Source organism: Cavia porcellus, unplaced genomic scaffold, assembly GCF_034190915.1.
Source record: "Cavia porcellus strain 051 isolate PalLab524CR breed Dunkin Hartley unplaced genomic scaffold, mCavPor4.1 scaffold_24, whole genome shotgun sequence".
NCBI lineage: Eukaryota > Metazoa > Chordata > Mammalia > Rodentia > Caviidae > Cavia > Cavia porcellus.
The window spans coordinates 31,622,810-31,694,898 of record NW_026947507.1 but is presented as its reverse complement, the minus strand read 5'-3'; the positions used below and the strand labels follow the sequence as shown (position 1 = coordinate 31,694,898).

The window sequence follows — 72,089 nt, the reverse complement described above, 5'->3', positions numbered from 1 at the left end:
ATATATTTATTGAGAGAAAGAAAGCTTCTTTTTGAGAGAGAGACAGACAGGAGGGGTCCCACGTGGGTTTCCAAAGACTGTCTTTTCTAGGGAGTTTCTGTAGAGACAGTACAAAGCGAGGCAGGTCTAAGGTGGGAAAAACATGAGAACTTGAAAGGAGGGCGTGAGGTGGGAAAGAACTACGGGTAACCAATAAGATTAATTGCTCAGGTAAAATTGATTCAGCAGGGGACAAATGGGAAAGAGTCATGTGTCAAGCAGGCTCGCACAGAGAGCAGTGATTGTTAGTGACTCCTGGCTTCTTCAGGGTGATAGAGATCTAGTTAGAATATCATTCTCTGAAGTTTATACTTAGGAAATATGTGGGTGCATTGTTTTATCATTTGTCTTGAGGTCTGGCCTACAGCGTGAGTGTCTGTCTTTCTCATGCAAGGTGTCTCATCTTCTGCACTGGCTCCTTTGAGGGCCCAGCCCTGTCTGACTGTCTAGAATGTTTCTATCTAACTCAGTTGCCTTTAACAATAGTACAAAGCTATGTTAATCAAACAGCATGATAGTGGCATAGAACTGACTGGTCAGTGAAACATAACAGAGAACCAAAAAATTAATCCATATTCACACATCCAGCTAATTTTTGACAAAGATATCAAGAACATACATTGAAGAAAGGACATTCTTTTCAATATATGGTGTGGGAAAAACTGTATATACTTATGTAGAATAAAATTAGATCCTTACCCCTCCCCCCTATATAAAAATAAACTCAAAGGATTCTCAAAGGCCCAAATGTAAGACTTGAAAATATTAAATTACTTAGAAGAAAACATAAGAGAAAACTTTTTAAATGTTGGTGTTGTAAGATGCCAAAATCACAGATAATAAAACTAAGAATAAACAATATGGATTACATTAAACTAAGATCCTTCTGCACAACAATGGAAACAAACAGAGTGAAAATGCAACAAATAGAATGGAAGAAAATATTTTCAAAACATTCACTTGTCAAGGCGATAATATCACATGAATAAATCAAACAACTCAGTGGCAAACTGTCACCTTAACCTGTATAGTTTATAAATGAAAGAAACTTATTGTTCATAGTAGAATCTGGGAAATCCATGTTTATGAAGCCATAGATTCACTGTCTGACCTGTGTCCCATCTGCTTCATAGGCATACCGCTTTTTTGTTATATCCTCACATAGAACATTTCTCTTTTGACTCTTTTATAAGGGCAGTAATCTAACTTATGAAAGCTCTGTTCTTACAACCTAACCACCTCCCAAATACTTCATCTCTTAACCCCATTGTACTGGAGATTATGTTTCAACATTTAAGTTTGTGAAAACATAAGTATTCAGTCCATAGCATCCACTGAATGCCTAACTCCCAGTGTGAACTCTAATACAAATGATGTACTTTGGATAATTATGATCAGTCAATGTATGTTCATCATTGTAATGAATGTACCACTCTGGTGAGGGATATGGATGGTGGGAGTGTTTGTTGGCTGGGAAACTCTGAGTATATTTTTCCTCATAGAAAAGAGAAAGAGAACCTTGTCAAAATTCTTAAAAGTATCCTCACCTGATACATGTTGTCTGCCAAGTTTTCCAAGTACTGTTTTAAACTAATAAGGGAAAGGAATCACCTGCTTTCCAGGCAGTCACCATCAGTGATAAAGGAATACAACTGGGAACCAATAACAGTTAGAATTTTAACACTAGGAGAAAGGAAAGATGTGTGTGGTGGGAATGGAGGGGGAGAGAAGTTGAGAGACTGTAGAATAATTTAGGATAATTAAGAGGTGTAAGTAATTTGCTAAATGTGTCGGGTTAAATATAAAGAACTACAGGACACCCTCTTCTCAGACTAACTGGATTCTACCCAAATATCTAGACAAGATCTGAACACTGCATGGAGCCATTAGGTGAAAGAACTGGGGAGAGAGCCAGCTGACTGAGCTTGTCAGAAAATCTTCTCAACCAGCCACGTAAGTATAGAAAAAAGAGAGAAGACAATTTCTGGACTAACATGCATTTTTACTTTAAGGCTTCTTAGCCCAGGTGAAATCAGAGTCTTAGAATCTGATAGCAAAGCAACAACTCCTTTGCTTAGGTGGGTGCTAAGAGACATGTGAGAAGGATGAAACACGAATGTTCTCCATTTTCCACCAGCTGGAGAGATCCTGAGCCACACAGAAGATGGAATCAGATGTGTCCTCCTTCTCGGGTCTGATGATAAGTGTCACTATTGTGTACCCTTTTCATGCGGGCCCTCTAAAAGTTAGGACCCCCTACATATTCCCAAGATGTTACCAATTAGTTGAGAGTTCTTGCTAAATTCACATAGAAATCACAAACTGGTCAACATAGCTCTTTCAAGTTAAGAGCCCTGGGCTTTGTATCCAGGTACGTGATATAACCAGGCTGGCTGTAAGAAAGCCCTAGAAAAAAAGAAAATAAAAGTGCCTCAGATGTTTGTCTCCTGTCTCACTTCTACAAGTATTAGACCATGACCTGAAAGGACCAGCACATGGCACCAGACTAGAATACATTTCTCCAGTACTGTCCCTTTGTACAGATTAAATTGAGTGTCACAGTAAAGGACACTTATAAAAAATGTTCCCTTTTGAAGCATTGCTTTTACTTAACTGTCACTTATCTTTTACAGAGATAAAAAGAACCAAATTGGAAAATATTTGCATAAAAGTAAACTGTTCTGAATTTAAGGATGAATTTCACTTTTACATTGTAATACTAATATATGAAGATATCTAAATATGCCATTAATTCCAAAAATTTTATACTCAATTACCAAATATATCCTCCCAAAAGAATTGTTTTGATGTTTTTGTGTAGCTAAACAGACTATAGTCAAAAAATGAGGTAATAATAGTCGTGCATTTACATTACTCTGTCTTGGAACATGTAGTGACCTGTTTTAACTATGATTTCCTCTATATCAGCATGGACACTGCTAATTAGGTGACAAGCATGGACACTCCTAATTAGGTGACAAGTGTCATGCTGTGCATAGTGAATTTTCCTTTCTCTCTTTATTATTATCTTACTGGGCCTCATAAGTATTTCTACTAAGTGACACGTTTCACACGATTATAATCATTTATTCTTTTTTCTGTCATTCCTACTAGACTGAGATCCTAAAGAGAATAGTTCATAACTTACTATTTGTCTCCAGAATTTAAAAGCATGTCTGGAACATAAGTGCTCAATAACTACTTAAATAATAAATAAAGAAAAGTGTAAGTTTTCAGTAAATTGAAGCAGAAACAGGTCTGTTATAGAGAGATTATTTAAGAGATAGCATCTTTTTAAAAGGTACACCTGAGGAAAGAATTCCAGTACCAAGAGGGTGGTATTGTAAATTCATTCAAGGTGAAAATTGACACTACGATAAAAGTTTCAGGAATACTAGTTGTTCTGGACCCCCTAAAGAGAACTTAGGAGGGAAACATGAGCTTTATATCCATCTAATCACAAGATCTAGTATAGTCTACTGCCTTTCAACAATTTTTTAACAAGGTCTGTATGACAATAATGGCCTCCTTTTTCTTTTAGTCATTTCAAAGCCTTAATGACAATCAAAGATGATTACCTGCAAAGCAAATCAGTTCTGTAAGAGTTTTTTTACAGTTAATTCAAATTGATCTTTTTGATTGAACTATTCTCTGTACCAATGTACACTGACAAATATTCTCACTTACCTAACCTCAGGAGACTTGATGAAATTTTGTTGTTATAGTAAAATAGAACTTTTTATTTTGTATACATAAATGTTTTCGTCCTTGTAAGAACTGTTTCTCTTTTTCAGTTATACATATAAAAAGAATCACACAGATATTTTTGTTCACCTAACAAACCTTAAATTTATTATCACCAAACAGGATTCATATAACACGACAATACCTGGATAGACTTGAGACAAAACTTCAGAAGCTAAGTTCTTCGCTTTCCACTGGTATGACTAACAGTCAGTTTCAGAGAATTTGAGTCACATAAAGTTTTATATTGTAGAGGAGGAAGTATTGTGCATCAATAAAGTTTAGCTAGAATCAGAAGCAAAGCCATGGATGGAAAACCTTTTACTGAAGATCGTGAGGAAAAACAAGAGAGAAAGGACAGTAAAGTGGTCAGCTCTGTGTCCAAATCTCAACTTCTCTGGGCTGCATGTGTAAACGTGTGTGTTTACTTGTTTTCAACCGAGAAACTTTGTAAGACCTAGGAGTGCAAGGAACTCGAGCACAAAGCGCTTTATTTTTCTCTTTATTGAATTGAGCACACTAATACCAAAACAAATGTGGCGGCTTGAAGCTTAACTTCTTTGATTTACTCAGTATCAGCTTTAAAGATTTTGATTGAAGAATTTTCAGGACAACTAAGGGATGTTACCCATCACCTGACCTCTGTCCTACCTCAGGACTAAAAGAAAATCTGTTCATTGAATTGTAATCGTTTGTCTGAAATACAGAAATTTTTCTCACATTTTAAAACTGTAAGTTGACTGTATAATTGCATTAATTTCTAGGGTTCAAAAGAATGTTTTGACGTAGCAGTACAATGTGGATTAATTAAACTAAGGAAATAAATATAAACATAACCTCATATAATTAATTTTTATGATAAGGATATTTGAAATTACTCTTAGCAATTTTCAAATGTATGATGCTCTGTTATTATCTGTATTCCCTATGGTGTGCAATAAAAGCAGGAAAATTCTTAGCTATCTTAGATTTTCTGCCATTGCACTGTCATCCTTTCCTCTCCCTGCTCTCCTTCCTCTGAAACTGTCTCTCTCTCCTCTGCTTCTATGAGCTGTGTTGTTTTATATTCTGCATAAAATATGCAGTATTTTCTCTGTGTACCTGTCTTACTTCCTTTAGTGTAATGTTCTCCAGGTTCATCTACGATGCTACAAATGACAGAATTTTCTTCTTTTAAAAGGCTGGAGTATATTCCATGGTATACACCTACCAACCTTTCTTTATCCCATTCACATGTGTAGGGCTTTTTAGTTTTAGTTTGCTTTCTGAGACAGAGTCTCACTTTGTAGTTCACACTGGCCTTGAACGAGGTAGCCTGGGCTGGGCTTGAACTCATGGCAATCCTCCTCCTTAGTGTCCAGAGTTCCGGGGTTACAGCCAGGCACCACCATGCCCTGCCATGACGGACACTTAGGTTAATTCCGTAAATTGGCTAATATAAACAGTGTCAAAAATTCACATAGGCCTGCATGTATATTTTTGACAATCTTTTGGGTAAATGAGATATTTAGATAACATATTAACACTCTCTCTCTCTCTCTCTCTCTCTCTATATATATATATATATATATATATATATATATATATATATATATATGTAACTGTTCTAATTTACGTTTTAGCCCAACTTCATACAAAATTTTCCTTCTCTCCAACTCCTATTCATCTTCATCCTTCATATTTTGATAATGATCATTTTGATGGGTGGAATATTGTATCTCATATTTCAATTTGCTTTTCCCAAATAACTAGAGATAATGAGCATTTTTCATATGTCTGTGGGTCACTTATATGTCTTTTGCTTATTTTTTAAATGGAATTTTTTTTGTTTTTTTATGTTCCTTCCCCACTTTTTGTTGTTGAGTTGTTTCAGCCCCTTATACATTTTGGATGTTATATCTTTTACTGGCAAGTACTTTCTTCCAGTCTAAGTAGTCTGTATATATTGTTAATTATTTGTTGTATGGAAGCTTTTCTGATTTAATGTGATGTCATTGGTCTATTTCTGCTTTTATTTCTCGTACATTTTTTTTATCAAATTAAAAAACAAAACCTTTGCCCAGACCAACGTAATGTGATATTTCCACTGTTTTTTTCTAATGTTTTTATACTGCCTGGCCTTACATTTACATCTTTAATACATTTGGAGTCTATTTTTGTTTCTGGTGTGAAATAGGAGTCTAATTTTATTCTTCTGCAAGAGCATTTTCAGTTTTCGTACATCAAAACTCCTTTCCCGTTGCATATTCTTAGAACTTTTATCAAAAATCAATTCATCACATATATATGGGTTCTGAGATCTCTGGTTTGTTCCGCTGTTTGATATGTCAATTTTTTGCCTGTGTAGCACACTGTTGTAATGACTGTAGATGTTAAGTGTAGTTTGAAATCAGGTTGCACAGTACCTTCGTTTTGGATAAAAGTGAGAATAGGCATCTTTGTCTTGTTCCAGACATGGAGAAAGCCTTTCAATTCTTTACTATTGAGTATAATATTAGCTATGAGAATAGCTTATTTTGTAATGAAACATAGTCCTTCTATGCATAATTTGGTGAGAATTTTTACGATGGTAAGATGTTGAATTATGCCTCTTGTTTTTCTCTGCAAGCAGTGAGGGGGCCATGTAGTTTTTATCTTTGTTTCTGTTAAAATTATTTATCCTTTAAAATAATTTATTCATTTTGGCAACTCGGAGATGAATCCTACTTGATCATGCTAGATGATCCTTCTAATGTGCTGCCAAATTCAGTTTTCTCAAATGTTGTTGAAAATTTTTGAATTTGTGTCCATCAGGAACATTAGAATGTAATTTTATTTTCTTGAAATGTCATTGTCTGGCTTTAGTATCACATTAATGCTGGCCTCCTAAAAAAGCTGGGAAGTAGCCCTTCCAATTTAATATTTTAGAAGTCTAAAGAGGATTGGCATTTAGTTTTTTAACTGTTTGTTTGAATTCAGCAGTTAGGCCACCAGGTTGTAGGTTTTTCTTTAGTAAGAGACTTCTCATTACTGATTCAATCTCCTTGGTCATTATTGTTCTATAGTTCCGTTCAGATTTTCTATTACTTTGTGATTTTCTCTTAGGAGATTTTATATGTCTAAGGATTAACCCATTTTTCTAGATTATCCAATTGTTGATATGTCCTTGTTCACAGCAGTATTTTATGTTCTGATATATTTCTATGGTATCCTTCATTTTTTATTTTATTTTAATCATGATTCTTTTTTTCTTCAACTACCTAAGTTTTATTGATTTTGTTTCTTTTCAAAAGACCAACTCTTCATTTTATTGTCCTCTTTATTTGCTTTTCTAGTCTCTTTGCATGCTTAAATGTCTATTATTTCTTTTTCTAACTTTGAACTTGTCTTAATTTCTTGACCCATTGAAACTGGGATCAGGAAATCCTTCCAGTGTGGGATTGTGCTAACTCAGGGTGGGTAGCGAGGCAGCACAATCATTCTTTTTGCCCTTCTTATTTAGATTTCTGCAAATGAGTCAGTTGTGCAGGTTGTGCAGTGGTCTGAGGCTTGATTCCGATGATGTTTAAGTCTGGGTAGCTGCAGAATGAACCTTCGGTGCATGAGAGAATGGAATTTCAACTTCCTTTTCCACTGTCTTGCTAGTGTTGAGATACTCACTATGTTCTGTGGAGCTAGACCTTTACTAACTCAGGTCAACTGAACATTCAACACTCAAGAAGCACTCATCTCAGAAAAACACATTAAGTTTAATAAAAATGTAAAGAGAAATTGGTCCCCTTATTACTCAACTTTATGCTTCTTATTGTTTACTTATTTTCTTTATATTACACCAGAGAAATGCCTAATTTCTTTCAGATGCTTCAATTCTGCTCTTTCAAAATTACCTATAGTGATGTTGGAGATTTTCTTTGGAGGTAACTTGTCCAGGCTTATTTCATGTTGCCTGTGATTTCAGACTCAATTGCTTCTTGTTTCATTATCATAGGATAAACTACCAAAGGAAAAAAAATAACTTCTGTTCTTTTTGATTATTTCTCCCTATATTTTTAATTTCTATACATGAAGTAAAATGGAGGGTGACAGGAAAGGAGAAAATCAGTCACACAACTGTTTCAAAATGAAAAAGTCAAACATAATATAAACGCATCTCTTAGAAGTTAAAATTAAAATATTTTAATTTTTGTGAATATTCCAGCTTGCTTGAGTCTTTATCAACGCTTCTACTATTGAAAAAATAGTAGCAATGTTACCTCATTTGGATTCACAAACTGTGATGGTTAAGAGTTGTGTAATTACCTGCAAATTTTCTTTGATTTTTTTTCCTTAAGTATGTATTAACTACAGTGGTTTGAAACTTGCTGCAGATAAAAGATATGTCTGTCAAATTATTGCACACAACAGTATGGGGTATATGTTAGGTAATTTTAAGAGTTCCCCAGATACATGTAAATAAACATAGAGTTTCAACTGTAGTTTCCATTAATGACATAATTGGTGTTGTTTTCCACAAGTTGGTTTTTAATAGAATATATCTAACTAATGAAAGGTATACTGTTTATCAAAAAGCTGTCCATAAAATATAGTTAATACTTGTTTTTGATCTATTTTATACATAAGATTTCATTTTTTCTGAATAAAATAAAATAAATTATTGACATAAGAATAATGTTGATATTTTGATTTCTGAAATTATTCAGCTGTACTACAGTGGCAAAGAAAGATATTTCTATTTGAGACTTACTAATCCCAGATTTCAAGTTATGTACTAGCCAGATTTATAATGAAAGTCATTAAGAAATAATTTGCAATCTAATGAAAATGTATTTCATTTGATGAATAATATCAGGACAACTGTTTCCATGCTGATGCTGGTAGAGTGGCCTTTGCAATTTTAGTGGTGACCTCTTAAGTCCTGTGAAATTCCTGGTCATTTTTCACAAATGAATGGAAAAGCTATTTGTGCACTAGATATAGCCAACTTAATTATATCCTCAGTGCAACAATTTGCTCAGTGTTTTTTCATGCATTGGGAAATTATATATCTCAAAATACTCAACCAAAAACTCTAGTAGTTGACATGTTTGTTATTGGGCTCAAGACGAATCTTTCTTTATATTTGCCATCTCTGAACATTCTTCTCTTACAGAGCTGTGCTGAGATGAGCACTTGCTGTTTTTCAGGCACCACCATATGTGCATGGACTGCGCACAGTATGTGTGTGGAAAATGCTTCAGTGGCCGTTGATAGGTTAAGCTCTGAGCCCCCGGTTCCAGACTGGAGTAGAGTCTGATGCAAATCTCAACTTCATAAATTTTCTGACTGTGGAGGCAGTGATAAGTTAATCAGTGTCAGCTGCACTTTACTTCATGATATAACTGAGATGATAATAGATGTTATATAAGCGCATTCTCATAAGCAAAGCATCCATCAAATTAACACTTAAAACAGTGTTCAGTGAAGATTTAAATGCTTACTAAATAGATCACAAAATGAAAGTTGGAGGAAAATGGGGAGTAATACAAGGTAAACTTTATCAACTTGAACTGTTACTTATGATTAACAAAAATGTGCTATTTAATACTGTCAATTAATATGAATATTCTCTGTCATTTTCTCTCTTGACTTTAGAAGATATTCTTGTATAGTGCTGTAAAATTCTATTGGAGATAATGTGTTCAGCAAACAAATATACTGGATTACATTTTAATGTTATTATTACAGAATAAGATACCTACTGAATGCTTCCCAGGAGTGAATAAAACGTATTTCTTTTGGTAAAGGTAGGCCTGAGCCCCAAGCACAGCCCTGTGCATCCACTTGCCAAGACGAGGCTGTGCTTGAAGACTGCAGCTCCTATTGTCAGCTCCTCCACTTTCCAAGTCTAGTACACCGTGCTTACACTGTGCAATTTCCTCCCCAGGACGGAGCTTTCTGTCCCTCCCTTTCAGGTTTGGATAGTCTTGCAGGAATAGCTGAACTTCAGTTCAAACAAGAGTGACCTCTCTTCAGTCTCAGACCACAGCACAGTCAATAAACAAGCTTTTACCTGAGAGTCCTGCATGAGCTCAACCATTAAAAAAAAAAAAAAATACGTTCGCCTAGAACTGTTAGTTCTCTACAATTTGTTCCATTAGCCCAAATTGAGGAGAGGAATAAAATCTTTAATAAACTAAAAGCAGAATGTACAATAGTTTCTTAGCCCCTTTAAAAAATATTACCCTTCCAACCTACCTGTTTAGATGTTTTTCCAATCATTCATCACCATGACCTTTTAATGTGATGTACGTATACTTATTACCTGTATATCTATGCTTTAAATATAAAAAGCATTAGAATGTTTCACTTTCCAAAAATCAAGCTTTCTCTTTCTGGGAGCAATATTGCCTGATAATGCCTGATATATAACAATTGAAATATTAAGGGCAGGTGCAATTTTTAAGGTCCTTCATTTCTGTCACCCTGTACTGTCATGTATATTTCAAAGTTTAAATACTATGAATTTGAAAATGAAGAGTATTAGGAATATGCTTTCCCATGTATGCATTATATTTTAAACCCATCAATACTTTAGGAAGGAAATTACATCTTTGGGCTTTCTAAGAAGTCACGAAATCTGAACTCACAGGTCCATGTCTTTCAACTTCAGCATTCTCACTTATAGGCAAAGGAGGGCTGTGGGTGTGTAAGAGACAAAGACACAGAAAAAGAAATGGAGTAATAAGTGGAGATATTTAGATAACAGCATATAGTATATTTTTATTATCTATCTATCTATCTATCTATCTATTTATTTTGTCTTTCTGAGACAAGGTCTCACTATGTAGTTCAGGCTGGCCTTGAGCTCACTTTGTAGCCCAGGCTAGTCTCAAATTCATGATACTCTGCCTCAGCCTCCCGAGTGTTGGATTACAGGCGTGAGCCACCATATCCAGCCATATAGTATATTTTTGAATTTCCAATGGTCATTCATTTAAACAAACTAGCCAACTGCTTGCCAATGTCTGTTTCGAAACATCCCAATTTGATAGTTGTTAACTACAGAGTATCTTTATTCCCTCAACCTGAATTAACTAAAATCTCTCATTTCCTACAGTGAAAGCATAATCCAAATGTAGAAGCATTAAATTCAATATGACAAAATCAGTCATACAGTAATATATAACTAGCAAGGATTTATAATAACCTATTTTTTATGTAATCATAGTTTTCTCTTAATAATCTTTTGCTACTGGACAAAATACTCAACACCCACAATCTAAAGAAAGAGACTTATTTTTGGATCATGTTTTCAGTCCATGGTTGGTGGTTCTATAGCAAAGATAAGATGGTAAGGCAGGGATGCCAGAGAAAAATGTTCAATCCATAGCAGCCAGGAGAGGAGAGAAGGATAGAAAGAGAGAGAGAGAGAGAGAGAGAGAGAGAGAGAGAGAGAGAGAGAGAGAGACAGAGACAGAGAGAGACAGAGAGATAGAAAGAGACAGAGAGAGAGACAGAGAGACAGAGAAAGAAAAAGAGGGGACCTTGAGACAAGAACATACCCTTTTAGTTCATGCCCCAGTAATTCTAGACTACAAATATCATGTTTAACTACTGAACTCATCAGTGAATAAATATACGATCTAAACATATTCTTTTTTAAAATTTTATTTTATTTTTATTATTATGTTGAAGATAGTAAAATACAGCAGAACAAGACAGAACAAAGCCAATCGAGACAATGCAGTGAAATTGGTACAGAACTTCACAGCAGGATACCAGGATAACAGTAATAGGTACCATGGTATTCTCATTATCTTCACAATAGTGTTCCTTTCAATCAGGTATAGCAAAGTCAAACCTAATACAGAACATCATAAAACCTATCAAAACAGAGTTTGAATAGAGCAATACAATTAATCAGAACAAAGCAAAACAGTAATAACAACATTTGCCTTCAAAAAGATGATAGAAAGAAATCCCCTATATTTGCTATATTGCATACATCATCCTCCTGAGAGATGCTCAGACCTCTGTCTCCCATTCACTAATGGGGAGGGGAAGGAGAGGATGTTTGATTCTCAGCCCAAGTGCCGGTAGGCTCACAGCTGCTTACTAGGGAGGCAAGCAGGTTACTTTGTTGCCCAGCAGCCTAAGTTGCAATATCTATTTCTATGAGCACTATTGAAAGTAAAACAAAAGGCTATATGTAAATATTTACCAAATCATCATGTGAGTTAATATCATTAAAAAAACAAGACATGACATATGTTCTCAATTCAACAGACCTTAGAGAAGTGAATTATTGCTGATAACATTTTTAAAAATCGACACATCAACAGGTACATCATTATTTGGTTGAAATTGGAGTTGGATAATATTAATAACATGTACACTAATATAAAAAACAATCTAGTTTTTTCCTAATCACTTTATATCAATTTTTGAAACAACTAATTTTAAAAACAATTCAGTTGCCAAGTAATTCCTTTAACAGATACTAGAATACTAGATACTAGAAGTCAGAACCCAATGGAGAATGCATGAATAAAACTCTTGAAAATGTGCACCTTAATTATGAAACTGCTATCACAGGATCCTCACTGTGGACTCTTAAAAAACACAAGTTAACATTATGAGGGTAAGGAGAAAATTATACCATTGATCTTGAAGTGTTTTTTAAGCGTGTATGTTCTAATTTAAGGCATATGCATTATTAAATACATGCTGAAAAACTCCAAATAGGATTTCTTAGCGTGACTGTTTCCTTATTTAATAGTTTTTATTTTTGTAGTCTCTCTTTCTACTGCAAGTACTGAGGATTGAAACTTTGCAGTGAGCTACTTGCTCTTCTCTTTTGTACTTTTTATTTTGAGACAGGGTCTCACTGGGTAATTGCTAAATTACCAGGGTGGGCTGGAACTTGTGATCCTTCCGTCTCCGCCTCTCAGAGTGTTGGGATTATAGGTATGCATCACCACACTGGCTATCTGCCCAGACTTTGTAGTAACACTTCTTTTTTCTATTATTCACTTTTGATTTTTGAAAATCTTGTGGTTTATTATTGCCTAGTAAAACAGCCTTGAACAGTGATTACAAACTCAGATGTCAGAATCAGACAATTGTCTGTTCAAAAGGATTTCATCAATTGTTAGTTGTAAGAAAGGAGCAGTCTTAGTACAAAACCTGCTTTTTCTTTGTAACATAAATTATGTCCTACTTCACAATATTGTGAAGATTAAAAGATAATGTGCCAAATATGTTCCTTTGTTCTCAAATTGACACCCAGTCTAGTGACATAGACCATAAGACTGAGACATTTCATACACTTCCTTCCTTCTCTGTCCCACCTCTAACATTTTAAATCCTATTAATTTATGTTCCTAAAACTTCTGTCACACATACTGATTTCCCCATGTTCCCAACTAATAAATCCTCATCATCACCCTCCTACAATGTTTTCATCAATAATCACTAACCTACCTCTCCAGTCTCCAGCAGCAGAACATTTCCAAACATAGAAAGAAATGTTTCAGAAACTTATATGCAAACACGTGGCCAGGATTTCCCATTACTTTCAGAATAAAACCCAAACTCCTTGGCAAAGTTCCCAAAGCTTCTTCCCATCTGTCTGGCTCTCAGTTCCATTCCAGATCTAGCAATTATTTTCCTCCCTTCCCTCCTCAAATGTTCTTCATCCATCATACCTGTCTGCTGGTTTCAAAAGTTACCGAGCTGTTTTATGGTTTAAGCTTTTCTCAGATTTATCTCTTATTTTTATGGCTCAGTCCTAGGAACATTTTCTCTGTGACTTATTTTGCTATTTTATTTCTCTTCCTTTCCCTATCCATCTCTTCTATGCTCCCACCATGGCCTATACAAACATATATTTGTATGACAGCACCTGGTGCCCTTGTTTGTATACTTGCCACCATTGTACTCTGTGAGTTGTATCCTTAGCAACAGATAAAATACATAATAAGCACAAACCAACGTCCACTGAATAAATGAATAGATGAAAATTCAATGGCATTCTAAACTCAATTTCACTATGCTGGTTTATTAAAAGACTAATTTAAAATTGTATGTATTTCTCTATCTTCTATTCCAAGATATTTACAGGTATAAGCTTTTCATTTTTTTTCATATTTTGCCAGTAAATCTATATGGCCTCTCTAGTGGCTTTTTCATTCTAGAGCTCCTTTACAAAGAAGAGAAAATCTGGAGGGAAAACATCTCTTGAATATCAAATCTTCCCTTCTTATGCTTTATTTTTTTAACTCCTTAGAACGTGTATATAGATATGTAAAATCACCCATTATTGTTTGCAGTGTATAAATGTCCTCACCCTGAACAGCAACCTTACAGATAAAGTAATATGAATACAATCTTACTAGAAGATTGGCAAAGAAATAAACCCAACTCATGGGTTGATTTATTATTCTTAAAGGATTTGGCAGTTATATTTTGATATCATCTGAAGTCTGACCTCAAAAATTTTATTATCCTGAAGAAAACTATCACTTATTTTCCTGTTCTTAAATACTATGATTTCCAAATCAGAGTGGATAAAGCCAGTTCCAGAAGGTCATTATGCTAAGGGATATATGCCGGGCACAGAAAGATAAGTTGTACATGGATTCACTTGTATGTGGAATATTAAAAAAAAATTTGTTCTGAAAGAAATTGAGAATACAGTGGTGATTATCTGAAGCTGGGGCTGGGAGGAGTGGGAGTGGACAGGAAAGGTTGAGCAAAGGTGTCTTAGTTGCTGTGTCATTGCTAGGACAAAATATTCAACACATGCTTTAAAGGAGGAAAAGTTGATTTTAGTTCACAGTCTGTGGAGGTTTCAATACATCCTCAATGTTTCAAGGCCATTAGTATGGCAGAGGGGAATGGTAAAGGAGACATGGTGTGGGATGGCAGGCAAAAGATGGCAAGCAGTGAGCCTCTCTTTCCCTTTTATTCCATGCAGGCTACAAGCCTTTTGGATGGGGCCACCCGCACCCACAGTGGGTCTTCTCATTATTCACACTCAGAGCCAATCAGTGGACTGGTGAGTTTGGGCCCACAAACCCTGACAGAGAGATGAATGAAAAATGTGAGAGACAGTGAATATCTCTGTTGGGAACCCAAGTGACTTAACAGAAAGGACTGAAGCACCAAACTGACTCAGATCCCCAGATTTATTGAGAAACAATAAAGGCAAGAGTTCTGTTGAGTGCAAATATTTGTTTTGGGTAGCAAGGCAGGCAAGCAAGGCATGGTGACAGTTAAGCTAAATAATTCAATTAGCTGATGGTCCTTTAAGAGCTTCTTTGTTTTTTCTGCAAGGTTCATCTCTGCAGGAATTGGCAAAACTTCCAAACTGGATTGGACATAAACCAAGTCAAATTTCCCCATGAGGACGACACTGAATTTGATTCACTTCTCATGCAATTTGGTCTGTGACCAGAATCATGGAAAAAATTGAATTTTTGTACTGTGGTAGCACAATATTTCAAAAAGCTAGGATTCTGTATGTTTTTAGTATTTTAAAAAAGGATACTATATTTAACTCTATTTAAAAATTACACAGGATATCTGTGAGAATTAAACTTGACTGATCAATTTGGTTGGCTTGAAACTTGACTATGGGATTAGTAAAACATTTCTGGATGTATCTGGGTAAATCAGAGGTGCGACCCTGAGGACTGTATCTGATTTCATGTCCTGTTCTCTCCAGCCCTCTTGTGCTCCACTTCCTGGTTATCATGGCTTGAGCAGCTTTGCTCCACAATGCTTTTTTACCATGCTCCTGCCATGGAGCCAGGTGACCATGGACTCAAACCTCTGAAACTGTGAGCCAAAATAAATCTTTTTTTCTTCAGGTTGCAGTTGTCAGGCATTTTGTCTTAGCAACAGCAAAGCTGACCAATACAATATACATGTACTGAAACATTACATAATGCACATGGGATACATAATTTTTATGCTTTTATTGTATTAGTTAAAAAACATATTTAATTCCAAATGTTCCACAACAAAAAACTGAATCTATTTTGCATTGATGTTTCTGAGCCATTATGAGAAACAGCTGACCTAGATTTCTGTATTGAAATAGGTTTATTATATCTTAGAAATATTTTTTAAGTTATTAAATAAAATTATCACTCATCTTCTGAAAATAGTACATCATCTGAAAATAGCTTCTATGTTTAAAAACACAAAGGAGAATCACAGAAGTGACAAATCAGCAATAAGTATCTGGAAACACAATTTTGACGTCTCTTAAATACATTTTATTTGCTGTGAATGGAAACAGATGTGATCAAAAAGTGCTGGCCCTCATGGAGATAATGCTCTGAAAGGCAAGATCAATATTAAGTAATCAGTTACAATAAAAGGAGTATTCTGACAATGAAAAGCTTTTGATGAGAATTGACGTCTGTGTTTATGTTGCATTTTGCATTCAGTAAGAAAGAAATATTTTAAAGGGGCTTTTTTTTTCCCTATTTTCTTTTTTGGTACCGGGAGTCTAATGCAGGGCCTTGTTCTTGCCAGATAGCTGCTGTGCTGCTGAGCTACATCCCCAGCCCTAGAAAAGAAACATTTTAAATGAGCATTTTGTAATATGTACTGCTCCTTTCCTACTTTGGGTACAAGCAAGAAGTGCCTTGCCCAGTGTAGATACCTCCATGTGGAAGGATCTAAATGTGTGCTTTGTCTAGAACTTTGTGAAAACTACCAAGGTATTATGATGACTGAATCACTTTTTTTTATATGGGCAATTTGTATATTTTGCTCTCTAAAGCAAACATTATCCAGTTGTGAGGTATGTACAATCTTCTCGGCTCTTTACTCAGAGGAAATGGAAAAACGCCTTTACAGTTATGCCTAGAAGAATGTTTTGTTCTAGTCCTGCCTTCATTTCTCTTCTTTTGGAAAACTTTTCAGGATGACTTTCTGTATTCCGCTACAGCAGTGATGGTGACCCCTTTAGGGCTTTCAATAAAAATTTGCCACTGCTGCAATAAAAGCCTTTTTGTTTAGTGTTTTTTTTTTTTTAAGTATTTGTAGAATGTCCTTAGATTTTAGGAATAAATTCAAATTTTACTCTATCACATATGTCTGGGGTAAACTGTAAAATGGAGACAATTAAATTTATTAAGCAAGTTAGTGTCCCTTTCAGTATAAGAATTATTTTCCATTTATAGTCTATTAAAATTAAATTGCCTACCAGGCTGAAGCATACATGCTAGACATTTTCTAGATCTTTAAGACCATTAAATATTTTCTCTATTTCCAGCAAGAATCATTCAAAACTATTTCCTGCACAGCTATTTAAATCCAACATTGTGTGGTACATTTTTCCTTTAAAGAGATTCACAGATACTCTTGCAGATATAAACATATATATTTGCTTAATCCAATGTTTCTCAAAACTATGATTCACATATATAAACATTTTAAAAATGTTATATATACATTTTTATAAACATTTTTTAAAAAAAGATTTGTGCATTGTCAAATCTGACAAACATTTATATTTTATACTTGCTTCAAAAGTGGAAAACCTTAAGAATAATTCTGTCTGTAGCCTTTTTCTTCACTGTTATTTTTGAAAACGAGATAAAAGCCATAGATTCTCTCTCCCAGAAAAATGAAGAATTCACAGATTCTCGCTGATTGTCAAACACTGGGGGACAAACACCCCAGATTAAGAGCCATAGAATTCACACTAATCTAATACTAAAGATTTTGTATTTATTCTGGCCCTTGTGGTCCAATGTTTGTATTCTTACCAAGATGAAGTATCTCTGAGATATGTGGTTCCATAATTTATACCAGGTATCCTTTGACAGTGTTTCTTATGTGGAGGAAAAGGGAGATAATATGAAAAAAAAAAAAAGGTGTGGAAAGTATACACTGTGGTCTTCACTGGATTGAACCACATGAAATTTTGATCTTGTAAGCAATTTCATATTGTTCAAAGTAATAGCACTTGATTGCATTAATAAAATTAATGCCTGCAACTATTTTTTTTCCTTAACTTTCCATCCATTATCTTGCGGAACAGAATTCATTTTGAACTCATATTGTCACCAAAAATATATCAGCAATTACACTTAGCCAAAAACTAAGTGTTAAGGAAAATTAATCATTTGCTTTGAATAAATCAGACACTAAGACAGCAACCATAATTGAGTCTGATGGTGCCAAATCATGTCTGAGATAAAACACTGCAGAATATATAATCAAACAGATATTTGCAAGAGTTGTGGGAAGGGCAGAGAACAAATGTGTTCCAGTACTCCTAGGTGTCATGGGAGCACACAGTAAAAGGCTTAAAGAGGTCCGATAACAGGCTTTGTACACTGTACTGATTATTGGTACTGAGAACATTGCTTCGTCTCTACCCTCTGAACACGGACCACAATCATTTATCACATTTTAATACTCTATGCTAATAGATTTTATGTCTTTGTATTTGTCCTATTTGAGTCAGATCTCCTGTTAAATGCATCTCTGGCCCATCTATCCCCAATATAAATGAAAAGCTTTTACCACACGAACAAGGTCAGTTCGTTCTATTTGGGGGATAATGTAATGTGGCTAACTATAAGTACTGTGATGTAAAGTTCATTCCCATTTCCTATTTATATGTGGGAATAAAAGGTACTGAACAACTGAACTCTGCCTAACATTTAGGCTTTTTGTTCTAACCTTCCAATATACACATGAATAAATGAATATAAATTATACATACTACACATATAATTTCCATTGAGTGTGCAGAAGAAAATGTTTAATTTTTCTTCACTGCCTGTTTTCATTAAATGTTTTACCATTTGTAGTTTGTTTTCAGGGCACTAAGTAAGTGTTCATGTCTAATTCACTAATAAAAATTTAGGCACAGAGTCAAAAATAAGATGTAATGTCATTACTGATAGTTGTTTTATGAAAGAATTTTGGTAGTATTAAGAAGGTATTTCTCAATGTAAGTTTCAATAACAGTGTAAAAATGTTTCCTTGATTTTCTAGAATTTCATAAAATTCATATTCATAGGACATATCATTCATATCTTAACTATATCCACATACACTTCAGTTAAGTTACAGAATGACAAAGATTAGATTTTCAGGACATTGGCAAAAACGCAGAAAATGACATAAATGTATAGGTTTTTTCTCTTTGACCCTGAAAGCACTGCATTATAAATAGTGTAACTGAAACATTACCTTATGATGAATTCTCAGGAATACAAATCCTCTATTCTAAAAATATTTTCCACCTGTCACTCTACTAAAACTATTTTTTATATCTCTATTTCATAGTTTATCTTCGGTGGTAAGAAAACAATGTAAGAACAAATACTTTATGAACATTTGACTTAATTTATTACATGTTAATCCAGCTCTTTAACTTTTTCTAATGAATCTAATAGTTAGCAAAATACTGTACTTACTTCCCCAAACAATAACAGAAGCACATGACTATTTTTAAAATTACCCTGAGTATGTGAAGACAATATCTTAACATTTTTTTCTTTTAAGGCTACCCTAAGACCTTAGATAAGCCGATTGGGAAAGAGTAAAGAGTAAACCAAGGAATTATTTCTCCTTTTTTGCTTGTTCTTGACTTGAATGATTCAGAAGTGAGGCTGTCTTTTCTACAACAGAAGTAATAATGGAAATTTGTGTAAAACACTAGAAAATGTTTAGTCCAGTTAAACATGTCTTATAAAGTTAAACTTACATGACAGCATTACTATTGAAAAGAAATATAATAAATGATAATTATGTCTGGGATTCTGTTTTCTCAAAACAGTATGCATTTTGTGAAACCTTGTCTTTGAAATATGTTTAAGATTTTTAATATCTGAGATCTTAAATACTATCTGTTCACATTTATTAACTAGCTTAAAATTACAATAAACTGGAACTTGGATTTTACTTATTTCTTACTCACCAAATGGCCTGAAGTTTTTAAAATGTACTTGGCCTTCACCAGCTCTAAGCAAGCCAATAAAAAAAGAAGGTAGGGCATAAAGAAGTGGGGGTGAGCAGTGACAAATCAGAACGTGGGTGGGGAAGTGGGGAATGAGCAGGGACACTATAGTTATCATTGTTCCAAAACAAATGGATACTTTTTCCCACAGACATCCAACCACTGCTTATTATTTACATTTACGTATGTCCCTTTGGGTGCTAATTTAGGGTCTGCTGCTAATTACTTCACTACATAAAAGGAGAGGAAATTATTTTGGTATTTAACTATATGATGTAATTAGATGAAATGTCAGTTTTACAAAATCTCCATCTACGGTTTGAATGTACATTTTCTCCAAAACTTAAGATGAGATTTAATTCCCACTACAGTGGCATTAAAACATGGGACTTTTAAGGTGATGGATAGACTATGAGGACTCCATCTTTAAGAGTGGAAAATATTAATTATAAAAGGTTTCCATCTTGCTTTTGCCATATGATGGTGCAGCAAGAAGGCTCTCAACAGATGCCAACACCTTGATATTGGACTTAACAGTCTCCAGAATCCAGAGCCAGCTCATTAAAAATTCCAATTTGTGGTATTCTGCTCTAATGACAGAGTAAAGTAATACTCCAGTAAATCCTAAAAATGTATTCACTTCCAGGCCACCACTAGACAGTGTCCATCTGGTCTTTTCACTATGCATTTCTAACCTACTCAATAGACAAGTTAACTGTTAGGGTTTAGATCTAGAATGTCTGCTGAAAGGCTCATGTTTAGAAGCGCAGTTCAGGAAAGAGATTGGATTATACAGGTGGTGTACCGATCTGCTATTGAGAATCACCTGGTCAGAAGAGACAGTTCACTGGGGGTTTGACCTGGGAGAATCTCTCTCCTTTCTGCTTTCTGGCTCACAAGATGTGAGCAGCTTTTCTCTGAAACAGGCTCTTCCATGATGCTGTTTCTGCATTTGAGTCTTCCAGTGATGGACTAAACCTTATGAAACTGAAGCCAAAATATCTCTCCTCCTTTAATTTGTGGGTTGTCAGAGATTGTGTCTCAGCAAGGAGGAAAGTAATCAATTACTGTGGACCTGTCTTACTGTAAAAAGGAGCTTTTTAAAGTTTTATTTTAAAGAGAATAAAACCAAATCAAACAAAACAGAATAAAGTCAATCAAAACAAAACAAAGTTACACAGGACTTCAAAACAAGATAATAGAAAGTCAACAATGGTTACCATAATACAATATTTTCTTCAAAGCAGCTGTCCATACCATCAGACATAATAAACTCAAATAAAACAGAATAAAACCAAACCATACCAAAAAATGAAAATGATACAGGCCTTTATAACAAGATAACAGAAAATTAACAGTGGCTACCATAATGCCTCTTGTTATCTTCAAAATAGCTGTCCAGACCGTCAGACATAAGCATGCAAAATTAGCCAAATAATATAAGAACTAAGTTGCTTCTCTACTTCAGTTATCCTTTTAGAAATTTCAGGTGTGTGATCTCTAATTTCTACTGTCTGTGTCTCCTAAACTTGTTCTGTGTGGACTGGAGATCTAAGATTGTATTTAGCTATTTTGTCTTGACACTTTCCTGTGTTCCTCTAAATCAGCCCATTGCTGCATCCTAGGTGCTTCCTGCAGTGGCTGCCAGTCCCTTGGTGTAGTGGATGGGATGAGTCACCTGGGTTCCTCTGACCTGGGTTTCCTGCAGTGATGGAAAGGCACAGGGCAGTGGTTCACAATGCTTCTCCAATTGTGGCAGGGCCTCAGCGCGTGGCTTTTTCTCTGGACCCCAGCTGGGCTCAGTAGATCTCTTCAGGCTGCTGGCACTTGGCCTCAGTGTGGCTTCTTCTCCAGCGACAATGGATTTGTCAGCTCTCTGGGCTGCTAGCAAACAACCTTGGGGTGTGGCTTCTTCCTATTAACTCCTTTTGTTCACAGGTTTCAGCTCTAATATTTTGTTGATTTTCTGTCTAGTTGATGTGTCTGTGACAATGAAGTACTGAGATCTCCTGTGACACCTTACTACTCATGATTTTCCCTATCTACCAATAACTGTCATAGGTAATTGGTTGCTCCTGTGCTAGATGTGTATGTACTTATGATTGTTAAGGCATTTGTGTTGTCTCGTTTTCTCGTTGGCCCCAATTGGTGTTACTCTTCTTTGCTTTGTCTTATAGCTGTTAGATTGATTTCTCACAATCTCTGGCTATTTTTGAGATATGTTTCTCTAGACAATCACTAGGTGTGATTTCGTCTTCAAGAGCTGAAGTTTTAACCTTTCCTGCATTCAGTGTGGCATATACTTTCAGTAGAGGCTTTAATCTTCTGGATCCCTAATCTGTTTCAGGAGTTTCATTTCACTCCTACATTGGGCATTTTTGTTTCCATCTAAGCCCATTCTTTTGTCTTCTCTAGTATCTTTAAGAATCACTTCCTTTTGTACTCGAGATCATTTCCTTTATAGCCTTTTCCACTTTTTTTCACTTATTTCAGAAAGTTCTAGTGTTTGACTTTCAACTTCACTCATCTTGTTGAGTACCGCACTGCACTTACGCATCTTGTCATTCCCCACCTTCTTTTTGTCTGTTGATGACCATCAACCTCCCATGATATATAGCTCTATCACTAGCAGAGGCCTCTCTCACGCAGGAAAGATGTCCTCCAGATGTAGTTGGTTCTAATCCCTCCCCCAGGAACCTTCCTTTTCCTGTTGAGAGTTCTGGGATAGTGTTTGTTACACTGCAGAGATATGCTGGATATGGAGCTGATCTTGCCTCTGGATGTGGGTGCTCAGACTGGTCTTCTATCAGAGGGGTTCTCCAGAAACAAACTGTCGGCTCCTTGCTGCTGCTTCAAATGCTTCCATGTTACTGACTGTGCTGATTACTTCACCCTCCAAATGTGTGTGCACATTTGTACACCGGGCTGTTGTACTGGGTCTTGGGGTTCCTGTCGGTCATACACTGTTCCAGCTGGGCTGCCATGAACTGTCTTCCAGCCGGCTCCACTGTCTGGGATGTAATGGAAGGGTGCAGAGCTCAAACTTTCTTCTAGCCTGCCTGCCCTGTAGTGGAAGGGTGCAGAATATGAACTCACTGTATTCCAACTGGCCGTACCTATATGACATTTATCATAATAAAAAGGTCAATATTTAGATTCTCTACTCAAAGCAAGAAATTGCACATAGAAAATTTTAAGTAGCACTTACTGTATCATTCATATGTGAAAAGCATTGTAAGACTGAAGTGGTGATAATGCCCATAGAATTTTTTCAGCTGGTTCTCAGTCTATGTTTATAGCTATAAAAAAATGCATACACTACATAAGTAATAGAAATTAATTCCTCAGTTCTCAAGGTTGGGAAAGTCAATATGGAGATGTTAGCTTGTCTGGGATGGGAAGAGGGCTGCTCCCTTCTTCCATGATGACACTTTACTGCTGCACAAGAGGAGGGACCTTGAAACTATTTTCCCGCAATACTTTTTTAAGACACTAACCCACTGATAAAAGGGAAGTGCCCTGATGCAATCACATCCCCAAAAGCCTAACTCAGCACCACCACAATGCAGTTTAAATTTAATCACATGAATTTTGAATGAAACACATTAAAACAATGACAGTTGGGTTCCTCGAATTCCAACGTAGTTGACAAAGTACACCTCCAAGATAAAACTACAAGTGAAATGCTATTTTGTAGCGATGGTAATTTGTTTGCCCTAAAATATCTGTACATTAAGAATAAGTCTTTTAGTTAGCTACCTGGGTTAGCTACTATTAAAATCAAATTTGAAAATACATGCCTAAGAATATTAATTTTTAAAGAAGTTTCCCAGGGTATTTCTAGAAACCTCAAAGTTCCAAAGCCCTGAATTAAGTACAGGAAGGAAGAAAAAGCAGATCTAAGTGTTAAAGATTAACTGAAAGCAGGTAATGAAAGGTGTAATTCAATTTTCTATTTCATTAGACACTAAATATCCATGGTCAGATTGCCAGAACTTGAGTTACAGAAATTAAAAAAGGTTTTAGAAGTTTTCCAGTATGTCATTAAATTCTATCAATAGGGAAAAAACCCTTCCCCCAAACAAACTACTGTTTACCATAAACTATGAAGGTAACTCCTAAAGAGAAGAATCCAAAACACCCCAAAAAAGAATAATGAAGAACATGCACACATGGGAAAGTCAAGGCAGAGCCTCTCAACTTATAGACTAAGAATCCAGCAGTCCTCGATCCACAGGGAGGCAAAACAGGATATCAATGCAATCAGATACACTGGCTAGCGATGAGCACCTCCAGGTTCATTCCAAGTGCCAAATGTTATTTTCTAAGTGTGTCAAGGAATGAAAAATTAGGAAGCATCAATTTAATGGAACACGCTAATCTAAGAAAGAAGAAAGCTGGATTCCACTCATCATCTCATCATCATCTCAATGCGTAAGTGACCTTCAGCAAATTACTGAGCCTCTTTGGAACCCTTAGCTAGGCTCCTCATTTATTAAATGACAAATCGTTTCGATGACTTTGAAGGCCTTTTCCAGCTCTAAAATTCTGTAATTTCCTTTATATTTACACTCAATGACATAAACTTAATCACTAATAAAAACTCAAATTCACTCAGTAAATATTTATTAAGCATATAACCTATGTCAAGCATGTAAAAATATGTGAAACAAATACAGAAGACAATGATCTCTAAATATATCTTAGCATGAAAGTGGTTAAACAGTAAAGCTTTCAGAATAGTGCCTAAATAAATCTGCATAGATAATGGAAACTTAAAAATGCATAAATATTAACTTGAGAGATTCTCCCAATATACAACGTTTTTCTCTTCTATACTTTTTACTTGCTTTTTTTTTTTTTTAAAGGGCTAGGGTTAATTACTGCTAAATTACACTATAGTTAAAATAAATTCTGAATGTATAAGATTATAAAAATAGCTTATTTCAAAGCCTCTTCATAGGGCTTTGACATCTCATTTTCAGATTTTACCAGACAAGGCAATCTGTGTTAATATATTTTAATCTGTGATGGAACTTGCTCCATATCCATTACTACACATACTGTTTTATGAGTGGGAGTACAGGAAAGCATGATTCAAAGTTTTAATTAAATACTGTGTTACATAACTGGATTTACTTCCAAGAATTTGAGCTAAAATTTTCGTATGAATACACTTTCACGAAAGTTACAAATATGTATCAACTTACAACTGAATCAATTAGTATTTTACAGTGTTTGTAAAAATCTAGCTCTGTAATTACTTTTCCTTAAAAAAAGAAAACAAAACCTCAATACACACACTTTGAAAGTCCGAACTTCTCAGCAAACGCTGCACGCCCCTAATAGTAAGGTCCAAAGTGAGCAGCACTACTGTCCGCAGGAGCTGGTGGAGGAGGCAGCGGGGGAGGAGGAGGCGGTGGAGGGGGCGGCAGGGAGTACGGCAGGTTCAGCATCGGATGAGGTGGCACGCTGGCTGCTGCCCAACCCATGTTGACAGATGGAGGTGGGGGCGGCGGCGGCGGGGGTGGCGGGAGCGAGAAGTTATGCATGTCGAACATCGGAGGTGGAAACGGATACTGTGGCACCATGGGACTGTCCTGCCGTGGAGGTGGAAATCCCGAAGTCTCTGGAGACACCATATGCTCCGAGGTGTAAAACTGCTGCGGTGGAGGCCTGCTGGGGCCAGGTCGAGGGTATCTGCCTCTGGAAAAGCCCCGTGTGAATTCTCTGCTGTGATAGCCTTTTGAATGCTCTGAAGCATTCCAATTCTGATGTACTTCAGCAAAATCTTCGCCTTGAGAGGGGAAAAAATACATCAGAGCAAAATTAAAATTAAGTGTAGTACTATATCAAAAAGCAATGTTAGAAATTTTAGGAATGCCTTTTCTTTAATTACTGATATAAGGCAGTCTAAAATAAACTGAGAAGGCAAACTGAAAAGACAAAGATCACGAAGAAGCCTAGTAGGTCAGAAACATTTTAGAAAATAACTTCAGTCAAACACCACAGAAAAAACTGCAGCGCCACCTCAAAGGCTGAGAGCCCGGCTGAGGCAGCCCGCACTGCCGCCACCAGGGTCCTGGGCAGTGAGCCAGGCGCCAGCAGCAGCAGGGAGGAAGGAGTGCGTGGAAGCCTAAGCTGTACTTTCTCCAGCAGCTAAACAGTTCAGTTCCTCCCCTGTGCACTGTGATGCCAGTAAAGACGGAGGCCTTCACTGCTCCACGGCAAGAGGCCATGCCATGCTGCTGTCAGAGGTCAGTGGCCAGCAGCTCCTGCCTGATCCAGCGCGAGTCACAACTTCTCCCCTCGCGCAGCGGTAATGGGGCACCCCTTCTCCTGCAGTATTAGAAGGGGAAATTGGATGTCAGCCTACTCTCCCCCTCCCTGTCAAAACAATGCAGCATTTGAAAAACAAACCAACCTGACCTAAGCAGAAGATTTACATAAACTCTAAGGTCTTATGATACACAATCCATCCACATTTCAACAAAAGTGACTCAACATCAAGAAAACAGTAAGATTTCAAACTCAATGAAAAGGGAAAATCAACCAAGACAACATAAAGATGTTAGAATTAACTAAGACAATGTAGTCACACAAATGCTTCAACAAGACATTATGAACATTTTAAAAAATGAAAATTACAAAGTCTAAGATAAAAGAAGTTAAAAAAAATGTTAGGACAGAACAATATAATAATGAAAATTAAAAACTCAGTTAAATAATACCAAAGAACACTGCTGGAAGACTGACAGTACTTGATCTTAAGTCTTATCACAAACCTGTGGTATTAATAGTGAAATATTGATGAAAGAAAAGAAAAGAAAACAACAACAAAACACACACATCAATGGGACAAGACAGAGAACCCAGAACGAGACCCACTGAAATATAATCAGTATATTTCTGACAGAGGAGGAAAGGAAATTTAATGAGGTAAAGGCAGTTTCTCAACAACTGATACTGGAAACTGGAGCTCCACATGCAAGAAACAATTTAGACTCAAATCTTACCCTTTTATAAGAACTCAAAATGTATCACAGACCTAAATATAAAATGCAAAATTATAAAACTCCTCAAAATGACATAGGGAAAAGGTAGACGACTTTGTGTTCATGGTAACTTTTAGAACAGAGCAAAAAAGACATTGTATTAAAATGGAGATTGATAAATTTCATTAAAATTAAAATTTTTTGTTCAGTGAAAGATATGAAGACAATACACAAGCCATCGTCTGGGAGGAAATATTTACAAAGACATAAAACTACTATAAAAATACACAAAAACCCCTTAAAACTAAACAATAAGAAAAATTAGATTAAAGACCCGTCAAATAATTTGGGCTCCAGTCAAAGATGATGCACTAATGGTAAACAAGGACATGAAAATATGTTCTGTGTCATGTCATCAGAGAAATGTAAGTTAAAACAATGAGAAACCTCAGCTACACAGACCTACTGAAATTCCTATAAAAATCCTAGAAAAACTTTAGCTGACACAGAGAAGATAATCCTGAAATTTACATGGGGAAGGCAAATGAACTAGAAGAGCTGAAATAATTAAAAAAAGGGAATAAGGTCCCAATTATCCTTCTCCCCCAATTTCAAGACTTGCTACATAACTACAACAATCAACATCATTATACTGATACATAATGTTAATGAAAAAAATGCAGAACACAGAAACAGGTCAATACTAATACAGCAAAACTGACTCTTGACAATCGTTTTAAAGGAATTCATTTTAGGAACCATACCTTTTTGCACAAATGGTGCAGACATAAGTAGACATTTATAACCAAAAGAGTGACCATTGATCAAAACATCTTATCCTATTCAAAATTTAAGGTAGATCATGTAAAACAAAAGCTTACAAAAATTGAGTGGAACAAGATAAAACAGAACATGTTTAGGGTTTAAGAGTATGCAAAAAGTTTCTAAATTCCATAAAAGGAAAGCTGATAAACTGGACTTCCTTAAAACTTTTTTCTGCAAGAAACCTTAGAAAAATCAAAAGAAAAGCTATACATATAACAAGTTATATATACATCACATGTCTTACAGAGGACTAATTTCTAAAACATACTTTTAATACAAGTAAAGTAAAAGAAATACAATTAGAAAATATACCATAGACATGAAACAAACATCACTGGAGAAAACGTATAGGTACAGAGCAGATGAACACAAGAAGAGAGGCTCAATACTGCTAGCCATTAGGAAAATGCAAATTAAACCCACAATTAGATATCACTACCCACAAAAGGACTAATGACAACATCTAAAACTGGTGAGAATGATATAGCTGATGAGAATTTAAAATAATATGATCACAGTGAAAAAAACAGTACAGGAGTTGAAAAATTCAGGCTGTGTTACAACTGTTATCTAACAGTAAGTTTACCCCTGCCTATTTGTTCCAGAGAAATGACAATTAGTTTTCATACACAAAAAAATTTACATTAATATTAGTAGCAGCTTTATGTTACATTGAAGAAAACATAAACTCAGATGTACTGAAAGATTAACAATCTGTGATACATTGCCATCATGAGATAGTACTGATACAAAAGGATCTCCAGAAAAGTATGGTCAGTGGTAAGGTAAATCCTCACTTGTAAGACTCCATTTATGTAATGTTCATTTTTTTAAAAAATTAACGATTTTTTATTGGTATATGTATGCAATACACGAAATTTACATTCTAGGGGACTGATACATACATATAATGCACATTAATATTTTTTCATCCTCTTTCTTGAAATGACAACGTATAATAGGGAAGTGCAGAACAGACAGGTGGTTGTCCCAACTTGAGGGAACATAGAAGAAAATAAGCGGAGGCAACAAGCTTTCCCACGATGGAAACTTCACCCATTTTCAGTGAATAAATGCCAGGATTCCTGATTGTGTTACTGTATTTACAAGGTTTGCAAGATACGAAAACTGGAGCAAATAGTGTAAAGGGCACAGAGTATCTCTTCTATTGTTTCTTACAGCTATATATGAATTTACAATTATCTCTCAAAAAGTCTGATTTTAAACAATGGAAAAATTAAGTACGATAAAAAAGGAATGTAGGTTAAAACAAAACTTTAAAAAAAAAGAACATGACTTGCAGTATTAAGCAGTACACACCATTAAATTTTAAATGTAGCAGCAAATAGGTTCCTTAAGAAAAAAAGGGCTGGTAGGTACAGATGACCTGAACAAGGTCTTGCTTGTTTGCTGTTCCTGGAAAGACATTTTTATAGTCTTAGTCTCATAAAACTACCACTGCCTGTTCTTTATGACTGTCCCCTGTCAAACCCCATGCCAAGTTAACACCTCAATGCTAGGTGGACGTGAGAAGATAGACGCAAGCACCCCGGATGGTTCCTTCAGGTTTGTTACTGATACAGGTACACACAAATGAAGATAAAGGGTGACTATATATTGCATTCACTCACCTGGCTCATTAAATTCAGGTTTTAGTTTCTTCCGACCTTGAATCTGAGATTTTTTCCTCTGTTTGGCTTCTTTTTCTTTTTCATCATCACTGAAATCTAATGCCTTGCAGATAAAAATATACAATTTTTATTACATGTATTTGCAATTCAATGTGCATACTTTGAGGTGAGAATAAATCTATTATTTACCAACTGACATGAAAACAAGTTGTCTGTTTCAATTCTATTACCTACTAATAAGTGAATTAATTATATGAGATGTGATTAACAAATTCAGACCACATTTAAATTAAAAAAAAAAGTTCTCAAAGTAAAAGGCACAAGCCCCTCTGTCTTCCCCCTTGCTTTGAATGCACTTATCCCACTCTTGACACTCTTGACACTCTGAGCCCGCTTTTTATTTTATAAGATATGATTAAAAACATGGTAAATGCTGTTGGAATATGCCACCTATCGTGGCTCCTAAAAAAACTTACCGCATGTCTTCATCTATTTCATTCATCCAATCCGCCACCAAAGACTGGGCCACCAGGTTTGCACAGTCTTGTTTGCAGATTGGGAGAATGAAATACAAAAGGCCAGTGTGATCTGTCTATTAGGAAGGAAGCCATAAGAACACAAATGAAGACTCTCACAAGAGGACTTCCACAGCTGCTTTGGAAAGTGGCAGTGTTCAAAGTAAAGGGGACTATTTTGAAGGGATTAATGGTAATGTGTCTTCACCTTAATATGATTTTTCTAACTAAACAATTCACACCTCATACATGTTAACATAGTGGAGGCTTTTTGATAAATGTCTACTGAATATTAATGCAAGTCATTAATCACAATGAGCAGTCAAGGGTTGGTTTTATATCTTAATTCACAGAAAATTTCAAATCAGCGTAGCCAAATGCCACTATTTAAACTTCTCCAGATAAGGGTATTCCTGGTTAAGAAGTCTGACCTCCAGATTTACCGTTATCACCAGCTGCCAAAGGAAGCAGTCAAAATTAAACATTTTCATATACCACTGGATTCAACATAAAATAAAAACCCTGTTCCATGACTCATTCACTCAAAAATATACACATACCCATTATATGCCAGCCCTGTTCTAAATTCTTTACAAGATTAATTCTTCACAGGTATACAGTATTAATTTCTCTTATAATTTAATTTCAAATAGCAAAACCTATAAAGAAAGGGAAAGTAACAGTATAAAAAATCATAGGGATACTATTTATTCTGGACTGAGGAAAAGGGCTTTCATAAGAGATGTATGAACTGAGTTTTATGAGGACCTCACATTAACTTAGAAATATAAAATCCACTGTAACTAAGAATTGGGCTTCACAGCATACCAGAAAAGATTCACAATGGCATGATTTCTTGTATTTCAGGTATTTTTTTTATTAACACTGGAAAAGAGATATGTTTCATATAAAAAAGACTGTGTAGGCAATGTATACATTTTAAAATAAATATAAAAGTCTGTGTATGGAATTCTCAGCATGGCCTTGATAAAATACACTCTTAGATCAAATCCCCCATAAGCTAGCAGTACACATACCTCAGAATCTATAATCAAATTTTTAAACATCAACTAATTTTAGTGCTTTCAAGAGGCTGACTTTTTATTATTAATGCATTAAGATTTTTAAATTCAGGTAAAACATGGTTATCTGCTGGACACCAGAAAATACAGAGATCACATAGAAGGCATTTTCTTTGAATTGGTCAGTCAAATGGAAAAACAGATAAACCAATGATATAATGAACAAGTACTGTGGTTTAGTGCTACAGGATCATGAGACTTGATAAAGAAAAAACGAAAAAGGAAAGGGAATAGGCCTTGGGATGGATAACTCAAGCTAGATATCTAATGAGGAATTAGCCATAGAAAGAAGGGAGGGGAAGCCATCAATGAATGCAAACAACATGTGCAGATGCAGGTGCATGAAGGAACACAGTATATACAGAAAGTGAAATAGCTGTGTAAGGCAAATTGAAGGTTTTTCTGTAGCAAAATCAGAGAAAATGAAAGTAAAGATTACTGCCATGACCCGCATAGCGTGCATAGTCCGGAGAGAGGTGATGGGAGATTAAGACAAGACCCATAATAAAAGGAAAGCCAGGACCGAGTGGGATGTGGTCTCTGATGGAGAGGCAGTGATGCCATCCTGGCACCAGCATCTTTACTTATACAAAGTGAAAAGGGGAAGTGAGGACGGGATCTACAGTAAAAGGTCTCTGTTTTATGAGAACATGGCAACTGAAGCATTTTCTGAGCTGCCTGTGCCGCAGTTAACAGGAAGGAACACCAAGGCCAGACACCTGCTGATATACAAATCAGCTAGAGATCAACTAGTCTGCACAGTCTGCCAAGGGCAGCCCATGTCTTGGACTGGCTTCGCTCTAGTCCCATCGACTTGTTTAATATGGCTCGCACCTCTGCGCTCCATGCTCTCAGAGCTGGCCTTGCTCCAGCCCTGAACGTGTGGTCAATCTCCAGCTCAGCTGCTCCTCACAGATCATTAAACCATTTTTAATCACTGTGCACCATCTCAAGAACAAGGGAAATTAAAAAGTTTTAATTGAGAATAGTTAGGCTCCAGTAAATGTTATGCAAGCCCAACATTTTCACAGCTCATAATCTCTACAATTTTCTTTTATATGTAAACTTCCCACTTTCAATGTACATAATTTTTTGTTTTTTATTTTTAGGCTAAACCTAACAAATTTTAATCTGTGATTAGAATCAGGTAGCAATTCTGGACTACCTAATGATAATAACTACTACAAAATTAGAACATATTTCATGATCCATTCTGCAATGTACAAAACACAATGAATGAAACATAAGGATTTAATTCTGTATCTAATCTAATTGTCCAATTCCATAAGCAACTAACAGTATCATAATAAATAACTTAAATGCTTAGGTCTAAAACAACAGGGACATATAAAGAGTATCTTGACATCACAAGAGATATATTTTAAGATCTATGTGAATGTTCAAATACTTTTAAAACATAAAAATTCAGTAATAAAATATTCTAAACATAACTATGTTGGGTGAATATAAGGAGCAATAATAGGAATCACATGTATGTGTCACATCCAGTGGAAAACACTTTCATTTCAATGTACAAGATATTAAACTAGAATCGCTCACTGGTTAAGTGACTCAGACCTGTATAAAACAGGCCTATAAGGGTAGAATAAACCTGATTTATGTTTCATCAGAATTAAAAATTAACACAGATTATGATCTTTGACATTGCCTGAGAACATATAAAATAAAGTTATATCTGCAAATACTAAAAACTGTAATATTGTACTGAAACAATTTTTTTCAGAACTGAGCAAAACTGAGTGAGAATTAGCTTAAAAATTTCCATAATTAGGGCTGGGGATTTAGCTCAGCGGCATAAGCGCCTGCCTTGCAAGCAGGCAGTCGTGAGTTCAATCCCTGGTACCGATAAACACGAAAAGGACAAAAAAAAAAAAAAAAGAAAAAGAAAAAAAAATTCCATAATTAACCAACTACTACATAATTCACTCACTTATATATTATTCCCAAATTAACTTCACACTTCTAGAAGGACTAGATTATCACTCCACCTTGAAGGATAAAACTATCTTGCTAACAGACACAAAAAGAAAACCAAGTGGTCTTTTTTAAAGAAGGTAATCATATTGTAAAATAGGGGGAGGTAGACAGCTTCTAATGATTTTCCAGCTCCAAAGGAAGGGCAACTTACTAAAAGTATTTCTGTAAATGTTTTCATTTTCTATAATTAATTTATTAAACTGAATAGAATATTTTAAATAGTGATTATCTTTATTAACAAAGTAGATTATTAACAAAATAGATTAAAAATACAAAATTTCAAGGCCGGTGATATGGTAATAATTATTACAAATTATTAAAATGCCCTACTTGATAAAATACTGATTATAAACACTTATACTTACATCTGGTGGTGGCTCCTGGTCATTCTTCCATGATGCATCTGATCCCCTATCCCTATAAACAAGTCAAAAAAGGATTTATTTATTTATCTATTTATTTTCTGAGACACAGCTTTGCTATGTAGCACAGGCTAGTCTCAAACTCACAGAGATTCTTTCACGTCAGCCTCCCTGAGTACTAGGATTACAGGCCTGTACCACTACACCCGCCCGCTAAAAAGGGTTTATTGATAAGACTCTGTTAGGTAATTAAAACAGTATGAAAAATACTGAAGTACAAGACAGGAGTTCAAACTTAAATTCTGTAATACCTATCAACAAAAATATAACAGCATGTATGTCCTTTTCCTATAGTACCAAGTAGCACACCATTTATGTGTCCTTCACTTTGTTTTAAGTAATGTGGTAAGCTTATAGACTCATGAAATATTACGATTAGAGAATGAATATGTGAATCCAAAGCTGTAGCATGTAGACAGAGTGCTTTTGTAGATCTCTTAAATTTTATTTCCTGATACCTGAAGTTTATATAAAACTGTTATTCAAAACAAAAAAAAAGGTCAAAGGAAACTTCAACCTGATGACTTCGCTTTTATTTGTATAACTCCTACGTGCAGTACTATAACATACAATGGAACGTAAAACTACAGTACTGTACAGTCAGCAAAAATTACAGCAAAGTGTACCAAAAGGACATTGAGGCTCTACAAACAAGACACACAGAGCTGTACAAAGAAAGAAAGAAAGAATACAGATTATAAGTCCAAATTGTGTGCCCTGGTTGTAGGTCCTAACTGTTGTTAAACTGTTATTCTGTGTCATTAAATGGGGAATATTTGTGTTAAGTTCCCCTAATAGATCCTAAAACGCATGGTCAGGTGTTGCTTCAGAAGGACGACCTAACTTTCCAGTCCTTTGCATTATGTTTATTTCTTTGCACGTGAAGTTCAAATAAAGAAAAAACTGTTCCTATTATCTAAAGTATGTCTAATAAGTATTTTCAGAAAACCTTTTCAGTTACCTGTTTTAAGCTATTCTGTTAAAGCTAAATAAATGGCATATCCACAGCAACATCTTAAAATTCAAGCCAGAATGAAATGTTATTTAAGACATCATTCTAAAACATTTAAAAATATGACTTTCACGTTTATTTTTCTTATCAGCAGTTATTTAGGAAAACCTTATGGAGCTTAAATAATTTTGGTACAATATTCCTTTCATATTACTTTCAACGTACATCAAGTACTCTTACAATAGAAAATGTCAGATAGGTAAACAGCTCATATATCAATAGGGTACTTACTGTTTAAGCTTTTCTGTAAAAACATACTGGGTAAAATCTTTCATTGATGGAGCAAAATACATAGTCTCCTTTATTTTAATACCTTTACTTTCAATGTGATCTGAAGAATTAAACCGCAACACATAAAACGGATGTGCCACAGGTCCAAATATCTCAAATATCTGTAAAACAGAAATATACTTTTTTTAACATGTAAAACAATGACTTGTAAGTTAGTAATATCTAAAAATACCACTGATAGTTGCTAAAAGAAGACAACTTTGTCTCAGTTAAGAGCAATAAATCATTTATCTTTAACTTTCCCCCATACATGCAAACACGTTTTATGAGACTAAGAATCAACCCCAGGATGTTTACACTAAGCTACATTCCAGTCCAATTTTATTTTTTATTTCATATCACTGTGGTTAAATATTTTTGTTCACAGTGAAGAACAGGAAAAAGGATGTATAACATTGTATTACTGTGAAGGTAAAACTAGTGTCTCTAGGGGCTGGGGATTTAGCTCAGCGGCATAAGCGCCTGCCTTACAAGCAGACAGTCATGAGTTCGATCCCCGGTACCGATAAAAAAAGGAAAAAGACAAAAAAAAAAAAAAAAAAAAAAAAACACAAAAAACTAGTGTCTCTATTAAATATTCTTATAATCTAAATAAAAGACATTCAATTTCATATTTTTATCAATGGTTGGTTGTATAGATACTCTTTAATCCTGCCCGTTCCGTAATTTGATGAATTATTTAAAAGCGCTTAGATACATAATTGTGTATTTTTCAAATACCTTAATTTACTAAGCTATCTTACAGGCTATAATATTCATCTCTATTGATGATTATGCCACACAGCTAAATTTTACATATGTATCTGGCTCCTTTCAAACACAAAAAACAGAGGAGCTAATTATTATTAGTTATGATGACAGCACATGAGGAATATAAAAATCTCAGTTTAGAGGTTTCTATCAGCATAGTGTCGGGTATTATTGAAATTAATTAACCATCTAAGCTATTAAAAGAAGGCAACACTCATGAAAAACACAAGCAAAAATGGGAGAAAAAAATCAGGTTTTTCACATTCAGAAAATCAGGAACTATGTTTTCCATGCCACTTCTCTGTTACTACTTTCTTTTTTTTTTTTAATTTTATTTAAAAGGAAAAAGAGAAAAAACAAAACAAAACAAAGTGGTTTAAGGGTACAAGTAATACAGAACTACAAAAAAAAAAAAAAAAAAAAACAGTAAGAAATCACCAGTTAATAGATTACATATTATCATCCTAGAGATAGTTGCTCAAATCACAGTATCAAAGCATACAAAGTGGACATTCAAACAGTGAGACTGCAAACAGCTGTGTTCAATCCAACCAAAACATTAATATGTGATCCAACCAAAAACATTAATATGGTCAGCTATTTAACACTCCTAAACACACTTGCTGTTGTATCCTTTTGAGTTCTTTTATTCCCTCTCTTTTTTACAACAAAATTTACACATTTTGGATTTTATTACTCCTTAGTTCTTATTACTTGTTTTTTTTGGGAGAGACTAAAGTCAAATATGGCAAAACAAAGCTGTCAGTCGAAACCAAGGATAGACATAGCACATGATGTAAAACAGAGTACAAGGTTATCAACAATGTTTATCAACAATGTCTCTTGTTTCCTTAAAAAGAATTGTCTATCTCATTGGATATTATAAAGTTGAACAAAACAGTAGAGAACAAGGCTGATAAAACTTAAACATTGTAAACATTACAGGACTTCCAAAGGAGACAATAGTCAAACCAGAATGGGCATCTTAGTGAATCTTATTGCCTTCAAAGTAGTTGCCTATACCCTCAAACTTGATACTATCATACAGAATGGAACAGAGTGTAATCAGTCAAAACAAGATAGTGGGACTATTATGGGACTTCAAAACAAGTTAATAGGAAATCAAAAAAAAGTTACTATTATACATCCTGCTAATTTTTTAAATTTTTACCCTTAATTAAAAAAACATAAAAAAATAAAATAACTTTTTAATGAATAAGGGAGAGATTGAGATAAAACAGGACATAACAATGTAACAATACAGGTCAAAGCATAACTGTTTCAGCAACCTAGTGCTTCACCACCAAATAACCCGACTTATTGTAGTTACCATAGTGTCTTTTTCCTTGAAATATTTGAATAAAACTTCATATACTATAGCTTCAAATATTTCCATATCAAGAAGCCCAGAATAAAGCCTTTCCAATTAATAAGTGAAAACTTTATAAGGCATCAAGGCCACATAATGGGGAATCATGACTTTTATATATTTGAATCATTACTTACATTAGGGAAACTATTCGGTATTCATACATGCGAGATTGATTTATTTCACTTATGAGTATGGTCTCAAGCTGCGCCCATTTATTGATAAATATCTCAATGTGATCCTTCTTTATAGCTGAATAATACTCCATTGTATAGGAATACTAGACAACTTTTTTATCCATTCCTCAGTTGATGGACACTTGGGTTGTTTCCAAGATCTGGCGATTACAAATTGTGCTGCTATAAACATACGTGCACACATATCACTGTGGTATGATGCTTTCAGTTCTTCTGGGAATATTCCTAGAAGTGGAATAGCTGGAATAAATACGACTTCCAATCCCAGCTTTTTGAGAAATCTCCAGACTGATCTCTACAAAGGCTGCACCAGTCTACACTCCCACTAACAGTGTAGGACAGTTCCTTTTCCCCCCACAGCCTCTCCAGCATTTGTTGTTGTTGGTTTTCTTGATCCTGGCCATTCTTTCAGGAGTGAGATGGTATCTCAGGGTGGTTTTACTTTGCATTTCTCTAAAGACCAACGATGATGAACATTTTTTCATGTATTTATTTGGCATTTGCATTTTTTCATCTGAGAAGTGCATATTCATCTCAGATGCCCATTTTTTGGATTGGATCTTTGAATTTTGGGGGTCTGAGTTTTTTTTTAATTCTTTATATGTTTTAGACAAGAGTCCCTTGTCTGAGAGAGTTCACTAAAATCTTTTCCCAGTTTGTGGGTTTTCTTTTCACTATGCTGGAGGTTTCTTTTGACATGCAGAAACTTTTTAATAAGAAGTGGTCCCAGTTATTGATTCTGGGAAGTATTTCCCATGCGGTTTGAGTCCTGTTCATGAATTCTCTACCTACTCCTATGTCTTCAAGGTTTCTACCCAATTTGGCTTCCAATAGATTTAGTGTTTCTGTTTTAATACTCAGATCTTTGACCCACTTAGATTTTAATTTAGTACATGGTGATAGACTTGGGTCTAGCTTCAGTATTCGGCAAATGGAGAGCCAGTTTTTCCTGCACCATTTATTAAAGAGACTGTCATTCTTCCAGTGAACCTGCCTGGCTCCTTTATCAAAGATAAGGTGGTTAAGTGTGTTTGTAGTTGTGGTTGTATCTTCTAATCTATTGCATTGATCTTCGGCTTTGTTTTGATTCCAATACCATGTTGATTTTACTACTGTTGCTTTGTAGTATAACTTCAAGTCAGAGATTGTGATGCCTCCTGCTTTTTGCTGCTTAGAATTGCCTTTGCTATTCTAGGTCTCTTCTGGTTCCAGATGAAATTTAGGAGTGATTTCTCTAGATCTATAAGGTATGTTTGTGATATTTTTATTGAGACTGCATTGAATCTGTATAACAGTTTTGGGAAAATGGCCATTTTCACAATGTTTGTTCTTCCTATCCATGAGCAAGGGATGTCTTTCCATTTTCTAAGATCGTTTTCAATTTCTTTTTTCAGTGTATTATAATTTTCACTGTATAAGTCTTTCACTTCTTTCGTAAGAGTAATTCCTAAATATTTCATTTTTTTGCTTGCTAATGTGAAGAGTGTAGTTTCTCTTATTTCCCTCTCTGTGATTTTGTTGTTCGTGTATAGGAATGCTATTGATTTCTGAGTACTGATTTTGTATCCAGCCACATTACTGAATTCAGTAATTTTATTTATTGTATCTAAGTGTCTTGCAATTGTAATTTATTGTATCTAAGAGTCTTGCAATGGAGCTTAGGGGGTCTTCTATGTAGAGTATCATGTCATCTGCAAACAATGATAATTTAACTTCTTTTCCTATCTTTACCCCTTTTATTTCTCTCTCTTGCCTAATTGCTCTGGCTCATGCTTCCAGTACTATATTAAATAGGAGTGGTGATAAAGGACATCCTTGTCTTGTGCCTGATTTTAAAGTAAAAGCTTTCAATTTTTGGCCTTTTAGTATGATACTGGCTGTTGGTTTGTCTTACACAGCCTTTATTATATTGAGGTAAAGACCATCTATTCCAATTTTCTGTAAAGTTATTATCATGAATAAATGTTGGACCTTATCGAAGGCTTTTTCTGCATCTATAGAAATGATCATGTGATTCTTACTTTTGGCTTTATTGATATGGTGGATTACATTTATTGATTTACGTATGTTGAACCATCCTTGCGTTCCTGGGATGAATCCCACTTGGTCATGGTGTATAATCTTCTTGATTTGCTGCATCCTATTTGCCAATATTTTATTGAGGATTTTTGCATCTGTGTTCATTAGGGAGATCGGTCTATAGTTCTCTTTTATAATTGGGTCTCTCTCAGGTTTTGGTACTAGATTAATATTTGCTTCCAGGAATGACTTAGGACGGATTTGCTTCCCTTTCAATTTCTTTGAATGGTTTCAGGAGTGTTGGCATTAGGTCTTCTTTGTATGTCTTGTAGAATTCTGCAGTGAATCCATCTGGGCCTGGGCTCTTCTTTGTAGGTAAGGACTTAATTACATTTTCAATTTCATTAACAGAGATTGGGTTATTCAACAGTTTTACATCCTCTTGATCTAGCTTTGGTACTTCATATGTTTCTAAGAATCTGTCTATTTCTTCTGTGTTATCAAACTTTTGAAAGTAGAGGTTTTCGAAATAGGTGTTGATGATCTTCTGTATTTCTATTAGGTCTGTAGTGATTTCACCTTTTTCATTTCTTATTGCACGAATTTGAGCTTTTTGTTACCTTTTTAAAATAAGGTTGGCTAGGGGCTTATAGATTTTATTTATTCTTTCAAAGAACCAACTCTTTGATTCGTTGATTCTTTGGCTTGTTTTCTTAGTCTCTATTGCATTGATTTCTGCTCTGATTTTTATAATTTCCTATCTTCTTTTGGCTTTGGGCTTGACTTGCTCTTCTTTTTCTAGCTGTTTGAGGTGTAGCATCAAGTTATTTATTTGTATTCGTTCTGTTTTCCTGATGTGGGAACTCAGTGCAATAAATTTTCCTCTGAGGACGGCTTTCATTGCATCCCACAAATTCCGGTAAGTTGTATCTGCATTTTCATTTTCTTTTAGGTATTGTTTAATTTCTTCTGTGACCCACTGATTACTGAAGAGTATGTTATTCAGTTTCCATGTGTTTGCGGGATTTTTGCAGTATCTTTTATCTTTAATTTCTAATTTCAGAGCGCTATGATCCGATAACATGCAAGCGATGATTTCAACTCTTTTGCATTTGTTTAAATATGTTCTGTGAGCTAATACATGGTCTATTTTAGAGAATGATCCATGTACTGCTGAGAAGAAGGTGTACTCTGATGTTGTTGGGTGGAACATTCTGTATATGTCTATCAAATCCATTTGTTCGCAGGTGTGATTCAGTTCTATTTCTTTGCTCATTTTCTGTCTGGTTGATCTGTCCCTTAGTGTCAATGGCGTATTAAGGTCTCCTGTTACAATTTTGTTACTGATAATTTGAGTTTTCATTTCCGTTAATAGTTGTTTTATATAACTGGGTGCTCTGGAGTTTGGTGCATATATATTTAAGATAGCTATCTCTTCCTCTTTGGGTTTTCCTCTTATGTATGTAGTGACCTTCTTTGTCCTTTATGGTCATTGTTGGTTTAAAGTTCACATTGTCTGCAAACAGAATGGCTATTCTTGCCTTTTTTTTGGATTCCTGTTGCATGAAGTATTGTTTTCCATCCTTTGACTTTCAGTCTGTGAGTATCCTTCTGGGTTAGATGGGTTTCCTGTAAACAGCATATGGTTGGATTTTGTTTCTTGATCCATTCTGCTAGTCTGTTTCTTTTGATTGGTGCATTGAGACCATTTACATTAATGGTTATTACTGTTATATGCTGGTTTATTATTGACATGTTATCTCTCTGCTGTTGCATCTTTATCTTTCCGTTCCGTTTAATTATCTGCTTTGCTTAGTGGATTTTTTCCTTTGTGTATCTAAACTGTCTTTCAATATTTTTTTGCAGGGTTGGTTTGGTGATCATGAAGTCCTTCAGCTGTTCTCTGTCATGGAAGTATCGCATTTCACTATCAATTTTGAATGATAGTTTTGCAGGATATACCAGTCTAGGTTGGAAATCATTTTGCTTTAGGATCTGGAATACTTCACTCCATGCTCTTCTTGACTTTATTGTTTGTGCTGAGAAGTCTGCTGTGATTCTGATAGGTTTTCCTTTATAAGTGATCTGTCTTTTCTCTCTGACAGCTTTTAATAATCTATTCTTGTGTTGGATTTCTGGGATGGTGATTATTATTATATGTCTGGGTGTAGTTTTATTTTGGTTATGACCATTTGGAATTCTATATGCGTCACTGATCCTGATGTTGGTTTCTGATCTCATGCTTGGGAAATTTTCAGCTATCACTTCTCTAAATATCCTCTTGACATCCTTTATGTTGTCTCCTCCTTTTTCATTAATCCCTATCATTCTTATGTTATTTTTCTTTGCATCGTCTTGCAGTTGTTGAATTGTTGTCTCCTGATTCCTTATTTTTAAAAGATCTTTCCTTTCCTGTTCACTAGCTGCAATCCTGTCTTCAAGTTCTGAAATTCTATCTTCACTTTCATTAAGGCGGTTTTTACAACTTCCAGTGAGTTTTTTATTTCCTGTATATCTCTGTGCATCTGCATTATGTATTCTGTTTGTTTCTTATTTTGCTCGTCTAGGGATTCTATCTTTTTGTTTAGTTCCTCCAATTTTTTATCTGTGTTTTCTTTAGATATATTCAGAATCTCTTTCATTTCTTCTTTTACCTGGGAGATTATTTCGAGTTTGAATTTCTTTAAAGCTTCCTGGAGTTGCTTGTTAATTTCAGTAGGTATTGTGTCCGATATTTGAGGTGAATGGCATATATTTTCGTCTATATACATTGCTCCTAGGGTTTCTTGAGATGGGCTGGAGGTTTGAGGTTGTAATGTGGTCTTTCATTTTGTCATTTTCTTATATTTCTGTGTTTCAAGTGTTATTTGAAAGCTTCCCCAGGGTCTGTTGGAAATCCCCTTCTATGTTTGCAGCTCCTGAGACTCTGGCACCCCGTTACCCCAAGCCACTGGGCCTATAGAACCAATGGCCCTCCTCTGTCTGTTCAGAACTCTGCAGTTCCAGATAAGCTGGGCCTCAGGGACACTGTGCGCCCACCTGCCCGTTGGAAGCTCCACAGCTCTCCAAGCGCAGCCGGGATGCGGAGGCGAATGTAGATGCCTCAAACCCACCTCTCAAATTCACTGCACCCAGAAGCCTGGAGGGACTCGAACAGTCTGGGCTTTGGGCAGAGTGAGCTGAGCACTCACCATAGGCTGCAGGGCCTCTGGAACCTGCGATCCTCCCCTGCTTACTGAGATATCCACAGTCCTCCAGACACACAGGGAGGCTGATGCAGCCGCCCCAGATCTGCCCAGCCCCTCCTCTGCACACCGATGGTGAGGTGCAGGAGTCCTAAACAGGATAGCGTGCACCTGCCTACTTATTGGAAGCTTCATAGTTCTCCAAGTGCAGCCGGGATGGGGAGGCGAGTGTAGAGGCCTCAAACCCACTTCTCCACTTCACTGCACCCGGAAGCCTGGAGGGTCCTGAACAGTCTGGGCTTTGGGCAGAGTGCACTCAGCACTCACCACAGGCCACAGGGCCTGCGGAATCTGCGATGCTCCACTACCCGCTGAGACATCCACAGTCCTCCAAACACACAGGGAGGCTGATGCAGGCACCCCAGATCCGCCCCGTTACTACTTTCTTGAAGATAAGACATGTTTTGTTGCTAAAAGCAGTAGATTGGTTTAAGAGACCAATGGATAGGAGCAGCTGCTCACAACATAATCACACATTCACTTCCCATTCCTTTCCCTTGCACCATGGCTATGATTCAGCCTTAACCCCTTAAAAAGGCAAGAGCAGTAAATGTTGGATTGTACATTTTAGAACTCTTCCTATTCATCAAAAGTTCTGAGACCTGTATGTGTAATAAACATACTAAGTGTTAAGTAACTGAAAGGAACAAAAAAAAAGCATGCTTTAGACACTACAAGTCTTCTTTCCCTTCATGATCTTCTGCAAAAAATTGCAAAAAAAAAAAAAATTACTGCTTGACTAGTGAATTTTGATATTAACTTTGTAACAGAGTGACCCACTGTTTTGTTAAATTGGCCTATCAACCTACAAAACTTATGGAGATGGTAAGTGATAGGACTAATAAAAACCTGACCTATTTCTGAATCACATTACAAAGCCACATGTGATAGTGTACACCTGAAATCCCAGCACTTGGGAGGTGGAAGCAGGAGGACTGCCATGAGTTTGAGGCCAGCCAGGGCTACATAATGAGTTCATGGCAGCCTAAACTATATAAGCTGAGTCTGTTTCAAAAAAATAAAATCAGGAAAAAGTGCAGAAAAGGAAAAAGTCAGTTAGGATGACCCAGTATATAGTGCAACGTATCTGCTTTTTCCTGATTTAACTTAAACTAATTTTATCAGCTGAAACACAAGACTGTGTAAAGTACAGCGGGGCACACAGACGTTAATAAAACTATCCCATGTAACATGAAACAAACACTTGGTTAGTACTCACATTCTTGTTTTCAGAAGGTTTTACAGTCTCTACTGCTCAGGATTGCCTACTTGCTTGGTAGTGTGGTTTTCTACACTAAAGATAAACATGTAGGCTTGTTCCACTAGGAAGATGTTAAAAGGGACCCAACCACATGGTGGTTCCATGTTTCTAAGTCCTTAGCTTGTACTGACAGTGACATTTCCCTCCTGTCACCAAAATCTGTTCCCACCTGAAAGATTCCACACAAGACAGCCAAGTCTAACATGTTTGAGAGCCACTACTAACAGGGGCTCACCAACTAAAAATGGTTACTACAGTAATACAGAAAATCTTTACATGGCTCCAAAGGCCTGGCAAGAAAGAACTGTCTTACTCTATAATTAGACCTACTGCTTAGCAAAGTGCCTGGTAAACATTAGCAAAGAATTCTACATAACTATGTAACAACTTAAACATGGAAGATGAATAAGCCAATTTAGAGACAGCCACTAAGTACTGAAGGAAATCAAGAATGTGTTAAAGTTGAGAACTCTACATTGTTCATCTAACAAAATTAATAAACTCTGCTTAGAACCAATAGAAAGAAACATCAACCTAAGATATAGAATAATTTGTATCATTTGAATTTTTTAACAAACCTTTCCTGCTGCTTGTCGATCACTTTTAAAAATTACAGTCTCTTCATTAACTGGAGGTAGGTTACTCATAGATTCGATTATTACTGAAAAATTAAAGCAAATGTCATTTCAAGATTTAATCAGAACATAATATAGAAATACAGTAAGAATTTAAGCTTAATCCCAACGTAAGTTAAAATAAATTTGATGAAAATAATCTCTCCAATAAAAAATTATCAAATAGCACAGAGAAATGGATTATAAATATTTCAATACAAATATTCCAAGAAAAATACTGAGCTTTAAAAGAGAAAATTCAAATCACCCTTTAAAGTGTCATCATATTCGAGCAATATATATTTCGGAAGCAGCGTTTACCAACAATAGTATCATCACATTTAATAACAAAACTCCTATTCTGTAAGTTAGTCTTGTTTTTTACTCTATAGTTCTTCCCTATAAAGCACTGGTTATTTATGAGTAAATAAATGAGGCAGTTGGGTTAATGTTTAATGAAACATCATCTTTGAAAAGAGAAGTAGCAGTGACAGACTTCACAGTAGCTGTCATCATTGTATTTAACTTTGCTCCTTAAAAACAAAAAGAGTATTTTCCATTTGGTTTAGCACAGTCTCCAACTCTTTTAAGTGTCGAAGTACTAATCTACGACGGCAAAGACGGACAGACACATACACATTCTTGAACAATTAGCAATTGGGGAATAAAATATGTATGTCAGCTCAGATTATTAAAATTAATTCAAAGAATTTTTTGTACTCCAATTAATTTCTAAGTTACTGCTTGTTAGTTCTGAATACACATATAAATAACAGATCATGGGTCAACATTTTTTGAATAGAATCTGCTTCTCGTCAGATTAGTAACAACAGTACAGGGTAAAAATTCATTTGTAATCATGACTCCTCCCCTAGTTCCTTGCTCTAAAAGTCAAACTACAGAAAACGAAAGGTTGCCTAATCCAATCCTCTCACTTTATAGAAAGATTAAAAAAAGGACTCAAGATGTCTGCATTGGCACATAGGAAGCTCCAGAAACAGCATCAGGGCCTTGTTCTCGAGCTTTCCATATCACACTATGCATCTCTTTCTACAGACCCGTTCGTTATCTGATGATTCTGGCAGCAGGCAGTAACAGGGAGTTGGGTATAAATAAACTTAAGAGTCCGTATCACATACTGACAAAAAGTGTTCAAGGTCGTCAAACTCATACGCTGAAAGTATGCACTAGGACGTGGTGGCAAACCTACAGCAGGTATGCCAAGCAGGGTGTTGGTATCACTGAAAGCTCTGAGAGGTTTGCCATCACTGTTCTAGGCAAGACCATGAATTCTGTGATATTTCTCAACTTCTAACTTGATGGATAATAACTGATTAACCTCTTGTATTTTCCAAACTAAAGCAAAACAAAATCACAGGATGGCATACGGAACTACAGAGTACAATGTCAAATTATTATTTTTTTCAAATTTAGATTATTTGAGGTCAAAGATTATGCCTAATACACGAGTATTTCTTTTTTTGTAATTTGGTTAAAATGATGTTACATATTTTATGCTTTCAAAATACAACAGTATACAACAGCAGCATGTGTTGATTTTGACTTTTTCTCTTTATTACTCCCAGGATAGAACTGTTATACTTTTGCAATGTATTAATCCTAATTGTATCTTTAAAAAGTATTACTGTATCATATAATTGGTATACCAATTTATCTGTATACACTCAATCTAATACTTAACTGATATAATCAAGCCATATTGTTTAATTTGTCTATGCATATTATTAAATACCACAAGTAATTAAAATACTAAGAAATGCAATAACCTGGAAATGATGCAGTTTTAATTATCACAATTTTTGTAAGATATTTCTTCTTAATTTAAATTCTAAACTACAAAGTCTAAATTACAAAATTATGGTGTCTATTTTTAAAAAATACTGACATGGAAATAATTAGAAAAGGTAAAAGGATAATACTCTATTTCAACCAACGACTCATATTACTGATCATTGAATAAATGACTTAATTGTTCTGTGTTCTCAGGATCTATAAACTAAGAGGGTCAAGAAACATTTAGCTTCTTTTCCTCATTCAAAAATCTTATGACTGCTGGTTGTAGTCTCAGCTGTATTTTGCTACAAGAGCTAAGGGGACCCAAATTAATGTTAAGGTCTCTCATATAACTAATCCTACGAAATCTGAAATAACCAGTTGTCTCCATATTATGTCTATATTAATTAGAACACAAAGCTTTCTAATTTATGTATTTATGAAATAAAATCAAATATGGTAGAGAGAATGGCTCCTCCAACAGGATCTACACTCTCATCTCTGACATGTGAAAATGTTACCTTACATTTTAAAAGGAGACACTGCAGGTGGCTAAGGTTAAAAACTCTGTGATGGAAGAAACATGGAAAATCTTCCAGGGCTGTCAGGAAACACAATGAAGGAAAGGTCGGCGAGAAATGGTAAACTACTGGTTTTACAGATGAAGGAGGCAGCCAGGAGCCAAGAAATGTAGGCAGGGTCTAGACAACAAGAGAAGCAAGGAAATGGATTCTCCCCAAGAACCTCCAATAGGAGCTCAGCCCTGCTGAGGACCTTGATTTTAGCCCACCAAGATCCAAAGACTCACATCAGATTTGTAGTCTACAGACTGATAAGATAATAAATTTGTGCTATTGCAGGTCACTAAATCTGTGGTTATCCGTTGTAACAGCAATACAAAACTAATAAAGAAAATTCTAAAGAGGTCAGTAAAAATAAACTCCTTTATAGAGAAACGGAATGTATTATATGTAAGTAAAAATTAAAGTTTATTCCTTTAAGTTTAATTACTGTAAAATGAAGTGTTATGTATTTAAAAGGTAATTACTAGTCATTGAAGGCCTTGATTTGATTATTAGTGCATGCTAGGACATAACGATTTTTGTTAATGAAATTATTTACATACCTAATTGTTCAATAATACTTGAAACCATCCCGAGAGGTTTTAATTCAATATCTTCAGGCAAAATAATAGTGAGTTCTTCAACAGAAGGTAGTTCCTATAATACAAAAAAGCATTAATCTTCCTCTAGCTTTAATTTTAAAAACGAGAAGCCTTTTCCACTTGATGTACAAAGGCATGTCTGAAGATGTAACACGAAATGCTTAAAATGTCTTTGATAGTACCCTTTTTATTAGCTACAGTCTTCTGTTAGCAATTCTTCCATTAAAATGACTTAATGGATCTAGAACATACAGCCTAAATCCAGTTACACTGAGAACACAGGCCTAAGCACCATTCTAGATATTTTCCAACCACAGTTGACAAGAGACTCTCCTTTCTTTTTAGAGGAAAAATTAAGGAATCCAGAGATATCCCATTTGGAGATAAAGAATTCTACTGGTAACTCCAATTCCTCCACAGGAGAGTTCTTTCTTTGAACTGTACTGTTCATCAGTTAATTAATTTTTGATTAAATAGAGCACACAAGCAGTAATCTTTTCTGTGGCTTTAGCAAGCAGCAGCTTGGCCTCTTCAGGGAAAAGGCAATGGCACCTATCAAACACAGAATTCCCAGAAACAACACAGTACAGAAAAGCTGTGAAGGGGGGACTTGATACCTTTTCTCTCTAGGTTAAAAAAAAATTCTTTACACCTACAGATTTCCCTGTTGTTGACTGAATTATAAACTATAACCTGGTTGCTACATACAAATTAAATATTGAAGCAGAAATGAAGAGAAATCTAAGAATAAACCTGTCCTTAGCCTTTAGACTAAATAACAGCTTTCTGCCCTTGAGCCAATCAAAAGATATCAAAAAAAAAAAAAATTTCCTGAAGCAGGCAAAAAGTCCAAGTGGTACATTACAAGTTAATTTGGGAGGATAACTTCTATTACCAGTTTACGTTTCTTTCTAATACATTCTTATGCAGCTGTAACTGCACATCTAATTTGAAAACATTAAGTGTTCATATTGAATGCTACCCTTCCTATGCTTATCATATCCCGCACATCATTCTATATCAAAACAAGTATCCGCAAAATTTTATTTATCATTGTATTCTGCTGTATAGGAACCCCATGATTTACCACAGCAACCACCTGATATATTTATCAGCCTTTTAAAATTTTTACCATTACGTACAACATATGTAAAGACTGTTTACCGTAACTCCTGGGATAAAGTCTTTAAGTGGGCTTACCATATTAAAAATCTATTTCACACTTGACAAATACTTTTTTCTCCAAATACTATGAATTCAAACTTCCACAAATGATGTATAGGATTGCTTCACACCCTGCCATTACTGAGAAATAAGCATAAAACCCCTGCCAGTCTGACAAGTTTAACACATTGTCTTAACTTAAACTTTCTCATTAAGAAAAACTGTGCATCACTTCACATTTCCTGGCCATTTTTACATATTTGTAAACTGTGTGATGTGTCTTATATCTCCTACTACCCCATCATTTTTTGTTCTTTAGTATTTAAGTTGATTTAATGAAACTTTGCTCTAATCAAATGTATCAATGCTTTACTTGGGCTTTGGAAAATTTCACTGTAATACGTAAATGAGTTGTAAGTTCATTTAAAACATTTTCTACTGTTTTCTTTACTTCTATAGATTCATTTTTAGTTTTTGCATATTTGGTCCATTCATAATTTTATTCTTGTATAAAAATTAGGGAGAGATTAGCTTTATCTTTACCTAAATTAGTTAATAATTCCCACAGGTTATAGACTAATCTGCCAGTCCCCTGACTGTCTTATAAACCCAACTTTAACATACACTAAATTTGCTTACATACTCCTATTTTTGTTTTGTTTTACCAAAATCTCCATTCAGTTTAATTGGTCTGTATCACTGTCAGTATTAAACTAGCTCAACAACTGAGGCTTTCACAACATGTTTCAGGAACATTTGGGAAGAAAAGGGGTTCCGCTACCAAATTCACTGGTATTTTTCTCTTTAGAATTCTTCTTACTATTCTCAATTTTACTATTCTCCTAAAAATAAAAAAAAGTAGACAAAACTTTAGAACCACTATATCACAGTCATTTTGTTAGGATCAATCAAGACCTAGTCTTTGCATAGATCTCACAGAAGTGCTTCAAGGTATCTTACACATTCAGCTGATTTCAAGCTATTTCCCACATTACTTTCTATTATAAATGAATTGTAAGATATTATCTGAACAAGAGAAAACATGCTGAAATTTATCGTGATTTGTATGCTCCGTATATAATCATATTTTCAAATAATAAATCATCCTTTTCAGCAGTAATACATATTTTTCACTTTTGAAATAATATTGGCTGGTATTTTCAGAATTTCATGTATCAACTGTGATGATAGTAGGCATCATGTTTGATTCTATCAGAAATGTTTCAAATGTTAAAGATAATAATGTATTTTAATTGGAATTTTTTTAAAAAGGGTTACAAAGTATAAATCTATTCCTACATGGTTTTTAAGATCAGGAATAACTAGAGAACTCTATTAAATGCTTTTTCATCATTCTGAGATTATGAGGTAAATTTCTGCGGGTTGAGCAAGCACAGTTTACAGGGTGCGATGCAGTCCTGATGTTCTGCTCTATGGAGGACCTGCACAATGGAAAAAAAATAAGGCATATGCACCCAAAATATGTGCAGTAAGACATGGATTCACTTTTAATGTCAGAAAGTGTTTGTCAGGCTACCTTAATTCCTGTTGCTACCTGGTTTTTGATCTAAATATGGGAAAAATGAAAAGTTTTGGCCACAAATGAAGAAACAAATTTAGAGAAAAACAGACACTGCTATGTGTGATCACCATTATACAGTAACTCCAATTCTCATTCACTAGTCCTAGCCTACATCATATGAACCTACAGCTGCAAAAGATCAGTGAAGGTATTAAGTTGCCACCTGATAGCAAAAAACCTAGCTATAAAAGTTAGGGACATAGGGTCAGGGGTTCAGCTCAGCAGTGTAAGCATGCCTGTCTTGCATGTGCAAGATCATGAGTTCAATCTCCGGTACAAAAAAAAAAAAAAAAAAAAAAAAAAATTAGGGACATAAAATCCCAATTCAAAACATTCTGCAGAACACACAGATATATAATGGACAAAAAAACTGCATTCAAAACAAGCAAGAGCTAAGTAGTTGAAATCAGCCTTGTACAATTCCTAAAGCCTGTTAAGAGACTTACTTCTGTAAGTTCAGTTAGGTTGAGAAGTACGTATTTATTTTAAAAATAGCAGGTAACTGGGGAACGAATCAAAGGGATAGAGAGCATTTATTTCTTTGAGTACACGAGGACAGGACGACAAAGAGGGGAAAGATCCCAAACTCTACTGATAAGAATTCATGCAAGAAATGTGCTTTCCATGAAGCAAAACTTTAAAGGTTCATTAGCTGAAAGACAAAGAGCTGAAAAACAAGCTCCTCGCATCACCTTGTCAGAGGAAGCAGTAAGATCTCACCTGATATCTAGATGTCAAATGTTGCCATCTTTTCCCTAATTGCTAAATCTGAAGTGTCCCGCAACTATCAAGCCTATTAAATCCTTCACCAAATTATCATCTTCAAAAAACATTGTTGGATAGTATTTTATTTCCTTGTTTACTGTCCATCTCCCAAAATGGACAGACAATAAATCAGGTAATAAGTGGAACCTGGCCATTGATGCTCATGGCTACAGCACTCAGAAAGGTGGCAAGCATCAAACTGGTGCTCACTATGAATTTATGAAATGAATGAACCCACCTTATACAAGAGCTAACCAAAAATTTCAGAGTCAAAGTCTTTTAGAAAAAGAAGAAATCAGAAAATGAAAATACAATTCAACACAGAATAGTCAAGGAATGAGAAAGACCCAAATCCAAGCTTCCCAAAAATAGAATTAAAAAGGTAGTCTTCAAAGAAAAAAAGTCCTTAGACTGATGCACAGATAGCCCTGGTTTACAGTAGCAAGCACTATTACAATGATTATATTAACTCCTGGCTCGCTGATAGCACGGCAGCCCCTTGTAAAATATTAAGTAAATCTTGGTTGCATAATCTGCTTTACAGGAAAAAAAAAAATCACTTCAGTTTTTTTTGAGTCTGAAGAGATGACTCTGAGAAGACAGTCTCCTCTCAAAGTCTCTAGATTGCCCCAGTTTGGTCTTGAACTTGCAGTCCTCCTACCTCAGCTTCCCAGAGTGCTGGATTACAGGTGTGTGACATCATGGCTTCCATCACTTTGTGCACATGTGACAAAGGAGAGAAACACACAGATACCAATAAAGATTAAAAAAAAAAAAAAAAAAAAAAAAAAAAGATAGCCAGAACACACACTGAAGGACATCATTGTTTTGACACTATACACGGGATTTAAAAATCAAAAATAAATGGCATACCAGGAAATCAAGAAATTTAAAAGTAGAAAAATGATGAAGACTGAAAAAGAAACCTCTTCATCATGTATAACAAGCAAAACTCATGTGTACTGTAAACTGGAGACAAGCCTACTTAATGACGGTTAGGAAGACTAAGCTATGAGCCTGGATTACCCTCTTACCACTGTGAAAGGAAGGATGAGCAATGGGAAGAGAGCTTTCATGTCAGAGACCTCACATGAGGCACTACATTTCCTTACGTAAGTTTAAGCTTAATTAATGGAAATGAAATAAAATTTTTAAAGTCTCCTATATTTGTCATATTAAAAGTGCTCTATTCCTTGAGTATTAAAGACAACATGGATATAAAACATCTCATTACTGCTCCATGCGGTGGCCCAGAAAGATCGATGGGGCGACCCTAATACTGTCACACATCGAAAGAGCCCTTGTTAGAAAACATAAGCCCACCCCCTATCTGCTGTGCATGTATGACCTTAGGACACTGCAACTGCACGCACCATATCACCACGGCTTTCTTTCCTTCTTGCTTTTTTTTTTTAAGATACTGGGATTAAACCCAGAGCCTTCACACTGAGCTACATTCATAGGCCCTTTTATTTTATTTCATTAAGTCACTAAATTTGTCTAAGCTGGGCTTTAACTTGGAATTATCTTCCCCTGGCCTTCCAGAGTGCTGGTATTATTGCTGTGCCACCACACTCAGCACACTATGTGATCTTCATGACTGTGCAAACACTTCACTTGGGATGAAGACTGGTGAGGAATTTATATTTTAATTTATTTCTCAAAAGCAAATGCAAGTAAACACTTGTTTTGGATATACATTATCTATGACTATAGATACGGATATGTACTATCATGCAAAAGAAATTAATATTACAAAACATTTGCTGATTTAAAAATCACAATAAAAGTTAAGATTTTTAGGGCATATTTATCCAGCATTTCTATATGTAATTACAAGGAGTAGTGAAGAATTGATATTATTAGCCCCTCACAAAAGGCTGCACAGAAATCTAAATTGCCACACATAGCATTTAGCAAGTGAGCTACTAAAACTAAACATACTAAAAATTCACTTATTTCCTACACACTTCATAGTACAAAAGCACTTTTTAAAAGAGGCAATATAGTCTTAAGAAAGTACAATATAAAAAAACTTACATTAGCTGATATATGACAAAAGTTGCTACAGTATTATTATTTACAAAGTAATTAGAAAGATCACATGATCAATGTCCTAGGCCGGTTGCTACTAAAAAGACACTCACATGGATTATTCTGAATCTGTTCCTCCTCATGTATCAAATCCAGTCATTCTTTACCAAATTATCATGCTGCTTTTCCTACTCTGAAGCATTACTAACATTTTATTTACTTCTTTACTGTCTTTTCCTACCTAGACAATAAATCCAACAATAGCTAGAACCTACCGACTTCCATGTCCCAAGGCAAGTCATTTTCTTTCTGGTATAGGCCTTTTTTTTTTTTTTTTTTTTTTTAAATCTCTAAGCAATGAGGAACCTGAGCAAAAGTTCTGAATAGAACAAAACAATTGCGATGATTCTGTAAAAAGATAACTAAGGCAATAAAAAATGCAGGATTCTAACCACAATTCTGAAATACCCATGAAAGAATCACTGCCCTTGTTGTAAGAATATTATTACATTTGACTCTCATGTATGACCTACAAGGATGTACAGTTAACGAAACTATTGAAATGACAAGCACACCTTAAAAATCTTATTAAAAATTAAATTTTAGACACAGTCAAAAAAGGAGTACATAAATGGAAGCGCAAAAATGGAAGGAGCTATTCAAAGGGCCCTCCAAGAAGATGGCATTTGTTCTTTACAATGGCCGTGACTTGTCTCCTTTGAGGGTTTATTATTGGGGAGAGAGGTTAGTAATCTGATGCCTTTCTAAAGTAAAATTATTTTAAAACTCTTGATTCAGATTTTCACTCACAAAAACTGAGTACAGACAGGAGAGGGTTGTAAGAGAAGTAGTTAGACACTTCAAATAAAAATTAATCCTTTCCTTTTAGAACCAGGTTGGGGAGAACTGAGAAAAGCAGGGGACATAGGATGAAACTATCTGACCACTTTCCTCTATTAGTCAGAAACAGACAACATGCACATAGCAGCCGATTACCTGATGCTATTAGGTGAGCCTTCACTTTCAGATATGGTTGGAAAGTAGGATCCAATCCCTGGAGTACTGATAGCCAAGATTGGAATTTTTTTTCCTACGGCTGGTAAAACATATTGAAAAAAATGAATTAGGTCTATACACTCCATCACCTATGACCAAGCTTCTTTTCCAAGGAAAAAGCTGACTTTCCATGAAATTCAGCTATTCTTTAGGTCACCAAAAAGCATCAACTTAATTACCCTGTTGTATAAGAAGCTAAACTTAGAGCAGTCCATTAAACACTGTCACCTAAAATATTACAGTGAACAATTCCTTAAAATTCCTTTATATTTTTAATGAATGTTTTCAACCCCCTTTTCTCTCAAACTGTCACAAAAACAAAGTTCATAAAAATATCCTCAAAAATTAACTCAAATATAAAACTGAAATAAAATTATAATCTCAACAGAAAAAGAAACTTTCAGTAATCAACTGAACTCAAAGAACACCTTTTATATTTACTGAAGAATCTAGGTATCACTAAGACACTGATTTCAAACATCATTAAGTAAGAGAAAAACGCTGCTAAATAACTGTTAAATGCTATAGATTACTAGCCAAAATTTTTCTGAAATGTAAGGTGAAGAAAGGGTTCAGTAACTGACAATGTTAGCTATAGAGATTATAAATGATAAAGAAATAAACATTGCCTGTGCTCTAACTATGTAGTCAACCTCAAGAATAACTCTCATGTGACAGACTTGACCCTTTCCTGGAAATTTTCACCTGCTTTTTACTTGTCACATTTCTATCCACAGCTCACCCATCTTTCAATCTCAGTTCAAGTCCTGATGCTTTCAGTATTGCTGAAAAAAGTACGGCATTTAACACCACATACGGTACTTCAAACATTTCTTTTGTCTTCCCAAAACTCTTGCCAAGTCGGGAGACACCATAAGCTGAAAGGGCCAGGCCATCCCGGTAATATTACCTAAAGGGTATAGGGTACAGAGAAAACTAGTGGGACCTGCAGAAATTGCCTTCCTGCCTATATGCTAAGTCATGTGTACCTTGCAGTGCTGGTCACACACAGAGCAAAGCAAGCTAATGATGTTACTGTGTATCCAAACCTAATCTATAACCCCTACACCCACCTCCTCAGTAAAAGCTGTGGAACAGAGCTTGCTGTGGTAAGGGTAAATGTTACCGCCGATCACCTCTGGACATTTCAAAGATTGTACTTCTAGCGATTTTCTGTACTGCTGATAACCACCAGTCTGCCCACCAGTGCACACTTCCGGAGGCTTGCTGTCAAGTCTGCCACCATTAGAAGCCATCCTTCTTGCTAGGGAGCTACAGTTAAACTCTCACCTGTCCCATTAGTAGCTTAATGAACCTAATCTCACATACGCCCTCTCCAGATAGTCCCTTTAGCCTCTTGGGAATGTCCCCTGCCCTTGCACAGCTGCACCGTGGATGAACCGCTGCAGTGCAAGCCTATGAATTCACATGTGCAGCACCATCCTTCTAATATTCTGCCATGACTTCTTGAGTGTGATTTTTCTTTCTGTGTAAGTGTGGCTATGCTCGCACTTCCAACTACATTCCTCACATTTGTCTCTGTCTTCTATACTTACTAAAATCTATTGGCCAATGGTGGAGTCTAAAATAGCCATACTTTTCTGTGTAATAATCACATGTACACAGAAGACATATACGGCTGCTCTAACAAAGAAATAGTACCTATTTAAAGTTTAAAGAATCATTCATGCGTCATATAAGCTTTATGGAAATAATTTTTAACACTAAAATATAAAATTTTAGCTTTTTTTTTTTTTTTTTTTTTTTTTTTTTTGGTGGAACTAGGGATCAAACTTGCGCTTGCCAGGAGGCGCCACTGAGCTAAATCTCCAGCCCCAAAATTTTAGCTTTTAAAAGATGTAAGTATTAAAGACCGCTAACAATGAAACAACTATCATCTTTGCAAGCATATTAAGTTGCTGCTTAGCTATGGGGCATTTTAAGAATGTTAATAACTGCTACTACTAGTCTAGGATAGCATTTAGTAATTACAAACCTATCTAGACTCACCAACAAAGAGGCCTCACTTAGGACAAAACATAAACACATTATGGGGTGAAAGCAACACATTCAGTCAGTAGTAGTAGAGACCAAAGTACAACACAATTTGATAGGTGCTAGACATTACATACCTATGAAATGTGTCACTGCAATTTCTAATCTCTTGACATAGCCCAGATATTTCTACAGTCATGCTAATGATGTCTTAAGATGTGTGTCTGCACTGCCGGTGTAAGAAAGAAAATACAGTACATACAAACTAAACAGTTTACTTCTTTTAAACATAGCACAAGCAGTCCCCAAACTGTAAGTGAAATTTCTTATGAACTGCTAATCAGCACCAAAGGTTTTCTCAGTAATGTTACATTATATACATAAACATACATTATTAGCCCTTTGAAATATTATCCATTTTTTATTCCTAGTAAGTACTGAGGTCATAATTTAAAATTAAGTAAAATTAAATATTTTAGAAAAGACAACAATAGACGGTGATTTATAAAACTCATTTCTGGTTAAGAATTCAGAATATCACAATACCAAATGTTTCTATGATTCTAAGTTTTCAATTACATTTGATATATTTATACAAAGAGATCATGGCATAGAATGCTGATGAAATTTTTCAAAAAGAGCCTAACTTTCCAATTCACTGAAACACTGAAACAAATCCTCTATCGTTTAATGGAGATCTAAATCTGTAATATGCATGTTGCTTTATAGGTACTATTTAAATTACACATAAACCTAAAACTTCAGCTTTAAAGAAGGGTTTACATCTAAATGAAAATTCCTCTTGCTTAAATTTATCATGTTACATAACCATAACATTACAAGGAAGGCCACTTAAAGCTCTTTTCTCTAATGCCTCTGACAGCTCACTAATCCCACTTGTTTTTCTTTTCCCCTCACCACCTCCTCCTCCTCATTTTGTTAGATCAAGTTATAACCAAATCTTGGGATAAAAAGATTTGGTTATAAGCCTACATTAAACTAAAACCTGCACAGTTAACACAGGTTGAGTACTGCTTTTCCAAAATGCTTGGTATCAGAAGTGTTTCAGAATTTTTGCACACAAATAATGTTTGATATACCTGAGATATCTTGGTGATAGATCCCAAGTCTAAATATGACATCTGTTTCAGATAACACAGCCTAAAGGTAAGTTCACATAATATAGTTAATAACTATTGCACAAAGTTTCTTAGCATAGAATTTATCATTTGTGGTATTGCGTCACTGCTCCAAAAGTTTTAGATTCTCAACCTAAGGGATGCTCAACCTGTAGTTGGATGACTAGATCTAACTTTCAAACAATGGAAAAGATTTAAAGTAGACCCAGAGAGGCAATATTGATGTCCGATAAACAGGCAGCACAGAGAAAGAGCACCCCTTGTGAGCCAAGACACACAACTTCTACTGTCTAAGAGTCTAAGTGATGCATCGGGAGTCCTGAAGGAAACAGCACACACCACCTCAGCTAGAGCAAGTGGTAAAGAATGGAACATCTGCTAGGAGTAGAGATATTTCCCAGGAAAAATGAGCTGCCATTTTTCTAAAAAGTCACATTTAAATAAAAAGACTTCCTGAAAGAAAGAAAAAAAAAAAAAAAACCTCATATATATATATATATATATATATATATATATATATATAAAATGGCTAATTTACAGGAAAAGTGAGAGTAAAATACGTCATATTTTGAGCCAAGGTCAGAGAAAATTGGCATTTAAAGAACACTCTGCGGGTACGCAGGAGTCAGTTAGTAAAGAAAGAACCAAAGACATTAACTGAGCTATGACAACATGTCAGAGGCATAGAAAGACACAGCAAGGCTAGTCTAATCCCCACCTTGGTTCCCACTGCTTTCTAGTCCAATTGCGTTTACAGCAAGTCTTTCCTTCTTCTGAGGTGATCTGAATCTCTCCTGTCCACAACCATGAGTCGAATTAAGCTGATCACTAGAATCACTTTCCAGTATCTCCCTCTATATAAGGTATACTCTGATTACTTGGCATCTTCTAAAATGAATAAACATAAGCCTCTTTTTCCTGTGACAGTGTGTCCAGGTTTATATGAAGCTGTTAACACAATCAGTCCCCACCCTTCTCAAAATACACATTCACACCTTCTTTCTGTCAGCTGGTTCTCCGGTAAATCCACCCTATCACACTAGCCCATGTGCTCTTTCAAGCTTGCACTTTCTTACACACACTTTCACACTCCCACAATCACCCACGCGAACAGGACGGATGTCTACAGAACCCATGCACAAGTATCTTTATTACTTTCTTGTTACCAAGACACAATACCCAACATTCACATCTTAAAGGTGGAAAGGTTTATTTTGGCTCACAGTTTTAAGAGGTTTCAGGGCACTGTACAAGGCATGGTGGCAGGAAGCAGAAACCACGGGACAGGGAGGCAGACAGACCCTTCCAGGTCATACTCAGTGATCCACCTCCTCTAGCTAGGGTCCACCTCACATAGCACACTTAGCTATAAACTCATTACAGGACTAATCCACTGATAAGTACCATACCCCCATGATCTAATCATCTCTCCAAAGCCCCACCCATGGCTGTAATCAGGTTTGGGGGAACATCTAGACACAAACAACAATGGTAAGCAATGTAAGTATTTCCTCCACTGGCTTCAATGGTTTCTTCGACACTGCACTAGGTCCCAGGCAAGCCATCAAGTCTTCCTCTTGGCTTCCATATAATAGTATTAGAGGTCAAACTGCCAGTGCTAGAGCAACACAGAAAGGAAGCACACAGTCCTAAAGACAAAGTACTTGCAGTCAGTCACATCACCCTTAGTACTCAGGACCAAGCCATTCTCTTTACTGAGTTTCCCAACTCAAATTATGAAGGAGTCGTAATATATTCTTTTGGAAACCTAAGCCAGAAATTTAGGGTAGACTAAGGGTTATGGCTTGTATCTAGATGTTCCTCCAAAGCCTCCTGTAGTCTTAGGTGGGGCTTTTCTGAGATGGCTCGATCTAGAGCTTGTGCTGCTAAGATCAAGAACACGATACTGGGATTGATTCACAGTTCAATGCTAAGGTAAGGATGTCAGGGGTACCTAACCTCAGGGTAAGATACATGAGACAAACAAAGCTGTGATCTTCTCTTTGCCACTGATTGCTTGCTTACTTTGCTACTTTCTGCCTGTCTTGGACTGTTTTACTCTGTGATGCCCCTGTGCCATGCCAATTATAGACTGAAAATATGGGTACACTACCTCAGAAAAAACTCTAAATAAATATGGAAGATTTTGCATATTTCAAGGGACACCTAATATAAAAATTCCAGACTTTGTGACATAAAACAGTATACATTTTTAAAAATATTGTGCTTTTCTCTCTCTTTTTTCCTAAGTGTTCCAAAATCCTCCTCCTTTAACCTTCTGCATGATGGGATTATTTGTGATCTTTTACCCCTCTTACGTTTTTATACCCTAAAAGTGAACTTTTGAAAGACTATAAAGATTCAGGTAAATGAAATCAAAACGTCTTCCAATACTTTCAGAAAACAGTTACAAATCAGAAGCTTTTGCATTTAAAGACAATTAAGAGATACCAACATGTATGGCATGAACACACGAACCAATGCACATAAATACAAGTTTTCAACACATAAAGCATATATGAGACAGGAAATTTCTTATTATGAGTAGACAAAGAGAGAAATAATTGACAGAATCCCAAAACATTCATGAAAAAAAGGCACCCAATTGCTACTAGGCTTTCAATTTTTTTCTCCAAATCTTGCAGCTTTCTAAAATTTTCCTATTGGTTTAAGTGTTACATAATAATTATGACTAGTTATCACTGATATTCTAAAAAGTATTAGTAATAATTGAAGGAGGTATGAGACAGTTTAGCCTATATTCTGAAATTCTGCAAAGACTTTCTCCTTGGGCCACAGCTTTCAGCCAGATCATCAGTCTCTACCTAGCACTTTACAGTTTAAGTGGAAATGACATCTTGTAAGAGTTAATTCAGTCATCTAAACCTATCAAATGCCAACACATGCCACTGCACAATAAACACATCTTCCCAACTATAATTTAAAAACCTCTAAAATTTCAAGTGAATAGAAATTCTAAATGTTTAATCCATTGAATTTCATCTTCTACCTCTGTAAAAGCAATCAATTAGAAAGATTTCAGTTGCTACTGAGGAAACTTTGCAGACTTGTGGACAAAGATACAAAGACAAAAGACCACAAATCTACGTATGAAGTATCTTTCCTCTCTCCTTTCTTGTTGCAGTGCTGGAGACTGAACTGAGGAGCTTTGCACAGTCTACACAAATACTTTACTACTGACACTGAAACTCAGCCTGGGAATATTTTACAAGGGAAATAAAAATCAGAACACATCCAAGCGAAGTTGATGTCCCACTAAGAACAAGAATCCAATGCCAGGGTTAGAAGTAACCTCAGAAATCATTCAAGTCACTGTTTTCTTTTTAATATAAGAAAATCAAGTCATGACAAAAGCATGCTCAATAAACCAAGAATAAACTTCAAATCTGATGTAAACCAAATATAATTAATACCAGTACAACACTGCATGCATAATAAATGTAATGTAAGTACTTACATTAAGAAGTAACTCATCTTTTGTTTTAAGAGGAAAATTCTTGTTTTCCTTCTCAATTTGTAAATCATCTTCTCCATCTGATAGCACAGCAGGCAGTGAAACACAAGAGGAAGATGAGGAGGAGGAAGAAGATGATGAAGAAGAGGAGGAGCTTGAACTATCTGAATCTGTTTCACTGTAGGGAAGAAAATAGTGAAAACTTGGTTAAATATTACACTGGTATTATTATCATTCAATTAGGACCTATGTACTTTACCTTGTTTACTGTTGCTGGTCTGATTAAAAAGGAAGCATTTCAAAGATCACTGTAACATTGGGTAAGCAATCTTCTGTTCACCAATAACATTCAAAATTCTTACATTTACTGCATAGTCTACCATGTCTAATAAGCAAGTAACAATGACTGAGGAAAACCCTAGATGACACTTAATTGTCAACAGTTTTTTCCCTGTTTTCAGGCAATTTGGAAATGCCTGCATGACCAATTACATGTCTCTCTCTCTCTTTCTCTCTCTCTCTCTCTCTCTCTCTCTCTCTCTCTCTCTCTCTCGGGCCTTGACTTTCCACAGAAATTGTAATGTGCTCCTCCACTTCAGCCCATTTAATGGTTTCTTTTTGGCTTGTTTTTGGCAGTACTGTGGATGGTATCCAGGGTCTTATGCTTGTTAGACAAGTGCTCTGCCACTAAGCTACATCCTCAGTCCTTCTTAAAAAACAAAGAGCCAAAGTTGCCCCAGCTGCTTTTAAAGTTGTAACCCTCCTACTGCAGCCCCTGTAGCTGGAATAAAAGGCATGAGCCCCCACATCTGCTATGTGCTATATTTATGTGTACTACCCATACTGATTTTCTCTCTATTCTTTATATGGATAACCTTTTCCACTCCAATGCACTGTCATCATCCATGTGCAGATTAATTCCTCATTACTCCAACCTTGACACAGCTAATCTCCACCCCTAATCTTTGGCTGCATAACTAATCTGCATGAGTGACAAACACCAACCTCACACTTCCAGCAAGCTAAAGACAAAACAGAAAAAAGGTTCATTCTCCTCACTGAACTGCTTCAATCCTCCTTGAACTTCTATTTTATTTCACAACTTAGTTCTCAATCCATTCACTGGAGAACTCTGGAATAACATTAAGACAACTGCATACACAGGTCAATAACAAATCTTTTCTTCAAATTGGTAATCAGTACCATTCTTTGTCTCCTTTCCACTGCTATTTCAGGCTTTCACTAGTTGTCTGCTTTGAATAACAAATAACTGTATTGCCAATACTATAAATAGTTTTTCCCCAGGGTAATCACTCCATCATCCCACTGCTGTTTTGTTAACCTTCTCATGGCCTTCCATCCTAATCAATTTATGCTCCTGCTTTGAAAGAACAGAGTATGCCTGGATATTTAAGAGGGAATTATTAATTTCATATATGCCATAGTTAGTAGTACTAAGAGAATGTCTGCAAGAATGCATGCTGGAGTATTTAAAGATAAGGCACCATAATGTCTGTAAATGACTAAAATAATTCAGTATGAATAGTTTAAAACATTAAAAACTATTAAATCAAGATTGCAGTTGTATCATTTGTACTATTCTTTCCACTATAAGCATACAGGAAAGCTTAATTTTTAAATTTTTTTCTGTAATATACATCTTAGAGCACTTGCTGTCAGGTTCCTGGTAACCTCCACAAATTAATTTACCACTTCTCACACAGGCTCTGCTTAACGCACAAGCTCGTATTGTTATAGGCAGCTGAGCTAGTTAGAAATACAGGCAGTCAGACAGGGCTAGGCCCTCCAAGAAGCTGGCACAGACCACCAGATGTCTGGTGACCTTGGAGGAGACACACACCTTTGGCTGTGGGCCAATCTCAGGATAGAAGACAAAACAAATGCAAACACACCCTTAAATATAATCCTTAGGGATTAAATCTGGATCACCTTGAGAAGCCAAGAGCCACCATCCCAACCCCCATAGGAAGTCACTGACCCATAAGAATGCTCCCTTGTTACCTCACTGGCTTCCCCATTTGTCCTTGATTTGATCAATTTTACCTGAACAATTAAACTTATTGGTTGACCATAGTCTGTGCCACCTCATGCCCATCTGCCTTGCTGGTTCCCAGACCCACCTCATCCCATAATTTTACTCCATAAAAATCCAAAGAAAATATGGAGTCTTTGGCAACCCACTCCAGACCCCTTCTGTCTCTCACACACAGACGCTTTCTTTCCCTCAATAAACATTTCTGCTCTTAACCTCCGTTGTTCCTAAAGTTCATTCTTCGATTTTAGAGAACACAAACTCGTTCTGGACATATAGGTCAGGAGTTTCATTCCCCTATACCAATATGACTTCCCAGTTCCTCTTGTGTTTTCACTACCACATGCCACTGTCTGAGCTATCTTCTTTGCTCAGAAAAATTCTGTCCTTTATATGCTCAAAACAAACAGCACTTTCTCTAAAACGGATCCTTTCTCTTTCTTCCATAGCACTCTTTTCAAACTACTACTACAGTCTGATTATCATACCGTAATTTCTTGAAAACCATGTTGAATTACCAAGAATCTAAAACTAGAGACCCTGTACATGCATCAAAACATTGCCTAGCTAAAATAGGCTAAAAGTTGCACACATCGCTCTTGACTTTCTTAAATACTTGGCATCTTCTCCTATCATTCAGAGTCCTAACACTAAATTGTTCTAATATCACACCACATCCCAATCTCTGCCTGCAAAACTTTTTTGTCTGAGGATCACCTACCACTTACTTCACTTTCCCAGTAACACGAACACAGAAATCCAACAAGATGTTTTTAGAACTGCCAAGAAATCAACCCTTGTTCATAATTTGCTTACTTACTCTGCCCAGTCTACTCAGTCTCCTCCTGTACTCATCCTTTATCCTTCTCTATTCCCACTTCTGGTTGTTGGTTTCCCTCAAAAGGCCTTAGCCCTATCTACTGTGTGTCTATGTTACTCACCTAGTCGGTAACTCTCCCTACCAACACACTTGAGAATTCTTAGACAATGTTTAGAGTTGTTTCATAACATACTATGTACTGGAGTATTATCCCACAAGAATGCAAGGCCAGGGAGAGTTATAAAAAATAATCCCTTTCGCGATCCTTTATTTAGTCCCAAAAAACCAAGAAAGTATGCTAGATTTGACGGGCAAAAAGTAATTCCGACGACATAGAACATTTAAAGTTATAACCACAGAGATATGCCAAACACTACTCACAGAAATGAACTCGTAGCTTTAGTCTTTCTGTATTTTAACCAAAAACTACATTAACCTTCTAGGCTAGCAAACTTAGGAAAGCAGTGAGATTCCCAAAAGCAGTGAGAGTCCCAAATTCACATTCACAACGTACTTCCCAGTGAAAGGCGGTGAGGACTGGAGTTTCTGAGCAACGCGTCCACACGTGCGCCAGAGATCAGCGGTCTCCCCGCCCTCCAGGACCCACACCCGCAACCCTCTGGGCTCCTATCCAGGGCCCGAAAACACACGACCTGTCAGAGTCGGAGTCGGAATCCGAGTCGGAGTCTGAGGTCTCCAGGCAGCGCGGGGTCTGCGCCGGCGGCGCCGCATCTGGGCCTGTGACGCTGTCACCTTGGGGCGCTGCTTCTGGCTGAGGCGTGGAGCTTCCATTAGCCTCGGCGCTCAGGGCGGGCTGCAGCAGCTGATCCCCGGCAGGCTGAGCCTCCACGGCCAGCTCATTCTCTGGGCATCCGTCACTCGACCGCGACCCTGGCGCACGTGCCGAGTCCGGAGACGCTACCGTCGGACATTCACCAACCGCAAGGCCGATGCCACTGAATTTCAGGGTTTCCAGTTGAGCAGCGGCGGCCTCCACCACCTCCATCGCGCCGCGCCGGAGTCCGAAACCGCCTCACGTTTCTCGGCCTACAGATAAGCTCACTACTCTTGCCACAGAAGATCAAAACGCTTCTGCAACGTGCCCTACAGTTTCGGAGCCAAACCTCCCGCGTTCACAGGTAACTACACGCGGAGGTCTTGAGACACACCCCCGGCGCTGCTGAGCGGCACTTCCGGGAAAGCGTGTGACGCAACGCGGCGCGACGGCGCGACGGCGCTCGCCTCGGGAAGCGGGCTGCGGGAGGCCCTAAGTCCGTCGTCTTCTCTGCAGCCTTTACAAGCTTGCATCGCGAAGCCTGAAAGTAGGACTCATCCATGGATGAGTATGAGCAAGTTCTACTGGACGCACCCGTATTCGGGATTAGAGGATGGGGGAGGTATCTGAAGCGTTCCAGGTTCTATATATCAGAATCATGAGTCAAAAAATCTTCAAAAAATTACTTCTAGTACTCTACATGAAGTTAAGTGAAATATAGTTGATGGAACTATGGTCGGAACGTGTATTTAAGAATCATCTAAAACAAAAAAAGTGAGAAACCAACAACTGTTCAGTTTGCCTTCTCTGAAGCACCGTGAAGGAGAGTAATGGTGGTGTTGCTTGTTGGTAGTGTGGTTGACACTGCTTCATAGAAATAATGGAGTAACATTAAAATGTATTAGCTTAATCTGCGAAACAATCTAGATTGTAAAGAAGGCAAGCAAAAAGTTCTGAGGAAGAGGAAGGCTTCAAAATTTTCTGATTTCTTATTAGACCTACAGTTTGATGAATTGGTCCCTCTTAATAAGTTAAAACTCATTGGTTCAGTTTATTATGCATATGTTTGTCTTAAGGATTATGCTCATTTTTTAAAATAAATTATTCACTGGGAAGTTAAGAGTCACTCACAATATTAGATCTTCATATAAATTTATGTGTAGTGTAGTTGTCCTCAAGTATCCAGTGAGGGTTCCAACAACCCTGTCTTAATAAATTAATTTACACACTTGAGTAGTGTAAGGGTCAAAATTTGAGATTGCTCAAGGACTTTATATGAAGTGTATATAATATCATTTTAATACAACCTGCAACAGTTGACCTGTATAAGTCAATTCTAGATTACTTGTAATACCTAAAACAATGTAAATGCTAGTTAATAGTTGTTGTGCTGTTTAGAAAATAATGACAAGAAAAAGTTTATGTTCAGTATACACACAGTTTAAACCAATATATTTTCAGTCAGTGGTTGGTTGAATCCATGGATGTGAAACGTATGAATGCTGATACATGTCACTTAACAGCGTGATACAACAGTGCCCAGGATATTTAGTCTCCTAAATTTAGTGCTACTGCAACACAAATTTCACTTTCACCAACTTTAAAACTCACTCTTAAGGACATAACAAATCCTATTTAAGAAAGAAAATTTGGTAACTGACCCATACTAAATACAAGTATAAGACAGGAAAAAAGATCCCCCAAATTGAGGATGGTCTCTGGATAGAGATTGTTATGATCAGTCATCAGATTCCATGTCTGTCTAGTCCAGACCAGTGCTTGAACATCATCTGGTGGTTTAAGACTCATTTTTGGCTCAAATTTGAACCAAAGGAGAAACAGCCCCTAGGAAAGATAGATAACTGGAACCACTTAAAATTCTTGCCCTAACACTGCAGAAGGTGTTACAAGAGTATAGTATTTAAACTGGCCCCCTAAAGACAGCCATGAATTTGTTAATTGAAGAAAGCAGGCAAATTTAGCAAAAGAGGATAAGATCAGGTAATTTTTAAAAATTTTTTTGTTGTTGATTTGTTGAGATAGGGTCTCACTATGTAGTTCAGGCTCATTAAGTGCTAGGATTTACAGGCATGAGCCACCAGGTCTTCAAGCCTTAACCTTTGTAATAGCACTTAGGATATAACCTAGACTGCATGCTTTAGTTTTCAGAATTCTACCTGATCTTTCTTTATGCCACATGCTTAGTAGTCTGGATCTACCTTCAGTTTATTAAATTCATATTTCATGTGGTACATATTCACTATCCTTTTTTCCTTCATAATAGCATAATTTATTACTCATTTTACTCAAATAATAACATTCCAGGGAGAGCTTTCCAGATGGGGCAGTATATAAATACCCCCATACTAATCACTCCGTAATTATTGTTATCATTATTTTCTTTTTAATAGTGCTTTTGGTCACATGAAATTACATTTGTTTATTTCTCTGTTAGTTCTGGTTTCCCTTATAATTTAAGTCTCATGAGTCTAGTATCTTTTCTAATTCACAGCTCTTTTTTTAGTTACTAGAACCGTAACAAATACTATAAATACGATTCGAATAGAAGAATGAAAGAAAAAAATAAGAAGAAAGCTTTATGAGACCATCACAGTAAGGAAGATGCATTACAGATAATACTAAAATGGTACCTCAGTTCTTTATTCAGTATAAAATTAATTCATTCAGTTAAATTAATAGTATCTGAGAAAAGCTACTACTGCAGATTAAAGTCTTTTGTTAGGTGGAGAAAATCTCTGGGTTTCAATATAAAAATAGCTGTTCTTATCCCTGGTTTTGAAATAGATGGATCTTTTACAATGGGTACTTTTTCTAAGTGCTTGAGTGTTTCAAAATGTCCTGAATTTACCTCCAGTACTCCTGGAGCCTGTAAGTCTACTGCATTATTTCTAACAGCTGCTAAACTTAACCTGAAACTTTCAGCATCAGGCTAAATTTAACAAAACCCTTTAAAGTAGTGGCCAAGCTTATGACTCACACCTATAATTGCAGTACTGTAATTTGAATGCCCAGGCAGGAGGATCATCACAAGTTCAAGATCACCCAAGACTACATAGTGAGTTCAAGGCAAGCCTGGAATACACAACAAGATCTTGTCTTAGTAAATAAATTAAATTACACATTGAGTAGTTTACAGGATCACTATTAAAATTAAGATAGACTTTGCTTTGGAATTCATCAGTTAAAAGCTAGATCACATTTCAAACTGAACATTTAAAGCAAAATCTATTTTAAAGTATAACTATAGTTGTAGAAGAAAGTTATTTGAAAAATAATTTTTCAAGTTGACCGTTTTCCATATATTTTAAAGATTGAGAAATTTTACCCATACTAGAAAAGTCTTCCATCTAATTCTTAAAGCCATTTCCACTGTTTAATGGTGCCCCCAACTCAAGACACAATGCAGCTTTGCATATCATAGAAATGTGTTAAAATGCAGAAACTATAGCTTTATCACACTACACACCTACTTCAGAATCTGCATTTCAATTGACCTCATAGAGTGTCTTACATTCATATTAATGATTAAGTGTGTAGGGAAAAAATCCTAATAGAGTCAAATGAATGAATTTCTTTTGTAAAAGACTAGCTAAAGTTTTGAACCAGTGAGTCTAAGATTAACAGACTGAATAAATATCTCATGTCTGCTGATACTTGCATTGGGATGCTGTACAAAGATTCCCATGTCCAAAACTGATCTTAGCTTGGTGTGGTCACACATGCCTGCAATCCCAGCACTTGGTTGGAAAATCACAGGAAGGTCACTGCAGGTTCTAGGCCAACCTGGGCTCCATGATGAGTTCAAGACAATTGGATATCTCTATAGACCCTTAAAATAACTTTAATTACTCTTACCTTAGTGTTCTCAATTTTAAAGCAGGATGTGATAACCAAGGTAAATTTAGGTATATAAATCCTTATTTTTCCAACTTTACTTAAATGATTAACATTCCTAGTGCAGAGCTATGCAGTTTTAAGGTAATAAAATATCAAGGACAAAATATTGAGTTTCGGACTTCCAGAAGAACATGGCGGATACATAGCAGCAGCTACAGAGGCTCTTTGAGATATCATGCTTAGAATCCAGGAATGCTGCAGTACGAGGAGTCCTAAGCAAGGGGAAATACACCCTGCTGACCCAGGAATGAACTAAGCTAAGAGAAACCAACTGGAAATCCAATCCTGGTGCTATAACAGGAACACATAAAATCACAGTGCGGAAGCTAGAACCTGCACCACTGGAGGCCGCGATCTGAATTTCCTGCTGCCGCTGCTGCATCCAAATCTTCAGGGCAGGTAGAGAGACGCGCGAAAGCTCTGAGAGCAGGAATCTGCGAACGGAGTTGAGAGCAGGACCAGCAGGGAGCCCTACATCGACTTGCAGTGAGTGAGGGGGAAGGGGACACTTTCTCCTCATATAGTAGGAGGCTCCAGCAAAGGACATACTGAGACTGGGCAGACTTGCCGGAATGGGGCACTGCAGTGACTTCAGTCACATATTCCCCTCTCAAGCGGGATTGGTGGGGAGTGCCTGGCCTGCGTGATGTCGCTAAGACCCAGTAGGCCAGTCCAACACAGGTCCCAGCACCTGGAGGTGCACCCTAGCAGTGAAGCCTTCAGTAGGTTGACCTGGAGGGGCGGGCCCAGCAGAGGCTGCCCAGGTCTGTGTCTCCCTATTACACTGCACTGGGCGGGAGCACCTAGCCAGTGTAATTCAAACAAACTATAACCGAATAAAGAGAAAAAGATTGGGCCTCCTACATTCGCTTGTATGGAAGGAACAAAAAGTATGGGAAGAGGAAGGAACAAGAAAGGGTCCTCAATCCTCAATCCTGAGAACACTGATCCAGGAAAGGGAAATGCAAAGGAAGACAGAAAACATGGAATATCAGACACAGCACCAATAGACATAAAGCGATATCTCCAGAGCCTCATAAATGAGTTTAAAAATGAAGTATTTAATGAAATAAAACAAGAGATAAGTAGAATAGTTAGAGAAGTGCTAAGCACCGCCCAAGAAAAACCAGATGGTGGAATGGAAGAACAGAAAAAAAGGGGAGAATTGTTTGATGGAGAAAATAGAGAAAACATAGAATACATGAAGCAGGTTCAAAGAGATTACCAGGAAACTAAAAACTCTATTGAAAGCTGGCATAACAGCTTGAAAGAAACTAAGGATAGATTATCTGAATTGGAGGGCAGACTTGTAATATGAGAGCATGAAATGAAAAACTTCTTAAAAATGACAAGAAAACAAACAGCAATAATACAAAGACTAGAAGATGATAAGAGGATCTACAACCTAAGAATTAAGAACATAAAAGAAGAAGTAAGGGACACAAACAAATGGACTACAAAAGCTATTCACAGAAATAATCCAAGAGAATTTCCTTAATTTAGCAAAAGGTAAAGATACTCAGATCTATGAGGCATACAGGACCCCAGCCACCTACAACCCAAACAGAGCTACACCCAGGCATATAATAATCAAAATTCCAGAAATCCAATATAAGAAGAGAATACTAAAAGCCATCAGAGACAAGAAACAGATCACTTACCAGGGAACACCCATCAGAATTACAGCAGACTTCTCTGCACAAACCATCAAATCACAAAGAGCATGGGGGAAATAATTCAAGCTTTGAAAGATAACAACCTCCAGCCAAGATTGACATATCCTGCACAACTGTCTCTAGAAATTGATGGAAAAACAAGGTGTTTCCAGGATAAAGAGGAACTAGGGGAATTTGCAACCACCAATTCAACTCTACAGAGAATACTGCAGGATATTCTAAAAAAGGAAAATACCAAGACTTCAGAAACAGTGGCAGAGTGGCCACAATGAATGGAGCAGAAAGCGAAATGAGGAAGACAAACTGACAACAAACAACAGAAAAAGAGCTCAACAGAAATGAGGCAGAGAAGATGGGATGGTAGGAACAGCTATTTTGGAGAAAACAAGACATCACAATAGCTAGTGCTGATTTAGTATCATCTTGCTTTGAAGTCCCATCAAGCTTTTATTCTTCGGTCTCCATTGGTCTTAAAAGGTTGTATCTTATTGGATTTCATTATATGTGATAATATAAGCAAAAAATTTTATAGACAAGGAGATTATACAGAAACGGTTCATTTTCTGATAGTTGGTTCTAAATACCGTGTAATACTGTCATTCTCTTGATTGGTTTTACATTGTCTTGATATGTTTGGTGCTACAGTATACAAAATTATACTCAAAGACTTCAAAGAAAGAGACATTATGGTAACTACTTTTATGTCGTCATGTCTTGTGGTGAAACACTATTTTGCTTAAATGGCTATGCTTTGACCTGCACAGTTATGTTATTATGCCCTCTTTTATCTCAGTCTCCTTTTTTAAATTATTTACTTATTTTTCTTTTTAATTAAGGGAAAAATTTAAAAAAGCAGGATATATTATTATAGTAACCCACTTTGATTTCCTATTAACTTGATCTGAAACCCTGTATAGCCCTCACCATCTTGGTTTGACTGATTTTCCTCTATTCTGCTTTGCTTGATAGTACCAAGTTCGGAAGTATAGGCAACAATTGTAAAGACAATAAGATTTATTATGATACCCATTCTGGTTGACTATTATCTTCTTTTAAAGCCCTGTAATGTCTCCAATGTTTTGGTTTTATTCTTTACTGTTTTGTTCAATTTTATTGTAACTGATGATATAGGCAATTCTTTTTAAGATAGCAAGAGGCAGTATGGTAACCATTGTTGATCACCTAGTATTTTTTTTTTACAATATCTATTATGTTCATCCTTTTGATTTGACTGACTCTGTTCTGTTATGTCACATTTGGTTTTACTCTCTTCAAAAAAAAGTAATAAGAACTGTGGGAGTAATAAAACCCAAAATGTGTAATCGTCATTGTACAAAAGAAAGGAAAAGAAAGTGCTCTAAAGAATATAAACGCATATCAGTGCATAAGATAGATAACCATATTACTGAGTTTTTTTGGATCATTGAACAAAACTGTTTCCAGTCTCACTGTTTGAAAGTCCACTTTATGCTAAAATTTTGTAACTTGAACAACTATTTCTAAGATAACAATATGTAATCTATTAACTAGTGATTTCCTATTGTTTATTTTTTCTGAAATTCTGTATAACTTGTACCCTATTTCTGCTTTTTTTTTGTTTTTCTCCTTAATAATAAAAAAAAAAAGAGTCCCCACCCACTGGAGTGTGGCAAAAAACAAAAGTTGAGTTTCATTATCTTCTTTTTACCTGTGTTTGTTCTTTTATCCTACCTCAGTGAAACTTGTTGAAACCTAAGGGCTTTTCTAGAAATACCGCTCTGCTTTTGACTTCCTAAGTTTTTTGAATTCAGGAAATTCTGTAGATGATACACTGATCTTGATTTACTTTGGGGTTTAAAAGGACACAAATAGACATGTATTCAGTTCAGTTAGAAACTTGTAATGTCCTTGTTAAATAGAAATAAGCAGGTTTTTTATTACTTGTCATATTGATTAGAAGCAAGATATAAGACTGCCGAATTTCATGTACTGTGGATCAAGGGTAAGTCAAGGTCTGATTTTAGTCATTGCAGACTATTATAATGGGGAGAAGAAAGGCATAGGTCCCATTTCTGACCAGAATATCTTAATGGACCTGTTTAAAAGTGTGAACAAAAAGAAAAGAAAATATAAGCGCCAAGAGTGAGTCTGTTGTCAGAGGAAATATATATATATATATATGTGTATATATTATACTCTTCAGGTTCCCACATAGGAAAGAATGTGTTCACCCATTACTCTGGAATAAAGAGTATGAAAAGTAATACCTTTAGCTTCTTGGACTCCTCTAACATTCAGCTGGTGAAGAGTGACTTACTGAACTGTTAAAGCTGGAAAAAACTCAGCATGTTTGGCCCTGCACCTTTTGGGTACTCCTTACATCCTCTCTATTAGCAGAGAAGTTACCTTCTGAGATATGCTTCATTGTGCAACAGTAAAGGAAAATACCTAAACAACATTTTTCTGTGCCAGACACTGTTTTAAGCACTATATAAGTTTACCTACTTCTCTCCATGGAATTTTAGTTGAATTATTACCTCCATTTTACAATAAGGAGAACGAGGCTCAAAGAGGTTTGATTTTCCCCAAGTTATACAGCTGCTAAATGTTGCGTATTCCTCCAGAGGACATAAGTTTCTACTTGACACAGTAATTAAATATGCAAGTCTGTCTAATCTTAAAAATCCATTTTTCTTTAGATCTAAAACCAGATTATCTAATCAACTTAATCGGTAATT

General features: G+C 36.0%; 1 protein-coding gene across 1 annotated transcript; it reads right to left on the bottom strand.

Moving 5' to 3' along the window:
* Positions 1 to 20,815: 20,815 nt before the first annotated feature.
* On the bottom strand, positions 20,816 to 64,194 carry Naf1 (nuclear assembly factor 1 ribonucleoprotein). Its single transcript, XM_003479333.5, has 8 exons — positions 63,657 to 64,194; positions 60,134 to 60,308; positions 46,882 to 46,975; positions 43,926 to 44,008; positions 34,447 to 34,607; positions 33,147 to 33,198; positions 29,187 to 29,289; positions 20,816 to 25,532 (listed from the first exon to the last, which is right to left on the bottom strand). The coding sequence occupies exons 1-8, from the start codon at positions 64,007 to 64,009 to the stop codon at positions 25,078 to 25,080; spliced, it is 1,476 nt and encodes a 491-aa protein (XP_003479381.1). The 5' UTR covers positions 64,010 to 64,194; the 3' UTR covers positions 20,816 to 25,077.
* Positions 64,195 to 72,089: the final 7,895 nt, after the last annotated feature.

What these genes read in the sequence shown, in the direction of transcription:
- Naf1 (XM_003479333.5), bottom strand. Translation starts at nt 64,009, where the DNA reads ATGGAGGTGGTGGAGGCCGCCGCTGCTCAACTGGAAACCCTGAAATTC. An exon ending in TCCGACTCCGACTCTGACAG is followed by an intron (nt 60,309 to 63,656) that starts GTCGTGTGTTTT and finishes TCTTCCCTACAG; the next exon opens with TGAAACAGATTCAGATAGTT. An exon ending in AAGATGAGTTACTTCTTAAT is followed by an intron (nt 46,976 to 60,133) that starts GTAAGTACTTAC and finishes TTTGTATTATAG; the next exon opens with GAACTACCTTCTGTTGAAGA.